Source organism: Saccostrea echinata, unplaced genomic scaffold, assembly GCF_033153115.1.
Source record: "Saccostrea echinata isolate AGI-Se365-2 ecotype Australia unplaced genomic scaffold, CSIRO_AGI_Sech_v1 ptg000001l, whole genome shotgun sequence".
NCBI lineage: Eukaryota > Metazoa > Mollusca > Bivalvia > Ostreida > Ostreidae > Saccostrea > Saccostrea echinata.
In genome coordinates, this window is record NW_026889750.1 from 47,930,964 (window position 1) to 48,003,052 (window position 72,089).

A 72,089-nucleotide genomic window follows, 5' to 3' on the forward strand; every position below is an offset into this window, starting at 1 on the left:
TGGAGTGCCAGAAATTTTGACCTATGCATGGCGCTTATAGAAATTCCGTTCTGCAAATTCTGTTGTCATTATTATTATTATTATTAACAACTTTATAATTTTGGCAGGTACTTACCTTTTATTAATTTGTTTGTCCCAGAACTGACGAGAGTCGGTGCGGACCACGTGTTACCATCCAAACTCAGAAGCAGGCAATATCCTTGTTTACGGTCAATTTCACCTGTTTCACATCGTCTGTTGTGTAATAAAACCGACAATTAGTCCAAGTGTTGGTATAAGTTACAATCTATATTACGTTTTCCACAACTGATACACGCGCTGCAAAATAGACCCCCCCCCAAAAAAAAAAATTGAATCCGTCAAGAAATATATCTCAAAGTCCCCCCTACCCCCCTCCAAATTTGAATCACTGCACGTTTTGATATGAAAATGCGAATTTTCATACACTGACTTCGTGAACAAGTGCTGGGTTCACTCATAAAAATTTGCTTAAACGTTTTATCCAACTTCGGTGGACTTTGTGCTAAACTCTTTGAACAAGTGTTGCTGAATCAGATGACTAGAGAGGGAGGGGATAATTACTGCAATTATTTACCACTGACAATGGCCGACACAGAATAGTGTCATTATAGCAGTAACCTCGACATTTGAAATTATTATTTCTAATAACCTTTATCTCATATCTTGCAATGCCGAGTTTCAAACATTACCCAAATAAAATTTGAATGAATTTATTGGCCCATCCAAGTATTCTGAAATGACAGAAAGTGACACATTTTAAATATTTATTGTTGTAATGTCGATATATTATGCTGTATTAATGTTGTTATCCTATCTAACTATGTATTACATGTAACAACAAAAAAGTACACTGTGTAATAGAAATAAGATATAATGAAACAGATTCTAATGTCGTCGATTCAACTAGATTCCCTGTTATCTGAAGGTTGTCAATTGATTAATCATCATAAACGTTTTTTATATGGCATTTGCTTAAAACAGAAAAGATGTTGTTACATTACTGTGTAGTGAAGACACGGTTATTTTCAAAACAATCGTCTGAAGTGAAAAAAGTTGCTGCGGATGATAATAATTGCTAACAGTTGTTTCGGGATCAGTGAGGGAAGAAAAAATAATTATATATAGTTGTGTAGTACAATATCCACTATTAATATAAAGTTGATATTTTTGGCATCATAGACAACTGCTTCTTCAATAAAAATGGAACTCGTGAATTGTATACCTTGACAATAGCCATCTGCAAACTTATTTTGTTAAAAAAACATTTTGGAATTTCCATATCTAATAATTATGTCCCGTTATTAACAGACCTGTTTTTGTCTTCATATGAAGCAGAATTTATTAAAAAAAAACTCCTACATAACAAGATGTGTTTGTGAAACACTGTTGCCCTTGTATAGCAGCTTATGGCTAAGGTTAAAGCTTCTCAAACGCAAGTCAAATTCCAAGGTCAAAAGGTCAAACATGTTCTTACGCAAAGTAAGGGCCTGTGTTAATAAATATACTTGTGAAATATGAAAGCCCAAGCACCAGCCATTAGGGAATTTTGCCCGAGGTTAATTTTTTTTAAGTGGGTCAGACTGCTATGTCAAGGTCAAAGGGTCAAAATTAATGTACCCAGGGGAAGGCCTTGTCATATGGAATACACAGTGAGATATAAAAGTCCTAGCTCCAACTGTTCAAAAGTTAAGGCAAAGGTTAAATTTCTTTTTTCAAATTAAGTCAAATTCTACGGGCAAGGTCAAAAGGTCAGAATTATTGGTATCCAAAGGAAAGTTTTGTCACAAGAAATACACCTGTGAAATACAAAAGCCCTGGTACTAACTGTTCAAACGTTAAGGCCAAGATTTAAGTTTTTAAAAAGTGAGTCAAACTCTAATGTAAAGGTCAAAAGGTAAAAAATATTCACACCAGTGGAAAGGTCTTGTCACAATGAATACACAGGTGAAGTATGAAAGCCCAGGTACCATCTGTTCAAAAGTTAATTATGGTCAATGTTAGAGTTTGGAAGTTTTTGGCAAAAGTGGGTCAAACTCCAAGGTCAAGGTCTAAAGGTAAAATATGTTGGTACCCAAAGAAAGGTCTTGTCACAAGGAATACACTTGTGAAATATGAAAGCCATAGCTCACCAATCAAAAGTTGTGGGCAAGGTTAACGTTTTTGCGGACAAACAGCTAGACGGACAGACAGGGCAAAAACTATATACCCCCGAATCTTCGATTACGGGTGTTTATAAAGAAGATATCTTGCTGTTGACTAAAATTTGCCATTTAGATAAATCGACGACGTTTTATCAGTTAACTATATTCAGTTTCATTCCTACGTTGATTCGATATATCCCCTTGCACTCGAAATAAAGGACACCACAGAGTCTGGCACATCTGTTTCATATTTGGATGTTTTACTAGAAAAAGACATTGATGGCAAACTAACAACTAAACTTTATGATAAACGTTATGAGTTCAAGTTTTCTATCCTCATCTTCCCTTATTTGTGTAGTAATATAACAACTAGACTGGCTAGTGGTAAATAAGTTTATGAAACAAGGATCAACAATCTCGTTTAAAGTCAACATTTTGCAGATGTTATGGTCGATATAATGACCTTGTTTGCAAATACAATCTTTCAATATGTGGAATTTGACTGACGTCTTTCATACACAATATTAGGCCATTATTTTCACACTGAATTGTCTACGCCGATTTTTCCGTTTACCCAATCATGACAAGGAGCAAACGGAGGGTGTGAGCGGTCGACAGGGGATGCTTACTCCTCCATGGTACCTGATCCGTGTTGGCTCTGCTATAACTTGTATTGCTTAAATGGACTTTTGAGAATAATCATTGTTCGTCATCTTATTAACGTACTACTCTTTCATCCCTAATTACTTACATAAAATTATGCCTGCTACCCCTTTTGGGGCAAAGGCCCATTTGTTCATTTAAATAGAGAGTAAATCAAATCTACTGTCGTTTCTATGTCTGTCTTGAGTACCCCAGGAATACTGTCAGTTCCAGTTGACTTGCCATTCTTTAGATGTTTTAAAGCTGTTTTTACATCCTCTGGTTGATTTACTGCAGGTTACATTTATATCCATGTGTGTTCTATATAGCTGGCAGTGAGTTAGGTGAATTATAGTATGCTTCAGACGTACTGTTCTACGGCATATTCTAGAAGTAATGTAAATCAGATGTGGATTCTCAAAAACTCCAAAGAACTTTTTAAAAATTTTTAATCACTAAATTTTTCAAATGTCAGGAACATCAGAACGTACTACTTTTCTACACTTTATACAACCATTCCTTATGATAAATGAAAAAAAAAAAAAATTGATGTCGTAGGCAACTGCTTCTTTGATATGATAATGGAACTAGGAAATTTTCATGTCTTGTGATTGGTGAACAACAAAATTACTTTATTAAAAACACTCTGCTTCTACACACAAGTACTCTGAAGTTGACATTAAAAGGATGCTGTAGTTCCTCGTCGAGAACTAATATGTAGTCTTCGTAGACCAGATCTTCCAACAAACTATTTTAAATTCGATGGGTACACTACTAATTGCGCTGCTCCTTTATTAGCCGACCTTTTTTACATTCCTATGAAGCAGATTTTATTCAAAAACTGAGAAGAAGAAAACAATTGCTGTGGCCTTCAACTCGACATTTAGATATATTGACGGCGTTTCATCACTTAACAATTGTAATTTCCATTCATATGTCGACTCGATATAGAAGACACGTACCACAGGGTCTGCCACATCTGTTTCACATCTGGATGTTTACTGACTGTAGACAATAAGGGCAACTAACAACTACATCGTATACAAACGAGATGAATGCAGCTTTTCCATCGTCAACTTTCCTTATTTATGTAAGTAACATTCTGCGATCACCAACTTATTCGATATTTAAGAACATTCTCCAAGTACAATCAAATTTTAAACCGAGTGAGGCTACTGACAGATAAGTTGATGTTACAGGGATTTCAACAATCTCATTTAAAGTCAGATTATAATGACCATGTTAGCAAATATAACCTATCATTGGGTCGTATTTTGGGTGACGTATTTCATACCAATTGTTAGGCCTTTGTTTTTATACTAAATTCGACTTCGGAATATTCCGTCTACCTGTTCAAAACATAGCGCTGCAGGTTTGACCAGACGACAGGGGATGCTTACTCCTCCTTGGCACCCATGGAATTTCCGGGGGTCCATGTTTTATGCCCTGTTTACAGTTTTGTATTGTTTGTAGATTTTTTTTTTGGATCGATCACTGTTCGTTATCTTCACCTTTTTCATTGGCATTAATTCATTCAAAAATTCTTCAAAATGTTCCATCCATCTTTTCCTTTGCGAAATATCCCCTAAAATTTGCTTTCCTGTCTTGTGGTCTATTGTACCTACCAGACAGGTCCTTTATGATGTCATATGTTTCCTTCATGTTTTGCGCTATTTGTGCTTTCTATGCCACTACATCTATACTTCCTTCTGTCTAGTTTTTTAGCCCTCTTATTATAAAAGCTTTCACATTCTCAAAACCTATCGTTCTGCTGGGATTCACAGATGCTTTCTTTTCTTTCCTCTCTTGTATCATGTCAAGTGTTTCTTTTGATATCCACTCTTTATGAAGGTATCTCTTGGGGACAAAGGACTTCCTGACATGAAACGATGGTTTACTTATGAATCATTCTTTCATTCACTCATGATAAATTCCAGATTGATATTATTAATGGTCAAGATCCACATCCATTAATGATATAAAACGAAATATCCACAAATTAAATACATTTATATTCACGTACAGCATTAGTGGATGGACTTACAACCATTAAAAATAAAAATGTATGGAAAAGAGTATCGTCTCATTTTTTTTTTTTTTTTTTTAAAAAAGTCTGACCGGAATGCATCGCCATTTTTATTTTTTGTCGGGCCATGTCTTTCAACCGTTCTACTAGAGAAAATAGTTATAATTAGATGTATGAGTGTGTTCTTTTTTCCTATACATATTAGGTGCTCTCCAGGTTCTACCATTGGTAATTTTGTAACATACAAACAGTAACAATTGGTTACCGGTGGGACCCAATGGTAATCATTAGTGAACTATGGTTACCATGTCTTACACTCTTTTACTAAACTAGGAACGGATTTGGGTAAAGATTGAATCTAATGTTACAATTTGTTGCAAATAGCTGTAATTTGTTACAAATACCTTAATTTAGAAAAAATAAAGTTCCAAATATGGATAAAATATATATGAAAGGCAAAGAATTAGAATTGAATATGTTTGTTTAGGTTTGCAAATGCACGTACATCTTTTATTTTATCCTATCTACATTCTTAATTGTAACCATACCCATTATAGATTTTTTTTTAGATAAGTGCAAAATATTACATTCAGTTATGATAGTATTATTCAGAAAATTATAATTCCAAGATACCTCATGTGTACTACAATAGAATGTAATATCTTAGAGCAGAAAAAATTCAGTCTTGTCCTTTAGGCATGAAATCCAGGGATTATATCTTTCTTTCAAATACGCTTTGAACATGTGAAACTCACCATTTCCAATTATTTTAAATGTAAACATTCATAAAATAACCAAGACAAAGATATATCCGTCGACTTTTCTATGATCGAGTATGAAAATATTGTGTTTACCTCAGCTGCTAGGTCACAGAAACTTGTTTTGCCTGGTGATTGAACTACGAACTACGAAGCATACAACTGAAAATAGATACTTGTTTAAACAGATCTTTTTAACTGTTCAATGGATGTTTTTTTTGGGGGGAGGAGGGATAGAGGGAGCGCTCTTCGTGAGCGCCCCTGCCTGAATCCGCGGATGTTTAACATCTATAGATTTCTTATGCTGAAGTAGTAAAGATTTTTCCTGATATCCATATATATGCAAATTAACATAATAAAGGGTTTTTTCCTGTTAAAGTTCCATCGTGGTCATTTTAAATATAATAAATCGATCATGATAGGAACAATATTATCTATGATAAATAAGCTATTTGAATATTCGCGCCATTGTGATATTTAGATTTTCACAATCCGGGGATTACGCAGGGCTCCTTCTGTCAAAATGGCTGCCGCTTGTGACATTTCCGATTCGCAAGGTGAATACTATTTAGATCAAAACGATAGATTTGTTTCAGTTTTTAATCAATAATATATGGAGTTTTGGTGAGACTAAGTATTTAATATATTATTACAGCTACAGAATGTAAAAATTGCCAAAGGCTTAACTCTGACGATTTGTCAAGTGTATGGGAGGCCCACGCTTCGTACGGCGAAAATTTTTGTTATTGATCTAAGGGGGTATCTAAAAAGAATGACAGACGAACTGAAAAGAGTCTGAAAGAAAGGTTATGATTGTTCTGGATATGTCAAACACTGTCTAGAACTAGTATAGCGACGAGTAGGCTATTGCAAGACATGTGACTCATTTGAGAAGTCTGTATGATTAACAATGAACCGAATGAAGCCATTTGAAGGGCTATGTCGATTTTATAAATTTTTAGAAGGGAAGAGTATATATTAATATAACCAGTAACTATGTAGATTTCTCAGTGCACTAAGCCATGATGTCAAAGCTTGCATGAATCAGCCCCTGCTTCCATATCAAAGGCACTCCACGTCCTATTTGGTAAATGGAATAGGCATATTTGGAATATATAGAATAAGCGTATTTGTTCAGCAATCGGGATAATATCAGTTCTATGTTCCATGAGACTGAGGCATTCTACTCCAATAAAACATATTAATTATTATTGAGTGTGAAAAGCTGCAAGAAATTCTGAGATCAACATTTAACAAATATATATATGCAAAACTTATTTTACTGATCAAGGTCCGTGATTGCATTGCTCTACTTTCCTCAGTGCTTTGAGTTACATAATATGTAAATGAAATTGGAAGGAAAACGACTTCTTTGGGTAAATTGTAGCAAACTCCGATTACAACAAAGATTTTTGTGAATATCAGAAATACTTTTAAAAATAATAAACATCACTATTTATTTATAATTTAGAGTCACCAGGTAATCAAATTGTTGTGAGTGAGGTACCTCTAGGAGTGTGGACAGTACAGAATGATCAAGTCATTCCCACTACCAGCTCTGGGGAGGAAACATCTGAAGTTAAGTCGGTCCATGTGGTGGTATCTGTACAACCTGAGGAAAAGAAACCCTCCCACGCGGAGGGCTATCAGGAGAGAAGGTCAGGGAGAATCCCCTCCAGGAAAAGGAGTGTTCCATTCAAATTTAGGTACTCTTCTAAACATGCAAATTTTATTTCTACAACAAATTTGTAAATTACTGTATGTGCTCTTACTTTAGTGATTGAAGCACATTCTGTAGCACCTTATGCAAGTTTTGCCCTATCTATTGTGCACTTATCAATGACATGAACAAATTTAAATGCAATTTGAAATATTTACATTAGCAATGATTTCCTTAAAGATTTTAAAATAATTTGCAAGTTCATATGCTCTTTAATTATCAATGAAGAAAAGGATTCTGATTAAAACTTTTCCTTCAGTTTCACACAAAAATAACCTGAATAACCCTCCTTCTATACAGACAAACACTAAAGATGTCACAATAAGTATTACAGTACCCGCATCATTATTCTTTACAGGATACGATAGGATACACGCACGATACGATAGGATACACGCAAAACACGATAAACGCAAAACACGATGAACGCAAAATACGATAAATGCAAAACACGATAGACCTGATAAACGATCTTCACGATAGGATAAACGCAAAACCTGATAGGTTTGTTTCAAAATGCGAAACGTTTTTTGACAAGACGAAAAGTTTCCATACTGTAGTATGATAATTTCAATTACTTACAAATCCGCGAATCTAAATAATAAAAAAATTTAATATATCATGATAAAACATTTGAAGTAATGATGCTTTGTAAAAGATACGGTTTTTTGTCAATAAAAGTGATCGTCATCAAATTCAAACTGTAATAATTCAAAATTAATTCCACTCTATGATGGAAATTAGGTGATTGTTTGTATAATTATACAAATGTCGAAATTCCGATCGTTAAATTTGAATATTGAGTCGTTTAATTTGATTAGATTTTAATTTGTTGGTGGCTCAAAAATTCCGCAGACAAGCGAAGTTTCACACCCATGTGCATTTTATTCACGAAACGCTATAAATATATTCATTATTTTAACAAATAAAAACCTTATGAAATTTATAACAAACATTGATTTTTTTTACGGAAGAACATGTAAAAAAAAAATGAAATATTTGGATTCAATATCTTTTGCTAGAAGTCTGCGGTGTATCCAAAATCGCTCTTAATAATCTTAATAATCCAAATCTTTCGAAAAAAAATTACTAGTCATACTTCAGGGGGAAAAATTGAAAATTTATTCTCAGAATTTCTCCACAAAGTTTTTATGAAATTGCTTTAATTTATATTTTATATAAATTAATTTAATTTTTATTACGTTTTAAACTTGCTGAAATTGCTAGTTGCATTTGACCCAGACTGAGCACAGGACTGTGATTCAATAACCTCTCCCATAGAAATCATTTACATATTCCAAGTACTTACATAAGAAGACCGGCCGAAAGAAATCAAATTTAACAAAATTGATACACGTCACTAGATCTGTCATCCTCTAGTATCCGAAAAATATAGCATTTTCATTCTTTTGTATTTATTCTGGTGTTTCTAATGTTATAGGCCTGTAATATTAAGAAGGGAGCATGCAGTCGTATACCTAAAAATGTTACCAACATGTGTAGTATACAGTAGAAATATAATGCTTATATAATATTGCCCATCAACAATAACAATGTCTTTAGCCTCTTTTGTTTGCTTTTCAAAACGATTCTTTTTAGACCCCCCTCCCCCCGCCCACAAAGAAATGATATTGCTTTCTACGCGTGCCTGTCTTATAAACATTTACAATAACAGAATTTGTATCTATTATAGACACGTGTATGCTAAGCTTACAATGTATGTGAATATATTTATTGGGTACTTAAACTTTGTATTAGATAAATAACATTGAATGATTACATACTCTTGTTTACAACATAATAGAACACACACAAAAATAAATAATAAATTAATTTCCACAATATGACAAGTGGATTTTCGGGCTGAATAATTGTAGATTATTGCTATTAGACTACATCAGCAGAATTAGACAAAACTTTGTAAATTATGAAAGTCTTAATACCACTTGAGGCACAGTCAGCGGGGAAGGGGGGGGGGGGGTCCATAACCACTCAAAAAAAAGAGAGATCCGATTCAAAAAGCAAAAAATAAGTAAATAAAAATATATGTTGACTTCTTGAATATAGTCAAGTCTTAAATGCAATCGATAAAAACTAATAAAATTAAATTCAACGTATTAACTCCTCATAATGTGTATCATGGCAGAACTCGGCGATTTCTTTTCTTTTTTTCATGTATCTTTGAAACGCCTTTAATAACAAAAAAAAAAAAAATCTTGCGAGGCAAAATTCACATTTTTCTTCTAAGAATTATTTATCATTTTCGTTGATTAATAGAATTTTCGAACAATTGTTTCTTTTTGTATTACACAGAAAACCCGAAGATCCGGAAGTACAGCAAGCACAGTTTTTAGCTCTACTGGTCAGAGACCAGAAGAGCTTATGCGATAGTAAGGTGTCCGGCGTCCGTCCGTCTGTCTGTCTGTCCGTCTGTCTGTAAACAATTTTTCAAAATGCTACTCCTCCTACAGTTTTGGTCTATTTCAATATAACTTGGCACACAAGTAGACTACACTAAGATACATAATCTAGTGCATCGATTTTTGATTTGGATGAGCAGTGTTGCCATGGTTACTAAAAATAGAAATTTCTGTGAAATTCCTTTAAAACGCTACTCCTCCTACAGTTTTGGTCTGATTTCAGTACAACTTGGCACATAAGTAGACTCCACTAAGATACATAATTTAGTGCATCAGTTTTTGACTTCCATGAACGATGTTGCCATGGTTACTAAAAATAGAAATTTCTGTGAAATTCATTTAAAATGCTACTCCTTCCACAATTTTGATCTGATTTCAATATGATTTGGCATACAAGTAGACTACACTAAGATACATAATTTAGTGCATCGGTTTTTAATTTCGATGAGCAGTGTTGCCATGGTTACTGAAAATAGAAATTTCTGTGAAATTCCTTTAAAACGCTACTCCTCCTACAGTTTTGATCTGATTTCAATATAACTTGTCACACAAGTAGACTACACTAAGATACATAATTCAGAGCATCAGTTTTTGATTTGGATGAACGATGTTGCCATGGTTACTAAAAATAGAAATTTCTGTGAATTTCTTTTAAAACGCTACTCCTCCTACAGTTTTGATCTGATTTCAATTTAACTTGGCACACAAGTAGACTATATTAAGATACATAATTCTATTTATTGCTGCATGTTGGAAAGTTTCAAATCCAAGTGCTACTTTTTCTTTGTTACATGTATATGTACAGACCAGTAGAGCTACAGTCTCATCAGAGACTTCTGGTTTTTTTTTATTTGATCACAACAATCATTTTTAAGATTGTAAACCTATAAAAATTATATAAAAGTATACAAATGAACTAGATCAATGAAGTTTTGGGGACAAATCTCACCTATGTTTTATTTTTAATCTGTGACGAAAGTGTACATTTACATATTTTCTTAGTATAAAGTCTTTAATTGTTAATTAAGTGTTGTTCATACAAATTATGAACAATATTCAGAAAATAAGTAGATATATTTCATTGAAACTTAGTATGATTCAAGGTAAATACTTGACACCAGGTGAGAGAGGAGTTCATGTATATGTTGACATTGAATACACACGGGCCGGTCATATAGGTGGAAAAGCTGGGGTGAAATATATTCCATATCCAACTACAAAACATTGGATTTTCTGTTTATTACATTTTCTTTGATTTCCCCTTTGCCTCTACCTTTTCTTAACACAGTGCGTGTGTCATAGGCTTGACGTCATATTTCAGTGGTTGAGACATCATAGCTTAGCAGTTGTGAGATTGAAAACATTGTAACATGGATTTTAGCAACTTATAGAAATTGGCAGTTTTAGTCTCTATCAAGATGGTTTAGTTACTATATCTTATGACAGGCCAGACATTACTTTTTACTTACTTTGATATCCTTTCACAGTGTGAGAGAATATCACTTTGGTATCCTTTCACACCGTGAGAGAATATCACTTTTATTCAATAAATAAATCTCAGTATTTCACTGTTGAAAATGTAATAAACTACTTTATTTCCACGCCGAAATAGGTAAGTTGTGTATAAAAAATTAGTGTGGTTTTGTTTATTTATTTATTTATTTTTTTTTTTTTCTATACATCTTCTAAATGCAGTAGTTAAATATGAATGGCAAACATCTATATTATAATATATAATTATCATATAATGAAGTGAATGGAGCATGTTCATGTAATAATAAATTCTCGTGAAACTTGTAGACACATCAGAGAAACAAATAAATAAAAAAAAATAAAGAGGAACAACAAAACTTGCGTGCATAGACGAAATATATGTTTCCGTTATTGATAGATAGGATAGACCTGATAAAGATGCTGATATTTTTTTATTTGTAATTTATTTTTGCACACATACCTAATGTTTTATGTTTCTATAATTATCAAAACAAAGTTAAAGACCTTGCTTTTGTGACTCTGACTGTGTAAAGGAATTATAATATTTCTATCTTTGACATAAAATATTTCTTACAAATCGACAAATTAAACAAAAATAACAAATGACTAGTAGATCGATTATTTCATGTCCAAAAATAGAATTTGACTTTCGATTTATGGTCTCTGCTTGGTCACTTGGTACTTAACATTTATTTTTACTTATTTATTTGTTTATTTGTATTTATTTATTTATTTTCTTAAACATATACACCAAAGTTAGAGTATTATTTTCTCTGTCTGTTCAACAGTCAAATTAATCCTAAATAAATTAACAAAACGAAAAATGAACTCGAGATATCTCAGGTGTTTCTTCTCAAAGTAAAGATAAAAAGCGAGGGTTTCCGAATGCACAGGATAAACGCAAAACACGATACACGATAGAACCTGATAAACGATCTTCACGTTAAACGCAAAACTTGATAAACGGAAAACACGATAGAAAACGCAAAACCTGACAAACAGAAATCACGATATGATAGGATACGATAGGATACACGCACGATATGATGGGATACACTCATGATATGACATGATAGAATTGCAAAGAATAACGATGCGGGTAATGTATATGTGTAGCTGACTGTTAAAGCTAATAATGAAAAAATGCAAATATAAGTAATATCTTTAATTTTTTGAAAAGTTCATGAAAGAAGTGAAATTAGACACAAGCATGTTTTTCTTGAAGCACTTAGAGTTGACTCTAATTATCTAATATCTGAATGAAATTTTAATTTTAACAGGGATTACAGAAATCCAGACCTAGTGAATGAGGAAAATGAGGAAGAGGAAACTGAGGAGAAGTTTACACCCGAGGAGGAATTCAGGAATGTATCCCTTGTCAAGCGCACAACCACTGCCTCCACAAGGAAAAGAGGTGAGTAGAAATTATGTTTTGTCACTTTTTTAGAATATCATAATTCTTACTTTCAGACCATGGTATAATTATTTAATTTTTGCTGCTACACACATACATGTATATGAAATGACCTTGACTTTTGATGACCTGATGACACATATATTCCAGGACGGCCTAGAAAACTGCCTATATATGACTCCCCAGTGACACAAGAAGTAATCTCATTAGGTAAGAAATTGATGGTTATGGAATTTATACTGTTTTATGCTTGAGAGAGTTGAGTTATAAACTTTTTAGGAAATTAGACTAAGCAGGTGGAATTTAAAGAAATAAAATGTGGGAAAAGAATTTTTTTATCGTATTACATTTACTAACATTGAAGTGTTTTTGTTAAATATAAATGACTATTTTTACTTGATTATTTAATTCAGATGCTAATGAAGCAAACAGCTTAGGGGCAGGGAATGGGGAGGTCAGCATTGTGATCATTCAGCAGGGGGCAGAGGGGGAAGATATTGTTCTGCAGACAGATGGGGAAGAACTGACCTTCGCAGATGGGGGAGAGGTAATAAACAGTGCACAGGAGACAGAACAAAACACACACCTACCTCAGCAACTTAGTGTGACTGAAGAAGGAGGGAAAGCAGAGGAAGGCTTAGCTCAGTCTAGTCCAGAGAGTGATACTGAGGGTCACAAAGAAGTGACAAGTAGTACTGAGCTCACAGAGAGGGTAGGGGGAGAGAGTGGTGAAGGAGAAAGCATATCTAAACAGGAAAACCAAGGGGAGGAAAGAAGCTCTGTGACTCAGGAGAGAGGATTGGAATCAGAGAGTGAACTCAAGTCAAATCAAAAGCCACGAATTGTCTACCTCAATAAGAAACCACGGCGGAGTGGGAAGAAAAATAACCTGGTGGTGGTATACTCTTGTGGAGTATGCATGAAGAAGTTTTCTTCTAAAGGTATATCATTAATGTTATCATTAAGATTCACCAGTTTTTTTTATATTCCATGTAAAAGCATACTTTTAAACACTAACTGATGTAATAAAACCTGTTCTTTAACCCAGTTACATGTATCAACAAATCTTTTGTCATCCTATGTGTTTTGGCAGAGATTTTTAAGAGAATTGACATTGTACATATGTTGAATTTTAAGTGAAGGGAGAGTGATCCTCTGGAATCCAGGTTATAATGACAATTCCATGTTATAAGAGGGTTTAAAAAAATCAGGCAAATTTTAAATACTACATGGCACAATATATTTGAGAGATTAAAAAAAAAATAATTGTTGAAGATAAAACAGCAGTTCATCACATAGAGAGTTATTTCCCTTTGTTGATGATCAGTCTGATGAAATTTCTAATTTTGAAAAAAATGTAAATTTCTTTCATTAATAATTCTTGTAGGAAATTTGAAAACTCACATGAAGATACATTTAGGAGAAAAGCCTTTTCACTGTAATGTAGAGAACTGCAGCAAGACATTCAGGAGTAATGAAGCACTTAGGAGACACAAGATGTCACATCTGGGTTTGTATAAAGCTTGTACAAAGGACTTTCTTAAGTTATGGAGTATTGAAATAAATTGTTTAGGATGGAAAAACTGAAAGAGCTAGGTTTATTTAGGCATAAAATGGCCCTGTCTATAGAAAATTTAATTACTTGTGTCCAATTTCAAACATTAAGGACATTGGCAAGGTTCCTGGTTATTGTATAGAATTTTTCAAGAACTCTTGAATAGATTTAATTGTAAAAAACAGGCTTGATTCTGGATTGTTTAACATACCAAGCCAACCTTCTTTTTTAGATTTTCTCAAATCAGTGTTTTTGCAATTCTCAATGCATTTCCTATGTAAAATGTTGATTAAAGGGACCTACATAATTTTTCACCATGATATTTCTCCAAAACCCACTTATTTCAAATAGTTTTTGTATTATATACATTATTGTATCTTCATTTCCTATGACTTCTAGATATTTTGGCTGAAAATGTATATATAGAAACAAGACAAGGACATACCAGCACCGATCTTTATTTTTGAGTTACTTCCCTTAACAATTATAATTACATATTATTCATACTGGTCAAGAGAGTCAGACTAGCTGATTGTTTCCATCATGTAATTGACTGAATTGATTGAAACATATTGTCAAAAAAATATTGGCATGGATTTATTTTAATTTTCATTCGTAGTTACTAAATGCTACTTCCTTCACACGACCAAAGAACTGATCTCTGTCGGTCTACCTTTCAGCATATGTCACAGCTTAGCCCTTCCCAGCTGAGCATAACTCATGGTAAATGACGACCTGTTGGCTCTTTGTCCCCTGAATACAATGCACACAACAAAGCCATTACTACTTTTCTTTCTTGCTGTATAGATGATTCTACCCGTTGAAGGAAGTACACATGCTTTTTGTTTACCTCTGTATCATACGCTTTATTAGTTTTCACTGCTTAGAGAATTCTACACGGGAGATCACTCTCAATCACTTTTTCATAAGTGAAAAACCCATGTATTAAACCTTTTTTCTCCGGAAAACCCTGACTTGCCAATGTCCTTAAAGTAGAGACTTTATGATTCCATTGCCTACAAACAAAAATTCCTGATTCTGTATAGTGGAGAACAGGCTTTGTGAAATTGCAATATTCTTTAATTTAAAAAAAAAATGCGTATTTGAGTACATACAACAATATTTTTAAAACAAACTGGTAAAAGTTGTATATCAAAAAGAAAATTCCTACTCACTGAAGAAAAGGAAGGCAAATACTGTATATTTTATGAGGAATTTTTTTTCAATGCACCATGTTTTTTTTCTACAGGTATTAAACCATTTGAATGCAGTTTTTGTAAGAACAAGTTCTCCAGTAATGTTAGCCTCCAGGAACACATGTCACGTCACACCGACAGCAAACCTCACCAGTGTCACATATGTCTGCGGAACTTCCGACAGGTCAGCTGTCTACGACGGCATCTTATCACCCACTCCTCAGAGACGCCGTTTGCCTGTACGATATGTGGGCGGAAGTTCTCCCAGAATATGTACCTTAGGTCACACATGAAAATGCACACAGGTAAGTGGCAGTGCTCTCAAACCACGTTTTGGTACAGGGACAATGGTCATTAAGATTTAGAAAATTAATGACATTTTGGAGAATATTGGGAAAATCATTTTACATTAAAACTCATCATATTTCAGGTTTCTGGTGTTTCCATATCAACTTCATTTCTGTTTTGCATTTCACGGAAACATTGAGTAGCAAGTTTAGTTATGTATTGCATTATATTGGGGGATAATAACAATAGGGAACATTCACCCATTCAATTGGGGAAAATCAAGGGGCCTTTCAAGGACATCATTTATAGACATTCAAAAATCCTGAGTGGCTTCAGAGAAATAATCAGTAATAGGTAATTAACTTTTCTCCTAAGTAATACAATCTTAAACTGAATGCTTAAAAATCTTATTCAGGAAGGCATTTACATGTTAAGTGTGTCTATAGTCAATGTTTAAAAAAAGGTAATTAAGGTTGAAAGGTGTGGTAATTGTATAAGTAATTGTATTTTTTTTTTAGCTCACCTCGACAAAGTCGAGATGAGCTTATGCTATACCCCTGGCGCTTGCGTCTGCGTCCCGGTTAAAGTTTTAGGAGCAAGTCTATTCCCAAGTAACTATAAGCCCTACCTGGACCAAACTTGCATGGATGATGCATCTAGGGATGGACACTCCCAGACTTGCTTCGGATGCTGGATCTGACCTACATTTTCCAGATGAGTGACCAGGTTAAAGTTTTTGGAGCACATCCATTCCCAAGTAACTCTAAGCCCTACCTGGACCAAACTTACATGGATGATGCATCTAGGGATGGACACTACCAGACTTGCTTCGGATGCTGGATCTGACCTACATTTTCCAGATGAGTGACCAGGTTAAAGTTTTTGAGCAGATCTATTCCCAAGTAACTCTAAGCCCTACCTGGACCAAACTTGCATGGATGATGCATCTAGGGATGGACACTCCCAGACTTGCTTCGGATGCTGGATCTGACCTACATTTTCCAGATGAATGATCAGGTTAAAGTTTTTGGAGCAGGTCCATTCCCAAGTAACTCTAAGCCCTACCTGGACCAATCTTGCATGGATGATGCATCTAGGGATGGACTCTACCAGACTTGCTTCGAATGCTGGATCTGACCTACATTTTCCAAATGAGTAACCATGACAATGTGTTTGGAGTAGCTTTATAATTATATGGCCAGTTATGATTTAACTTGCAATGATGGTGCATTCCAGACTTGCTTCGGATGTAGGAAATGAGACATTTTCTTGATTAGTGAACAGGTTAAAGTTTTTGGAACAGGTCAATTCCCAACGAACTATAAGACCTACTTACACAGAACTTGCATGAGTATTGTTTTCAGGATGCACACTAACTATAAAGAAAATCTGATGTGAGATTTGCATTACTTTTACTGATAACATTCGTCGAGGTGAGCTTCGTAATCTTTGATTACTTATGTTTAAAGTTTTATATTTATCATTCTAAGTCCATAGTACACTTTATATGAATATATGTATGTATAATTTTTTGCTTGTTTAGGAGAGAGACCATTCAAATGTAAGCAGTGTGATAAAGCCTTTGCTCATCAATCTGATCTCAACAGACACAAAATTGTTCACTCAGGTAAGATAATGTCAGAAGACAAAAAAGCACTACAGTAAATCATTAATGGTATTTAATAGCACTCCGATATTATGTAAATCACTGATACTGGTATTACATTGCTTTAATTTTTCCTTTTTTTGGTCAGTTTGAGATTATATAAAAATATTATTCAAATGTGAAAGGAAATTACTTTCCGGAAGTAATTTCATATGTATGTGTATGTTTCAATATCTATTACATTCTGATGCAAATATCGTAACACAAGCATATTGGCAAATGGGCTTCATGAATGACAAAATTTTTCAAATGGAAACAATGACATCACTGTGCAAAAAAGTGAAGTTTGCTAGAGTACAACTCTGAAAACCTTTTTTTTTTCCTATTCATGTTTTTTTTTTTTTTTTTTTATTTTTCTTTAAATTGTACTTGTACACTTGTGTCTTTTTTATAAGAAATATCTCAATTATTAAGTTAATTTTCCTTTTCCTCTTAAGGAATGAGGTCTTAATATTTTGTATTAATTTTGTAATATTGCAAATCACCATAATTTCTGACTGAATTTTTCATTTCAATTTTATGTCATTGTATTTTTATCAGTATATAAAGTTACTGAAAATTATAGATAGATCTTCTCAACTATTAAAATAGGTCGGAGAAATGCATGCTAAATAATGTTAATCCATTTGAATATATTTTCATTGAGTCATAGAATGAGGAATATATCTCTTCAAAAATGTAGATTCAAGAATGTCAGACATTTGTTAAAAAAAATGAAAGGGAGTATGTTTATATATGAATCTTATCTTCACAGGAGAAAAGCCGTATGAATGTGAGGTGTGTGGCACGAGATTCAGTGACCCCTCTAGTAAGAGACGCCATGAACGAGAACATGTGGGAACCAAACCGTATGTGTGTCAACTATGTTACGAGTCTTTCAAACGGGCTGGACAATTAAAGGCTCACCTAAGTAGAAAACACCTGCACCAGAAGGATGATGTCCAAGTGATTCGAACCAGTACGGGTGCTTTACAGTTTGTATTCCCTAATGCTGACCAGTGTATTACCCAGCAAGAAATTGCAGCATCCATGTCCGGGGATCAACATACCATGATAAAACAGAAAAAGATTGTTAAGTTAATTCAGGACCTGAACTCTTCTATACAGAATGTCCCCATCAACCCCCCTCCTCATGATTATTCTGCCACAGAATCGTCGTCTGTGCTCGACGGAGAGAGACAGGAGGAAATGTCTGTAGACTCCGTAATTACTGAGGCACTGGAAAAAAATCAGGGACTGATTTCACAGGGGAGGGAACAGAGAGTCCAAACTCTACCCGTGTCCACTTTTGATAATTCCCAGATGACTGAACCAACAGTGGTGACCATTGCAGAGGTTCTGGACAATGGTCACATCCAGACTATTCAGTCCGATGACTGTGTTCCTGTGGAGTACCTTCACATTATTGAGGAGCTGGCTCCAGAGTCTCTGGAGCAGCAGGTTGTGGAGGTCCACTATCAGGATTCAGAACAGAGAGGAGAGCCAGAGCAATCCACGGAACAAGTGCTCCCTAAACAAAATGAGGAGTCTGCAGCAGCGATTGCCTCAGTCTCAGATCAGGCATCAGACACTACATCCATGGATTATGTCAATCATCCGGATTTCAGCAGCCAGGCTTACTATAACTGGCTCTGTAGTTTTACTGAGCTCTGTAAAGTCATGCCAATGCCTCTTGATGTTTCACTGTTTCAGAAAATCAGTCAGGTGCACAAACATTTGTCAGATGTCATGGCAACACCTTCTGGGGTGGTAGCAGACAAGGAGAATTTTAAAACTCTCATGAACATTTCAAAAGAATTGAATACAATCATTAATGAACATTTATTTTATGTCATGCAAAATTTAGATGCCATGGATGATAAAGAGTAATCATGGTTTATTTGTTATTACTGTTTTACATTGTTGTTATGTAACTTCCTTGTACTTAAGATTAAGGCATTCAGCATAATTAGGGTATCAACATTTTGTATTTTTGCATTGGTCAAGATTTTTATATTTAGCTTTTGAGCTGACATTTTATAACAATGGATATACATGTATGTTAATTTTGTCACTGACATTGCTTGTATCTGTTATTTATTTTTATACTCTGTGGCAAAATGAAGATCCTGAAGAAACTTGCTTATGTTTCATGTTTTTCTTGTTCATTTACATATGTCAAGAGTGTGATTCTAAGTTATGCAAGGTGTCTTCAAAGCTCTTCTATTCAGTAATTTGACAAAAATGAAAAAGAGATTTAAAAAAAAGAAGAAAATAATAGAAGTTTCCCATAGGAATATAAAAATACCTGATGCAATGTACATATTACAAAATTCACCAATATTACATCAATGCTTGTGGTAGATGAAAGAATACAAAGAACGGTAACTGTTTATTGATACATGTAATAGATTTCCCTGTATCATAAGTAAATAAAAACATCTGGAGACACGCACTATGGAAGCTTGTCTGATACTGTAGTCATTATTTATACACCATTTAACAATAACGTTGTTTTTTTTTTTGCAAGTATCCAATTAGTCGATCTACTTAGTTTGGTAGAAGTCGACCAAACCAGCAAATGTACAGGACTTGTTAGACGTAATATTCTTCACCCCAGTTACATGCATGTACTCTACATGTACTCAGTTAAGCGTGTCAAAATTTAGCGCATACATAATTGGATGTCTAATGGCGATGTTAATTAACGCTATCAGCACTTCGGAGTATTATAATTATTATATATAGAGAAAATGATTTTCGACACTTTTTGTACAGAGAATTAAGCAAGAGACTAAATATGAATCCCGCTTAAATAAGTACATGCAGAGTAAGTCACTCGAGTTCAATAAAAATCAACAAAATACATCTAACATAGTTATACATAATTAAAACATGCCAATAGTTCTTCAGAGGTTTCTACGGCGCCGAAGCATTCTTCGAAACTTTCTGAATTTCTGGAGTCTTCGAATCTGTGCGTTCCGTGCTTGTGTCACATTAGAAGTGACGGAGACAGGCGTGACGGTGCGAGAATTACACTTTCCGTCCTTTATAGAAATATCATCTATAGATATGTCTCCGAGGTAACCACCAGTCGCTATCGCTTCAAACACCAGCTAGCAATGAAAGAAGCATTAAATTTAATGATAAGATGATGAAGATCGAAAACAAACACGTTTCGTACATGAACGTGTACGTATACATAAATGTTATTACATAGCTACAATGCAACAAGTACATTGTAGATTTAAAAATATTGCATAATTATAATGAATATTTTAATATACTGTCAAATGTCTCTTGCACTTGGTGACTTTACAGATGACGGAGAAAAATTCAAGGTCAAGGTCTTAGCCTATTCAATTAAAAGGTTTTGTGGGTTATTTGATTTTCTAATATGCTTTTTGATCAAGACATCAAAACTCTTTCATGCTTTACCGATCCGTACCTGAAATCCTGCTCTAGCCAAATTCTTGGGTATGTCTAGAAGGGCTTGAATCCACACATTCCCTTGGTTACCATAAGCTCTCCACGCAGATTCAATGACGTCACCGGTACGCGTCTATAATGACAAATTTAAAAATGTCATGTATACAAAAAACGTTTTTCCCATGCCATTCAGTTTATTAACCGAATTTTTCTAAACTTCTTGATGCAAAAACTCCTGTCTGGTTGTAAGAATGATTTTTATACAAGCTTGCTACAGGCTTTCAGATGTGAATTTTTGATTGACAGAAGCCAATAACCATCCAAACTGGATGACGTAGTTAATTACAACTTCCACCAGGAGGACTGTAATCTTTCTCTCTGTCAATTGTTTTTAGTTTTAAAGATTTGTTTTGGTTTTGCTTTGTTCTGACATCAATTCCAGACGTCTAATATTGTTTTTATTGAATACGAACAGAATAATTATATTGACCAGATTTCTTAAAATCGGTCAGAAACAAGGCTGAAGTGGAAGAATAGAGTGAAAAAAAAAGATATAAATAGTGAAATTCAAAATATTGGACATGTCTCTACACGTATAACTGAAAAATATTAAAGCTGAACACGATTCGTAAAAGGCAGAGATCTATGTTTGTCCGCCATATTACTCTGTATTTTGCGTTATATGTACGGCCCATATATACATGTAAGCTGTTCACTTGGTTACGGTTCAGTATAATCAGTTTTCACCGATGTGGATGGACGTACATGACATAAAGCTATTGTAAAAGTTTCAGTAGCGACAAAAGTAACTGTGTGCTTCTTCCAAGACAGAAGAGAAACTTACCAAAGAAACTTACACTGTATCAGTTGCACATGTCTGTGCAGTACAAACAATATTGCAATAAAATGTAAACAAATTTAGTGTATGATAGCCAACACGAACACGTTTCGTCCATTCCACGCAGGTACCCGTGACAAGAAAGCACTCAGGTGTAACGAATTCGAAGAATATACCCCAGTGCTGATATAGGAGATAAGAAAGCTAATATGGCTTATGCCTATTTCCGAGTCGTGTTCAGCTTTAACATGTAGTAATTTATGTCCTATTGTCCTCTTTTAAATAAAATCGACAAGTTTAGTAACTGACCTTGTTTTCCTAGTCTTTGGCTCGCCAAATTTACATAAATAAGCTAAACACATAGTTTTACAGTCGATAAAATAAGTGTCTCAATCTTTATAACAATCATAGTTTACGAAGCCTAATTGTAGTTAAACATTTCTTAATTATAGTTTACGCCTCAATCTTTGTTTCACAATTGTAAGTTATACTTAACAGTGAAAACGACTAAGAGGGTTGATCCAAAGTAATGTCACAACTGCTATAAATATTTAAGAATCAAATATTATCAACAAAATTTGACATACTCATACCTCTATCTTATTTTGATTTTTTGCTTTAAAGTTTCATTCGATAATATAAAACAATTTTTAAAATATTAAGATAAAAACAACGCTAGGATTTGGTACATTCGGTACAGTCTTGCCGTGCGGCGATAGACGAGACCCAATGAAGTGTTTATTTTAATATTTTATAAAGTATGGCATAAATCTGAATGAAATCTAAAATTGAAAAATCAAAATAGATAGTGGTATAAGTATATAAAGTTTTGTTGAAAACTTTGATTATTAAAGATTTTATAGTAGTTGTGAGATTAATTTTGGATCAACCTTTCTATATACAGTATGTGCAAAACAAGGTTTACTAGTACCTGAAAAGTACAGATTCACGGTTATAGTAAACTACGGCTAGCAACTCCATACTACACTTAACGGATGTGAATTATATATAGTTTACAAACTAATTCTAAGTCTAGTTTCTTACTACGCAAAGCGATGAATTAATAAAATATTGATAAACATTTAGTACTGTTATAAATTTGAAAAAAACCCAGAGTTTATCGACATAATCTGAATTTGTACCAATTTTCACAAATTTCTGTGAAAATATATATCATTATTGTAAACTACATAGTTTACAATGAAAACTATAGTAATCCTAGTTACGTGGAACCCTCTTAACAGCATGATTAGATTTGATTTTGCAGCTATTATAGTTTATCTCTCAAACCTATAGTTAACGACCGTAAATTATAGTGTATCTCAGTTAAATACATTTTATTGGTATAAATTACGTTTTACCGACTATAGACGATAAGGGCCAACTAACAACAAAATTGTATGACAAACGAGATGACTTCAGCTTTTCCATCTTTATTTATGCAGTAACATTCCGCTATCACCTGCATATGGTGTTTTCATCTCCCAACTCAAGAGCATGCTCTGAGTACGATCAATTTTTAAATCGGCTACTGACTGATAAGTTGATGTTACAGGGATTTCACTAACCTTGATTAAAGTCTACATTTTTAAATTCTATGGTCTATTGTCAACAAACATAATTTATCACTGGGGCATATTTTAGCTGACGTGTTTCATACCAATTGTTAGGCCTTTATTTTTATACTAAATTCGACTATGGAAAGTTCAGTCTTCCTGTTATATACAAAGGCCTCACGACTGGTGTGACCAGACAACAGGGGATGCTTACTCATTCAGGCACCTGCTCCTACCACTTGAATTTCCGGGGTTCGTGTTTTATGCCCTTTTTACAGATTTGTATTGTTTGCAGATTTTTGAGATCGATCACTGTTTGTTATCTTCGTTTTTTTTTTTATCTTAGCTGTAGTTTACTAACAAAAACTATACTTTCCAAATCAAAACATAATCTATTACCTGATACTATGATTTACAAATTTTAATTATAGTTTACAAATGAGAATTCTATATATCAACAAAAACACAAACATTTCTTCACGGGCCAGTAAACTTAGTAAAGGATTTGCAAACTTTAAATGAAGTATATGGAGGTAACGAACAGTATTCAAGATCTTACTTTTTTGTATACATTAAGTCTCCCTGTCTATCTGTCTAAATGTCTTTTTGTCTGTCTATTCCTGTCCGTCTGATTATCTTACCTTTGTGTATACATTAAGTCTCCCTGTCTGTCTCTCTGTCTAGCTGTCTGTCTGTCTAGATGTCTTTCTGTCTGTCTGTCCCTGTCCGTCTGATTACCTTACCTTTGTGTACATGTATACATTAAGTCTCCCTGTCTGTCTATCCGTCTGTCTAGCTGTCTAAATGTCTCTGTCTGTATGATTATCTTACCTTTGTGTATACATTAAGTCTCCCTGTCTGTCTCTCTGTCTAGCTGTCTGTCTGTCTAGATGTCTTTCTGTCTGTCTGTCCCTGTCTGTCTGATTACCTTACCTTTGTGTATACATTAAGTCTCCCTGTCTGTCTCTCTGTCTAGCTGTCTGTCTGTCTAGCTGTCTGTCTAGATGTCTGTCTGTCTGTCTGTCCCTGTCCGTCTGATTACCTTACCTTTGTGTATACATTAAGTGTCCCTGTCTGGCGACCAAACATATGGTAGTAGAACCCCACACACAAGTGGCCCAGGCTTTGGTAAAACGGGGAGTATATCACTGCCTTGTTATTGTTTAGCCTACCTGAGGCCTCAATAAACAGGAAATGTCCTGTAAATACACAACAGGTACACATGTACTAACAAACACAATAATGTCACTGTAGAAGTGCATATATGACACCATGGAAGATGCGTGTGCTTATTTGCAAGACACTGGAGTGGACTATTGGTGATGAGATAAAACGCCTTATGATTTGCTGGATCGGACAGAATCAGGGACATCGTCCCGAATACAACTCAGGGAAAAATAAAGGTTTGCAAATCTAAGACGTTTTATCTCATTACCAATAGTCCACGCCAGGGTCTTGCATATAGTACACATATCTACCGGGGTGTGATAAGTGGTGGAGAATCCGGGTAAATTTTCATCTGTGACAATATCCCCTTGCTCAAGTAAAACACAGCCTCGTCACTTGATGTCTGTGTCCATTTGAACTGATTTTATTTCAGAAGTGACTATTTTTTAGATCCAAATTTTGTCGTAATTTTGGATTTCACTTGAAAGATTATAAAATTCATTTTCAAATTCATGAATTCGTTTCACATAAAAGTATTGGTTTTTTCAAAAGCTGCTTAGTTTCGATTTTCAAGGTCAGAATAGTGTTGTCCCTCTCTTTAAGTTTGACCTTTTTTCTCTCCATTCTTCTTAAACGCTAGCATTAATCGAATCTACTGATTGTTTGAGAGAAGAGTTTTCAATCCGTAGAGTTTGTACTTGTTGTTGCAGCGTTGAAATGGTTACTTATCTGCAGCGGTATTGTAATTTAATTTTTCAGATAAAAGCTGGTGTTTGGTTAAAAGTTTATCCAAATTGTCTTCTTGCTTAATATAAGAGATGACTTTAATTTTTGAGAATTCATGAGGACATGAACTACGACGCATATTTCATGAAGCGCGTTAGTGCTTCGTGATGAATATGCAGGCGTGAAGCGTTGTAGTTCATGTACCTCATGAATTCTAGAAAAATAAATTAATATCTTATATTTACATTATTTTTCTGATGACTTGCCACATATTTTTGTCATTCAATGCTCATTTTTGAAAAAAAAAGTTTGCACTATTTTTTGATTTCAATCGTATCACATTGGAAATATTCTAACTCATCCCACGGTAGTTCATAAGAACATGAACTTTTTCTAATTTGCAAGGAATCTTTAAGAAGAATATTTGGAAATGTAAATATAATAGCATTAACTGCGTCCGCATAACTTATTTCTATCTCTTTAACTTAGTACATATCTGCTGAAGATCTGTTTTAAGTCCTTGTTGTATATTTAGGGTCTCATGAAAGACTGTATTTCGCAAATTATAAAATTTTATCACAAGATTTTAAAATTTGCTAGTTTCATTTTTATTGAAGAAGCAGTTGTCTATGACGTTATTCATGTCAAAAGCTTGATCTTAAATTTAAAATGGTTGGATAAAGTATAGAAAAGTCGTATATTTTGCTGCTACTGATGTTTGAAAAGTTTTGTGATTAATTTTAATTTGTCCAAAAGTTCTTTTTGGAGTTCTTTTTTAGAATCCATATTTAATTAATACCACTTCTTGAATATGTAGCTTCACAATACGTATATAAAGTTTCTCCTTCACAGCACTTAATAGTTTGGTAAGGAGTAAGGATAAGGGCTTAGTTGAACATTTACTGTAGCCTGCAATATATCTTTGTAAGGATTTTTAGGTCACCTGAGTTTACTCAGGTGACTTATTGCTATCTGTTTTCGTCCGTCGGCGTGCGTCGTCCGTCGTGCGTTAACATTTGAACATTTTCAGCTTCTTCCCTGGAACCACTGAACCAATTTCAACCAAATTTGGCACATAGCATCTATATGTGAAGGGGGGGGGGGTTAAAAATTGTGAAATTCATGACCCCTACCCCCCTGGGGCCTGAGGGGTGGGGCTAAAACCATCAGAATTAATGCAATCTTTAAAAATCTTCTTCTTTACTCCTGGGCATCAAGCAGGCAAACTGTTGGCATGAATGTAATAAGCATTGAGCCCTCTACCTAAATTGTGAAATTTATGGCCCCAGGGTCAGGGGTTCTGGTGCTAGGGTGGGGCTCTGTTGAATATGTAGTGAAAAGCATTATTCTTAAAAAATCTTCTCCTCTGCTCTTGGGTATTTAGGAAACAAACAATATGCATAGTCATGATGAGGAAAGGTGTCTCTTCTAAAATTGTGAATTTCATGGCCCCTGGGTCAGGGGTTCTGGTGTTAGGGCGGGTATCTAATGATTATATAGTGAAAATGCATTAATTATTCAAAAATCTTTTCCTCTGCTCCTGGGTATTAAGCCGATGAACTAAGTACATAGTTAAGATGAGAAAGAGTGCCTCTTCCAAAATTGTGAATTTCATGGCCCAAGGGTCAGGGGTTCTGGTGTTAGGGTGGGGCTCTGTTGAATATATAGTGATAATGCATTATTTCTTTAAAAAGCTTCTTCCGTGCTCTTGGATATTATGAAAACAAAATAAATACATAGTTATGATGATGAAAGGTGCCTCTTCCAAAATTGTGAATTTCATGGCCCCTGGGTCAGGGGTTCTGGTGTTAGGGCAGTGTTCTGTTGAATATACATGTATAGTGAAAATGCATTATTTCTTTTAAAAATCTTCTCTGATCCAGGGCAAACAAACTGAAGGCATAGTTATGATGAATAAGGGTGCCTATTCCTATATTGTGAATTTCATGGCCCCCTGGTCAGGGGTTCTGGTTTTAGGGCGGGGCTCTAATGATTACATAGTAAAAATGCAATAATTCTTTGACAATCTTCTCCTTTTCCCTGGGTAATAAGCCGATGAACTAAGAGTATTGATATGATATGTAAGGATGCCTCTTCCAAAATTGTGAATTTTATGGCCCCTGCATCATGGTTCTGGTGTTAGGGCAGGCTCTAATGATTACATAGTGAAAATGCATTAATTCTTTGATAATCCTCTGCTCTCTTTCTGGGTATTAAGTAAGCTCACTAAATATAAAATTATGATCAGCAAGTGTGCCTCTTTCGAAATTGTGAATTTCATGGCCTCTGGTTTAAAACATGAATCCATTGTGGCGAAGTTGTTGCATGATACTCAGGTGACCTATAAGGCCCGTTGGCCTCTTGTTTAAATAAAGTTTTGGAATCCAGACATTTTTATTTTACCGATTTAGCTTGGAAGTGCCTATGGTTTTATGCGGTATATGACAAAATATATACAACCCTCGTCATTGTTATTGGCTGCAATTGACAGCAGCAAAATATTCATAAGAAATAAAGAAGAAAATATTCAGTAGATGTAAACATTATAAGATAAAAGAAAAGTGTAACATGAATAATAAAAGGCTGTTTTCTAAATGTTAAATACACTTATAAAAAAAAAACATCCAGAGATATTTCTAGTTCCAAACAAAAGCCATATATACAGCAGTATATAAACGTTGCATTGATTTCTTATTTAGAATTATAAAAGACTATTATTATTTAAAATTAATCTTTTCATTGTTTATTTAAAGGTATTATGGATACTTCAGGCACTGTGCCGGTTGAAACTGATTAAAATCCGGATATTCTAGCTTTCTTAAAGATTTACAAAGAGTTTTTGTGAATAAATTTGAAGTAGTTTATCATTCTACAGATTCTTAAGTAACACCAGCTATCAAAGTTGCATGTGAACGCAATATTTATAAACTTAATTTATATCATGACGTGAGCTCTTGGGATTGAAATGTAGCAGAGATATTTATTTAATTGGAAATCTAATTGAATTTACGACTCACTGGTAATCGACAGTGGCAATATATCACAAAGAAGTCGTCAGGGCAGTAGAACTTAAATACTGTATTTCGGTAAACAAATGGGGGTTGCTTACATGTCATACATTAACAGTGAAAAATGGTTTTCAGTTCATTTTTTTATTTTATCGATATTAATGAAGAACGTTTTGGGTTATGACAAAAATATGAATTTTTAAAAATAAATCATTTACCTGCATCTTTGACCTCACCACAGGTGTGGTCCCCTAGAGGACCGGTGCCCGTGGAGGGAGTTTCTCCTTTTGTTCTAACCCAATCAAAATCGTCTGTAATCTCTTCTTGTGTAAAACCACACATGTCATTTTCAAACCCGCAGAACGACTGTGTCTTAGCTGAAAAATATAGTTCCATGATTTGTTTTTCGATATTGAATTGATGCAAAAATTTAAATATGCATTTTAATAGGATTTCAACAGATTAACAAATTACGTAACAATGAAGGGTTATTTTATGTCAAAAGAATACTGACCGAACAGTAAATTAAAAATAAAAATCACATATGCATACACAATTCACAAATACATGTACGGTATCAAGTTCAATATTTAATTTTTTTTTAAAAGATTGATTTAAAATTCAGTTCTTCCTCTTCTTAAAAGCAAAATTATATGTCTTTAAAAACAGTTTAAGAAAAAGGAAATATGCACTATCAAAGATAACACTACCCCCCATATTTTACATATAATTTACATATACATGTATTTCGTATATCTTTATATCTAATGACATGTTTTGATACATCTACAATTTTCTCGATCATGTTCATAATATGATTCCCAAAATGAATTTAAGTGCATTTCACATTATTTATTTAATGGATGTCTTTTTTGTTTGGTGTATTGGAGGTGAAAACAGACCCGTTGCACGTGATAATTCGCATCAGCGTCCAAGCATGCTTACAGATCAAATTGTTATCTTCACACACACATACAAGATTTTTTCTTATTTAAGGAATCACTGTCTAGTTTGTTGGGTATGCCAGGGCGTCAACGAAAGTTGGAAACGTGGGATAATTTGTATAACGGGCAAAACCCGTTATGCAAAAATTATCCCAGGTTTCCAACTATCGTTGATGTACCTGGAATACCCATTTCCTTATATTTACATTTATATGTGAAATAAAATTGTAAATATAAATTTAAAAAAATGCTATTAGATTTTAAATACACGAGGCCTCATATGTTAACAGTCCCTGCGTCGCCCACTGACGTCAGACACAAACACAGCCGCACGAGATTGACATGCATATAAGGCTCCTGACCTTTCACCTGGCGAAATTAACATTCCGGTTGAATTATCAAGATATCAACTCACCTAACTTTCAAAGAGTTATCACAGAGAAAACAATTAGAAATGGAAATATCTGTATATATTTGTATATATTTCCATCACAGTAACTATAACCCTACTTGTTTATAACTGGCAACATTTGCCGATATACACCATAAAACTATAAATATTCATGATTTTATTGTCTCCCCCACTATGGCCTCTATCCCCCGTCTTAATCAATAAATCTATTAGCCATGCCATCTGAAGTAACAAGAACAAAATAAGGACATAAAGATATAGTTCAGTGGTCACACTAGATGCGAAATCGTGAAGACGGTATGCTCTTCCTTCTTGCAAGAATCCAAGGAAATGTATCACAAACAGCGCTCAAAGCAAAGCTTCTAAAAAATCAGAAGCATTTATTGAAAAGTCTTTTTCAGGTAAAACAGTAGCAGTAAGTGACACTTTTTGAATGGCGGTACTTCTTAGTGTGTCATTTGAGTCAGAAGCATTAATTGTCCAAGAGAGTGCTTTTGATGATCCAGCAACATTAAACGACTTCTCTTTAAAAGAGATCAGGAGCATTTAGCAGAATTTGTGTAGGATAGTAATTCTGGTCAATTCAGTGATATTTGTCGAAGAGAGTGCTTCTCATAAAGGCAACGCCACTGAGCGACATTTATCCAGACAATGCTTATTGTAAAGACAACAACATTGAGCGAAATTGGTTCAAGTGAGTGCTTTCGATAAAATTAGCGACATTGTGTGCATTTTTCGAAGGCATTGCTTCTGGTAAAGTCAGCAGCATTGGATGGCGGTTATTGAAGACAGAAACGTTTCTCAAAAGTCAACGCTTTTGTTTGAAGTCAGCAGCATTAGGCAATACAATATTAATCAGAGAGAGAGAGAAAGAGAGAGAGAGAGAGAGTTTTTGATAACGTCAGCGGCATTGGAAGTATTTATCCAACACGGTGATCTGGTGAAGTCAACGGTATTGAGCGACATTTATCCTGCACAGTGCTCCTGGAGAACTTTGCGACATTTGTCTAGGAGAGAAAGGTTGCTCAATGCAACTGACTTTAACAGTTGAAGTGCCTGGGTAAATGCCGCTCAGTGTCTCTAACACTAAGCACTGAAACACTGTCTTGGAAGATGGCGCGTAATGCCCTAAGTTTACCAGATGCTATATGCTTCTAAGTTTACCAAAAGCAGTTTTGGAGGAAAATAATAAAAAAGTAGCAAAGTCTCACCAACCCACCAATTTCTCTGATTTTCATGACCTTACATGAACCGGGTTAGAGTAGTATAACCCTGGCGACATTTGTCTAGGAGAGAAAGGTTGCTCAATGCAGCAGACTTTAACAGTTGAAGTGCCTTGGAGAAATGTCGCTCAAAGGTGCAGACGTCATCAGAAGAAAGTCTTGACAAAAACGTAGCTCAATGCCGCTACTTTACAAGAAGCTCTTTCTATGAAAAATGTTCTAAATGCCTCTGACTTCTCCAGAAACATTCTCCCGAAGAAATGTCGCCCAATGCTGCTGACTTTACAAAAATTCTTTTCCTGGGTAAATGCCGCTCAGTGTCTCTGACTTTACCAGAATCACTGAAACACTAACTCGGAAGATGGCGCGTAATGCCCATAGTTTACCAAATGCTAAATGCTTCTAAGTTTACCAAAAGCAGTTTTGGAGGAAAATAATAAAAAAAAAAGTAGCAAAGTCTCACCACCCACCCATTTCTCTGATTTTAACCGGGTTAGTGTAGTATAACCCTGGACTTTATTATTACATCAGTATAAGCATTCATTGACACTTTCCTTGTTTACCTCTTCAGCTATCGTTTCTGTTTCCCAAATTTTCATTCTCTAGATGAACTTGATTTGACAATACATACTTTACTCTGTGAGCAGTCTTTTTTAAACGATGCAGTGGTACAACAGGGAGATATTATAAATTTCTTCGCTCATCTCCCTCCTCCTTAAATATCCTTTACAAATACATTCAAAGTATAATGATAAAACCCTAACACATTTCATTGTTTTTACTTCTTAGTATAATCATGAAGCATAATTGTAGACCATGCACAAGTTCTACAATCACTTATCAAGGTTAATAATGATCAATATAGATAAATTAAGAAACGTGTGAGAAAAACCGCAAGTGCTTCCCTGTTGAAAAAAAATATTGAGCACGCGGAATAAGTTCAACACGAAGTAACGAGATGCACTTTACATAGGTCAGACATTTATGAGGAAGGAGGATTGAACTACATCTCTGATATAATCTATGTTACACACTAACATGTCTGAATTTTTATCAGAAATCTTTCCCAGAAATATAAGTAACACGTACGAAAAAAGACGGTAACTTTAAAATTTTTATCAGTTAGAAAGTCAATCTAGGTATGTGACTTTTATTGTAACTTTTGGCATCCGGTGTTTTCTGTATAGTCATGAAACATTTCAAATGTATATTAAAAGTGGCATTCATTGTCCTCTACAGTTGAAGCCTTGCAAATTAAAGTAACATCCGATGACCTCTTCAGTTTGAGAAAATCTAAAACCTGACTTTAAAAGACACCCAAAGTCTTTTGTATGATCGAAAAATATATTAGTATCTAAAGAAACAAAATAAAGCGATGTCAATTTCCTCTACAGTTAGAAAACACTTTATTTCCAAATTATATATTCTATAAAAAGAATAGAGGTACTCGTGGTATATGAAGACCAAAGCAAGGCAAAACACCTCTCTTAAAGCCATCCATCTATGTAATTATACCTCAATGCATTAGCTGACTTACGTAGATTCACAAGAGATGTTTTTCTTTTCTGTTTTTTACTGCTTTACTGTTACTCTCTTTATCCGTGAAGATTTTGAAGGACAAATTTTACATGTACTTTAAGAACTTACCTCACAAAAATGAAGTACATTACCAAACATTTGCCCAAGATTCCAGATGATATAATTTTGATGTAATACCACTGGACATATCTTTATTTGCTGATTTAACAATTGTTTGGCATATATATATTGTCAGACATTTTTAAAAAGTTTCGAATTCAGAAGATAATAATAATGAGAAATATTTTTAGTATATTGCGAAGAGATCCAAAAATCAGATAAACTAGGAACGTATCGTTACCTTAATTTCTTAGACCTTAATTTCATTATGATAACTACAGAAAGTCATTTTATTTGAATCTGGAGGGTCTGCAAAACTTACGAGAAACTGACCAGAAAGTTGCAACTTCCCTTTTGTATTACAAGAATAAAAAAGTATTCGGATGTTGTCAAATTGACAGGAATGAAAAATGATGGTAAATGGATAAATTTTATCCCATAGTAAATCTTATATACTTATTTTGGTAAAATGGTAGGAGCAGGTGTTATTTTTATTGTTTATTAAAGGGTAATAAACCCCTCAAAGCAAGTGATAATTCTTGCATAAAACCATTGCTTACTAGTATGTAAAACTTTTTACATGCTTAATGTTCTTAGGTCGATTATCATCTCATGAAACACCCAAAAAGAAAAGTTTATTCCTTATTCTTTTTATAAATTCAAGCCATGATTCTTCATTTTACGAAAACCATAAACGCAAAGAAAAATGTTTAGATGGGCACACGAGATTTCTTTTGATTCTGCAAATTGGTTCGGAAAGAAATCGTAAAGTATTAATAAATCACTGTATCAATTAATAATCTGTATTAAGAAAACGTCAATTAGCGTTAATGGGTACAGAATGAACGTTGAATTCGGGATCGATCCGAGTCTTAAGATAACGGCGCAGGGGACACGCAAGCAAGATGTACATGTATGTGCGAAAGACTTTTTTTTTTTTTTTGCTTTTAGAGTGTAATTTTTCTCTCCTTTCCACCTTCGTTTTTCTTTGTCATCTATTACTGAGTTTATTTTTTGTTATGATTCATATCAGGAACCTGAAAAGTTTGCTTTCATAAAACATTTGAAAACGAGATCATCAATTGATTTGAAAAAAAAAACTCTGCAAGGAAGATAAATAAGATGTTCCAAGGTTCATTTAGTTCAGCAAGGTCATCATACTTAACAACTGTATAATTTAAGGAATGTGCTTTAAAAACAGTAGCAAATCTGGGAACACGTGATAATTCCCATAAGCCTCTAATTCAAGACTTATTGCGTACTTTCAGATTGATAATTATTTTTCTAATTTAAAAAAAGTTATTATTTTGAATTGGTTAATTATTGCTTTAAATTCAAACATTAAACCTCCTTTATTCTATTCTTACCTCTTACCCCAACGACATATCAGCCACACCTACCAAATACAGGGTTATGTTTTTTAAAATTAAAATAAAACGCAAGATTTCATTGGTATTGTTATTACCGGGATTGTGTACGAAAGATTCTGGTTCGGATGAATTAAAAAAAGTAGGCCACCCAGCCCATTGAAGAAAAAAACCCCAAGAGGCCCATGAGTGACATCGCTCCCCTAAGAACAATTGGCTGGGAAAAAGCAGAAATTAGTTCAGTATTGAAAAGTCTACCGGTGTGTAGGGGGGGGGGGCAAACTTAAATTTACACTACCTATCAATAATACTAATCATGACTCTGCTGTTCTTCAGCAGGAGAATTAAACAAATCCTTTGTATTCCTACGTTAATCCCAGATAGCTCATTGTGGCCCCAACCTATCCACCCTAAATTTGAACAAATTTGAATCTACACTACCTGAGGATGCTTCTTTAATAATATGACTAATCATGACTGTTTTTGAGCAGATTTTTTTAAAGATGATTCCTATATATTCTTATGTAAAATTTTAACCCTCTCTTGTGCCTTCAACCCCTGGGGTCATAATTTACAAACTTGATTTTACGGTTGCTTCTATATAAATATGACTAATAATGGCTTTAAGTTAGCTGTTCTTGAGAAGACGATTCTTAAAGATATTTCCTATGTAACGTGTATGATCAGATTCTTACAAGGGATATGTATAGGTTTTCCTTTTACTCTGTCTGAATTAATGATTGGAAGCTCTGTCTGAGGTTCTATCACACAGTATTTTTCTCATATGTAGATACGAGGACTGGGTAAAGTACTACTTACATCGTGTTTCTCCCCTAGGTTCCCATAGATAGATAAGACTGGGTGTCTCAATCTTCTTTAGATTAACTACACCCAGAACTTAACAACATTTCCCTAGGATACCTGCTACTGGTGCTTGTAACTTTTACACTTTTATTTTGCTCTTACCCTTAACGTCTTTATTGCTGATTCAATGGTCAACTTCTTCAGCTAGCTTCTAAATGCCTGACTTTCCCAAAGCTTTGCCTTATATACCCTTTCGCTAGTCCATTCCAAGGGTTGTCAGGTCATTCCACTATTTAAAGTCTTCAATGTATTTTACGCAAATGTCCCGTAACCATTACACCTTTATATTCCTATGTAAAACTTTTACCCACTGTTGTGGCCCCGCCCTATCCCGGGGGTTCATGATTTGAACAAACTTCAATCTGCACTACCTGGGGATAATCAGTATTATCATAGAAGTATCCTCGGGTAGTGTAGATTCAAGTTTGTTCCAATCATGACCCCTGGGGGTAGGGCAGGTCCAAAACAGGGGATAAAAGTTTACCATAGAAATATATAGGGAGTATCTTTCAAAATCTGCTTCTCAAGAAGAGCTAAGCCATTATTAGTCATATTATTATAGAAATATCCTTAGGTAGTGTAGATTCAAGTTTTATTCAAATCACGACCCCTGGGGAGTTCTTCTCAAGAACAGCAAAGCCATAATTACTCATAATTATGGTTTTTCTGTTCTCGAGAAGAAGGTTTTTTAAAGACATTCCCTATATTCCTATGTAAAACTTAGACCCCCTCTTGTGGTCCCGCCCTACCCCCGGGGGTTATGATATGAACAAATCTGAATTTAGAGTTGTGATGAAGTTTTCACATAAGTTTCATCTTTACTTGCCCAGTGGTTCTTGAGAAGATTTTTAAAAGATTCCGGCAATATTTTCTCAAATTCTTAATTATCTCCCCTTGAAAGAGGATGTGGCACTTCCTGTTAACAAAATTAAATCCCCTTTACTCGAGGATGTTTTTTGACAAGTTTGGTTGAAATTGACCCAGTCAAAAATGTGAAAAGTTTACAGACGACAGACGGACGCCGGACACTCTTTGATCAGAAAAGCTTACTTGAGCCTTCTGCTCAGATGAGCTAAAAAAGTTCGCAAACTTAGGCACTGATACTGAAATTAGATTTAAATTGAGAGTTATCTTTAGTTTACCTGACAGCTCATATTTTTAGTGGTTACTAGTATTGATTCTAAACATGCATTATAATTTCCACAAAGATTTGTTTATCGGGTGTGGCCAGGTGAACTTTTGATTGATAAGTATAGTTCAAGACGGAAATGTGTAGAAGAAAATTTTATTTTCCTTTTTACATGTGCACTCTGCCTCAATTTCATTTTGCACCAAAGCTTTGAGCAAAAAATATCTAAGCCGAGACTCGCGTTGTGGTCTCCTGATTTTTCAGTGACCTGTCCGAAACGAAACATGAGTAAAATCGTCTAAATGACATTTCAGAGATTACAAGTACTTCAACCGGAATTATATATATGAAGGTACCTCATAAAACTTCACCTTTCCCCATATGCACGCCAAATGTATGTGTAACAATGACAAAATGTTGCCCCGACTATTATCGCGATGACATAATGAAAAAAAAGGTGAAGATACGAATAGCAATCAAGTTCATCCTAAAGTAAACAATACAAAAAACGAGAACAGGGAAAAACCTGAATCTCTGGAAACACCAGAGGTAGGATCTGGTGCTTAGGAGGAGTAAGTATGCCCTATCGAGTGGCCATAACCTCTGTAAGCCCTCTGTATTAATCAGGTAAATATTAGTATGAGAATACTAGCTATATACCTAACATGTCAGTCAAATTCAATCCACCAGTAGGTTTTATTTGCAAAAAAGTCATAAAAGACGAGGAAAGACTGTTGTTTAGTGACTTTAGCAATCGTAGCCTCTAAAAGGTAAAGAGTTGCATTTCACAAAACACATAATAACATTCCAGACGAGTGTGGTCTATATACAAGGACCTTGAAGCATGCAGAGTGGGTTTGTACTCATAAAATGTAATAACATGCATCAATGGTACAAAGTAAAGCTTTTCATCTAACGAAAATCCACATGCTTAATTAAAGACGTATTGTAACAGTACAATAATTATGTCATTAATTGTCATAACTTGATGGTGTTGACTAGCAAGAACGCCGAGATTTTATTTTGTCTATAATAGCATTACACAGACACTGAACAAACAATCGTATGAATCGAGGAGGAATATATCGTAGAAAACAGGTACAAATGATACCATGGTGAGAACCTCGTAAGTTGTTCGAACTTGTATTCAAACCACTTGTATATTATTTATACAATAAAATATGTTCAAACCAAACCAAACCAAAATGATACCATAGGCTAAATTTTATAAAATCAAGTAGCATTAATATTCTGACATTCTTTCCAAAAACATATTATATGCAGAGTAAACGGATTTTGATCCACATCTCAAGAATTTAAATTTTATGAATGCAAAACAGCATGAAATTACGAGATTTTGAGAACATTTGTATACTACGTAATGTAATACGTGCTACATCTTACAAGATGAATAAAAATATCATTAAATCAGGAATGCAGTACTTAACCATTGAATATCAGATTCTCTTCATCCGGAGTGCATTAATGTTTATGTAAAGATTGAGATAATGTATGGTTGAGTAAGTACAATTTTTAGTACTGTTAACATTTAAAAGTCAAAATTCATATAATACGCTTATTTAACAAAAGATGAAATAAATATGCGAACAAATAAGTCTTTAATTCCAATTTTATTTCTCTTCAGAATTGAAAATGCTTTCATTCATCCTGTATAAAAAAACCAATTTCCTCAGAAAATTGACGTTGTAGGGAAAAAAAAATTAAACTTTAACTTGAAACTAAGCTATTCAAACCAATTTTAAATTGAAGTAGCTAAATATTAATTGAATATTGTAAATTCAATAACTTCGCAATGGAGTAAGTCACCAAACAACCAATACACTAACAAATATTTTTGCACACAATGGCGTATAATTTAGCATTTGCATGACGTTAGCATTTTGAATGAACCGTTATAAGAGATCTACGACTTATCAACCCACGCTGCACCCTCGGGGGTAGTCTAGTTACAAACTTTGATGTAATAATTTCAAAACTTCAAACTATATATTTCTTAACAGCGGGAAGGCCATCTCCTCAAATATCGGACATTATCCCTGAAATTCTTAAAATACCCAAGCCATCATCTTAAGATCCAGACAAATGAACAAGTACTTTCTGCAGCAGAGCCGATGCATAATTTTTAAAATTAGATATCATAAGCAGACAAAATCTAACGGGAAGTATAGCAGTATTGCGTAGTTAATTTTTATTAGATTAATATCTCTTTTTTATACGCCAAAAATTGGGTCAATTTTTTGTAAGGCAATTGCATGAATATTAAAAAAAACCCAAAACAACCCCCCCCCCCCGCCCCTAAAAAAACAAACTTGAATTGGAAATTTATATAGAAGTCCATATGCTGATTCTGAAACAAGCACAAATTTCTCCCTATAATATTGATTTAATTCATCCATCTAAACAAAAGAATAGAATCTAACCTAGTTTTTTGAATACCCAATCGTTCATATATGAATTTATGTTCACGTTTTTACGTGTATTTGTAGGTTAACGTGCTTTGATAAAATGATAAGAGAGCAGCATGGTAAATTGTGGGGTAAACGATTTACATACTTCTTGTAACTGTTTTGTCAAGAGAGTTTACGTAATGATGAATGACTGGAATTTTCTAATCGACTTCAAACGGAGACATATAGCAAACAAACATGTCGTATCTGGAACATTTGTACAAAGACTAGAAATAAAGAATTCAACATAAAGACAAATAACATGAAGTTCCAAGAGTTTAAAATCCATGATATAAACTTCCGCCTGTGAAAGCTGCTGAAATGTTTTATGAGCCACAGTTCAACAAAATTCGTACACATGTTTTCTGCTGAGTGGGGGGAAAAACAGGTGGTGTATTTTTTAAGTGGAAGTCTGATTCTGATAATATTAAGTGTTGTCATCATATACACTGATTGCTTCTAAACAAGAAAGAAAAATAATTGGTTTTCTAGAGAAAAATGTTTATTTCTTCCTTAAACTGAATCGCATGAAATATTAATATTATTTTGTGTATCCATTTGCCCAAGGGTTTTTATTATTTTTTTTTAATAACATTTTTGAAATTGAGAAATTTTGCAGAAAAACTAAATAAAACTATTATTTTGTAGCATAACAAAACAGAACAAATCAAAACAATACCTAAAACAAACAAACAAAGAAAAAACAAAACAATAAATAAATAAATAAATATATAAAATAAATAAATAAATAAACCCAATTATTGATTGGGTGATTTTGATCCGGTAGTGATTTACAATAACATAGGAGATTTGAACGCACAAGGACACAAATACATATATTTCGTGATGAACTTTCTTCTCAAATCTAGGATTTTTATCATCAAAATGCATCCACTTCCTTTTTGAAATATAATAAAGAGACAATTTGGATTGTATAACTTACCAGTGATACATTCCATGAAGTCTATGTGGGCTCTGTCTAATTCTGCTTTGGTATCATTGAATTTTCCATCTAATTTTGTATAGTTGCTCTTCAGACTTTTGAAGGCTTTCAGGGAGTTGTTCAGTTTCCATTGGTACAACCCCAGCTCTTCCTTTAGATTGGACTCTGACCTGACTAAATGATACAGTTGTTTTTCTACTTGTAAAAGCTTGGCATCTGTAATATTGACTTTTTCTAATGCATGGTTAAGTTGTTCAGTTTTATACTTTATTTGGCTTTTCAGCATGTATCTTTCTTGTTCCATTGAAGTCACCTTATGTTCGGCAGCGATCACCTTTTCGCTGTTTTTGAACAGTTCTTCGTGAGCTTGTGATAAAGCATTGGACGTATCATTCAGCCTGACCTCCATGTCTAATAGTTTCTTTGTCTTTGCCTGAATCTCATTTCGTAATTTAGAAAAATGGCTATGAAGAGAAGAAAGTAAGCCATGCTCGGTAGAATTAACACCTGGGAACAAATTCTCAATATTCACTGGTCTAACAGTTCCTTCTACAGAGTTAGAGGTAATAGGCATTTGATTTGTAGGTAAAGAGGATCTTAGCATTTTCTGGACGGATGCCTCCAATTCTCTTATTCTGTCTTCATGGTCAGTCTTAACGACATTGAAATCTTTTTGCATGTCTGCCGCGGAGTAAGAGTCTCTTTGTTCATTCTGAACTTGAGCAGATCTCTGTAGTGGTCCTCCACAATTGTCGTTTGATAAATAAACGTTATAAGTGCACTTTCCATCATTTAGAACGCACTGATTCGCTGATATGACAGTCACTTTTATCAGGATGAAAATCACGCTACTTAGAATTCCCATGTTACACAATAATCTTCCAACCGTAAAATATGATGAAAAATTACCGTAAAAGTAATAAAAATCCCTGAGCCAAGCTTATTTAATGTTAGGTTGGATATTTTAAAAGCAACTTATTGAATACCATCGTTTCCAAATAATCCATCAATGCCGACTTCACCGATCCTCTCATTAACACGGAGTTAGATCACATGCCGAGACGTTTTTTGCTTCTGATACGCTGGCAGCAAGTTTCTACCCCCAAACTCCCTCTCGTCTGCTCCTCAGAGTTGTGACTCTGCTACCAGTTGTACAAAAAAAAAAAAGAGAAAAATTCTCAAAAGCCCCAATCTAAACTCGGAGATGGACTGCTCCCCAGGGTATCCATTATCAAATACACAGTTATCCGATACGTCATAATTAAAGAGGTGTGTGTTCGGTCAGGTGTGTATATTTTGAAATTTTAGCTTACCTTGTAATAAATAAAGGATAAACATTTACCTGAGAGTTGCAGAATAAATGAAGGATATATGATAAACGTATATTTAAGTCGTTATATGATACTCGAGATGCATGCCATCCCTTCCACGAATGTAAAAAAAATAATGAAATCTTTGTTCGTTTGTATACTTTTGTCATTTTGATTATAGGGAATAAATTTTTGTCTGTTTTAAACATTTTGTGATGGGTCAACTTTAAACTTTTTGTCAGAAAGGACGGCATTCGATTACTGATCAAACGAAATAAAATAATGATTTTTCATAGGTTCTATATATAACTTTTATTCGATTTTATCTAAAATTTTCTTTCTGTAGAAAAAACATCATTTTCATATATAAATGATATTAGAGATCAAGATTCAAGAATCATAAATAATAATAATAATAATGAAAAATTAAAAAATAAAATAAAATAAAAAATAAATAAAAAATAAAAATTTTAAAAAGCTCAAATGTTCTTATCTGACCTGAACTCGAAAAGGGGAATCTTTTATATTCGGTTGCTGAACTAAGATTAGCAATGGTATTTTCACATAAAGACTCGAAATTCTAATTTATGATTTGTTAAGGCTTAATGCATTATATTATCTTTCAACACATGGCCACCATTTTGAAATAAAATGGTAAGGATTCTATGAAAGAACACCTGTTTACGTGCGAATGCTTTAACCTTATGCTTTAAATCGTTAGTAAAAAATGTACCCAAGAAAGAAAAAAATTCCACAGATTATGTATAAACTTGAATAAAATTAATTAAATGTAATAAACAGTTAAATTGTTGAAAACAGAAAAAAAATGTTTACTTTCGTTTTAAAAAATTGAAAAAGCCCAAACATCCACATGTTAAACCAACAGTGAAATGGTCATATGATTTTTTTTTTTAAGTGAAGCAGTATAGTAGACATCTAGTTTTTTTTTCTTTTGAAATAAAAGGCTTTTAAATTTAGATAATATATAATCAAAAATAGAGCTATATAATAATGAATTTTAAGGAACTAGGTAAGCCACAATCTCTATTCTTTAATTATACTGGGAGGAGATATGTAAAGATTAACCAACAGAAAGCTCAACACCACCTTGCTTTTCATCAAATCTTGAAATATCATAGAATTGATAATTACGTAATCCCATTCTGCTATTAATCCCGCTAATAACAATAAAAAGATTTTTATGAGGATAAGAAAATCATATCCTTTCATCCCAAACCTTGAGCGTAATTAAAACAGATGGTATATAGAAACTTTGACCCTATTGATTTCATATTGTGCGTCATTTTGACTACCAGACCCCTGGAATATATAATCATATAACCTTAATAATATATACGGGAAAATCTAAGTAATGCTTATCTTTATCTTCAGTAATGTACCTGAAATCTTATAGATCTATTTTCATATAGATTTTGCTCTACCTCAAGAGGAGAATACGTCATATCGCGAGTGTCATATTATTTTTGGAACGGTTAGAACCGACGGAGAATGATGGTGTAATTTGTGTTCAACCAATGCTTTGGTTTCAGGAATTTTCTCGAAAATGGGACAAACTGTTCAAAGAATAGCTTTACAAGATAAATGAATGATATTGCATCATTAAGACATAGTAAGAAGTGTTTGATTATAAAAACAGACACTGATTGTAACAGAAGGCGGCGGATTTAATAGTTGATTTGCCAACAATTGGTGTCATAACATATATTCGTCCCACTTGCTATTCATACACTAGAAACTTGTAAGAAAATGTTGCAGAAAAATGGTCAGATTTATTAATCATCCACGATACACCCAATTTAACTAGACACATGAAAGAAAATCTTGCAGAACAATAGCCAGAATTACACATTATGCAAGATACACCTACATGTATAACTTGCATTTGAAATTTACCTCTCAAATGAACATTTTGCAAAGAAAATATGGCACAATACACAATAGAGTCCCTTTATTTTTAAAGGGTAATTTCATTCAAAGAAGTTATTTTCTTGCTAATTATTTCAGAGCATTGCCGTGAAAGGATTTTTTCCTCTCTCGTTAATACAGTAATATTATAAATGTTAGTAAATGGCGATTTAAAAAAAAAAGAAGCTCTGAATGTTTAGTTAAAGAACATATTTTTCGAAGATGTAAATTTATATCTACTCAAAAGCATGTTATCAAAAATTTTTAAGCTTAAAAAGGCCAAATATTGACATTGATAAAAACTTTTTGTCTAATTTTTATAGTAAGAAAAGATATTTCCATTACATTAAAGAACTAACTGTTTATTTTTTGCGCCTCGCTGCATATCATCAAAGCTTTAAATGATATTGTGTATTGTATACTTACACTATCCAACATTCTTTTAACAGTATAAAGATAATATATGAGGATAAAAGAATATTTTAATGAAACAGGTTATCTTCATATTTAAAATCTTGGGAATTGTTAAATCAGTTTAGAAATTTTCTTATTACATCTAAGGTTTTCATACCTAAACTAAAGATGTATTTGAACGTCTTATCGGAAATCTCACCAGCTGATTATTAAGAACCAATAACAAGGTCACTGAAGAAATCAAACTTGTTCTGGTTGTTTAAAAAAATAAATAGTATTTCATCATTTGTGTATATTTCTCATAAAAAAAGGACTCCACTTACTTACACATATCAAAGTAATTAGAATTGAAAACTATTAATGACGTTCAAGGATGGCGTATTTTATTACATTTTCAACAGTGAAATACTGTGATTTATTTATTGAATAAAAGTGATATTCTCTCACAGTGTGAAAGGATACCAAAATGATAGTCTCACAGTGTGAAAGGGTATCAAATTAAGTAAAAAATAATTTCTGGCCTGTCATAAGATAGAGATAGTAACTAAGCATGTTGATAGAGCTAAAACTGCAAATTTCTTCCCAAATATATTGCTAAAATCCATGCTATGTAATGTTTTCAATAACACAACTGCTAAGCTATGACGTCTCAACCGCTCAACTATGACGTCAAGCCTATGACACTGTGTTAAGAAAAGACAGAGGCAAAGGAAAAATCAAAGAAAATGTAATAAACAGAAAATTCAATGTTTTGTAGATGAATATGAAATTTATTTCACTCGTTAAACAGGATTTTTTTTATACTTTCACTCGTGCTTCGCACTCGTGAAAATATAAAAAAAATTCTGTCCCACTCGTGAAATAAATTCCATATTCATCTACAAAACATTGAATATCCTCTATGTATTTATTCCCTGTTTTTTTTTAGTCGTCCATAAATTTTAGGATAAGGAGTACGTACATGTATTACTTTAAAAATGTGGATTGTTAGTTTTTTGAAATGATTTCATTTTAATACAATCCTCAGTAGAAATTAATGGAACTCAAATAAACAACCATGATTTTAGATTACCTTGATAGAAATTAATTAATTAATCAGAAATTATTTCAGATATATTTGTGCTCACAACAATTTAAGCGTAATGATTTTGATGAATAATATAATAATTTTGCATTTGATATTTTTTTTTTTTTTTTATATATTTCTATATTTTTACATTGCAAAATAAATATACAAGAAATAATACAAAGCATACGAGTACATTCTTCGTTTATTTATAATATTGGGACTTGATAGTCTAAACCATATCATTCCATGTATATTCCCTCTCTTTCTCGTGAAGAGTTATCCCTCCTCGAAAATAATACTTTCAATGGCCATGGAAGACAATATGATTAAATAGGTCGAAAAATAGTAACATCAACTCCAATTTTCAAATATTTGATCCTAAGAAAGAAATACGAGAAATTAAGCATAGCGTTTCATAGACTTTTGTACTTTTTTAGCTCACCTGAGCCAAAGGCTCAAGTGAGCTTTTCTGATCAAAATTTGTCCGTTGTCTGTCGTCGTTGTTGTCGTTGGCGTTGTCGTTGCCGTTGTTGTAAACTTTTCACATTTTCATCTTCTTCTCAAGAACCATTGGGCCAAATTCAACCAAACTTGCCACAAAGCATCCTTGGGTAAAGGGGATTCACGTTTGTTCAAATGAAGGGCCACGCCCTCTTTCAAGGGGAGATAATTAGGAATTAGTGAAAAAATAATGGCATCATTTAAAAATCTTCTTCTCAAGAACCACTGGGCCAGGAAAGATGAAACTTATGTGGAAACATCCTCAGGTATTGTAGATTCAAGTTTGTTCAAATCATGACCCCCGGGGGTAGGGTGGGGCCACAATGGGGAATACAAGTTTTACATTGAAATATATAGGAAAATATCTTTAAAAATCTTCTTCTTAAGAACAGCAAAGCCATGATTGGTCATATTTTTATGGAAGCATCCTCAGGTAGTGTAAATTCAAGTTTGTTCAAATTATGACCCCCGGGGTAAGGGTGGGGCCACAATGGGGGATCCAAGTTTTACATAGAAATATATAGGAAAATATCTTTAAAAATCTTCTTCTTAAGAACAGTAAAGCCAAGATTGGTCATATTTATATGGAAGCATCCTCAGGTAGTGTAGATTCAAGTTTGTTCAAATCATTACCCCCGGGGGTAGGGTGGGGCCATAATGGGTGATCCAATTTTTACATAGAAATATATAGGAAAATATCTTTAAAAATCTTCTTCTTAAGAACAGTAAAGCCATGATTGGTCATATTTATATGGAAGCATCCTCAGGTAGTGAAGATTCAAATTTGTTCAAATCATAACCCCCGGGGGTAGGGTGGGGCCACAATGAGGGATCCAAGTTTTACATAGAAATATATAGGAAAATATCTCTAAAATCTTCTTCTTAAGAACAGTAAAGCCATGATTGGTCATATTTATATGGAAGCATCCTCAGGTACTGAAGATTCAAATTTGTTCAAATAATAACCCCCGGGGGTAGGGTGGGGCCACAATTGGGGATCAAAGTTTTACATAGAAATATATAGGAAAATATCTTTAAAAATCTTCTTCTTAAGAACAGTAAAGCCATGATTGGTCATATTTATATGGAAGCATCCTCAGATAGTGAAGATTCAAGTTTGTTCAAATCATTACCCCGGGGATAGGTTGGGGCCACAATGGGTGATCAAAGTTTACAGAGGAATATATAGGAAAAAGTCTTTTTCTCAAGAACAGAAAAGCCATGATTAGTCAAATTGATATGGAGGCATCTTTGGGTAGTGTAGAATGAAATTTGTTCAAATGAGGACCCCCGGGGGTAGGGTGGGGCCACAATGGGGGATCAAATTTTTACAAATGAATATATGGGGAAAAAAAATCTGCTGCTCAAGAACAACAAAGCCTTTTGTTATATTGATATGAAAGCATCATCAGGTAGTTTAAAATTCAACACCCCCCTCCCTGTAAACTTTTCAATACTATACTGATTTTTGCTTTTTTTTCCTAGCCAATGTGCTCAGGTGAGCGATGTGGCCCATGGGCCTCTTGTTAATTGTTATGATAGCCTGTGATACCTTATTTAGTACGCAAAAAACACTTTCTTTCTCAAAGATGATTGAAATGCAAATGAGACGCATATTTTAATAAGTGCAAAACATTTGATCAGTCGGGTAAAAACGTTTCCTTTATGTTTTAAATAAGACCAGAGTTTGCTATTTTATTTTCTGTTCCTGACTCTATTTGGGATCATATTTGCTGATGTAATTATCTCTAGATTTCTATATCAGATAAATTAGTTCTGTACTACTTGATGAGATGAGAAGAGAGCTAATAGTTCATATCCTAATTCAGTTTTTCTTAAGGCATTTTATGTTGTTAGTCATAAAGACCTTATTCTGGAACCAAATGCTTGTCATCCTCTTTGGAATAAATTTGAGAGTACACATTTTTAGTGTGAACATGTTTGCAAATTTTCTTCATCAATATTCATGGCACAAAAATCTCCCCTTCCCAGTCTGTATTTTCCAAATCTGAGTTAAAACCTCGCTAATTTGCCTTCTCATAATTGCTCATAATTCTTGCTAAAGTTTTCTGTTCATCGAATTTCAACTGTTTGGTCCTAGCCAGAATAAGAAAGAGATATAAATATCACAATATCACAGTTCCCTTTTAAAATACGAAGTTCTTCATAATCACTTTTCAGTTTAAAATACTTTTAATATTCCAGTCAATGGAAGTGAGCTTGATTTACCGTACCTATAACGGATTCCAAACTTCATAAATATACTTACAAAGAGACATTGCAGGGTCTATAAAATGTTCAACCCAGTCCTTATCCTCGCCAAAATATTTACTGCTGTCAAAGAGAAACTTCAGACGAACTGTTCTACAACATATTTAAAAAATGGTGTAAATCAATTGTGGATTCTCAAAAATTTCAAAGAACTTTTGGTAAATTTAAAAAATCATGAAACTTTTCGAAATTAAAAGCATCAAAAGCAACGCTTTATTCAACCCTTCCTCGTGTAAAATTAAAGAATATACTTTCTGACATCTCGAGCAACTGCTTTCTCAATGTAAGTGGAGCTCGTAAATTTTCATTTCATGTGATTAGTCATTTACAAAATTACAATGTTAAAAATTATTCTGATTCCATACACAAGTTAGTCTAAAGTTGTTATTAAAAAGATGCTGGAGTTCCTCATTAACAATACCTATTTAGTCTTTGGAGACCAGGTCTTCCAACAATCTGTTGGAATTCCGATGAACAATATTTGTGCTCCTTTATCAGCCGACATGTTTTATATTCATATAAAGCAAAATTTATTTAAAAACATCTACATAACAAGAAAAAAAACCCACTTGCCCTTGCTTTAATTTATACATTTCGATATACCAACGATGCTTCATCATTTAACAAGTTATTTTCATTCATATGTAAACTTGATAACGGTATATACCAGTGAACTCGAAGCAAAAGACACCACAGACCCTGCCGCATCTGCTCCATACCTGGATATTTTACTGACTACCGACATAAATGACCAATAGCAACTAAACTATATGAAAAACGAGATGGCATCAGCTTTTTCATCATCAACTTTCCCTATATATGCAGTTATATTCCTAAATCAACTGCATGTGGGGAGTATGTCTCCCAAATGATTCAACCCCCAGGAGCATGCTTTTAGTGCCACTGAATAAAAAGTTGAGAGTTTTAAACGATCCTGTTTAACATCGCAAATTCTATAGTCGTTATCAATACTTTGTTTGCAAATAAAACCTATAGTTCGGTTGTATTTGGCCGACATGTTAGACCATTGGGTTTATACCATATAGACTATAAAATTTATGTTCTTCTCCATTTACCTTGTCAGTGCACAGGGCTCATGGCGATTTTACAGGTCGACAGTGGATGTTTACCTCTCCTATTCACCTGATCCCACCTCTGGTGTTTCCACAGGTATGTGGTTTTGTCCTGCTCACGATTCGTTTTCTTGTCTGGCTACATGAGATTGATCACTTTTCGTTACCTTCACCTTTTAGATCATGATAACAAGAAATAACCTTCCATTCACTAAAACAAAATCTGTTTAAATTAAGACAAATAAATTTTGACACAATATAAAGTACTTTCATTAATAGATATATGTCAAATTTTAAAACAAAAGCTGCATTACAAATAATCAGTGTAAAAATAATGGCCTAACAATTTGTATTATAAACATCGGACAACATTTGACCTAAAGACAAGGAGTATTTGCAAACGGTCATAATTTTGCTTAATTCTGATTTTAAACGAGTTTGATGTTACCCTAGTAACATCTCATATGTCAGACGCATTGTTACAACTCAAAATGTAATAACGACGCAAAATGTAATAAACTGAGATTATGATATTTTGCGTTATTATAATTTGCGTCGAGGTCAACGGAGAATGTAATTACGCAAAATGTAATAACATGTTTAGGGCATATTACATTTTTGAGTTATTTCATTTTGTGTCAAGGTCAAGGCAAAATGCAATAACGCAATGTAATGTAAAATTACACTTTTTGGATTAGTACATTTTGCGCCAAGGTCATTCCAGAATGTAGTTACGCACTTTATGGATTTAATATTAATTTTATATCAATGTAGACTGATTTAAATGATATTTCCCGATGCTTTGAAAATGTGATAATACAATATAGTATTTAAAAATATAAATATATTCACATTTTGTGTTCCTAACATTCTTTGCCGAAATTTGCACAAATTTTATTAACTCCAATGAAATCATTACTCAGTCTAGTGTAACTAGAGGTAAAAATCAATCCCTCCATTTTAGAGAAACGCTTTAACCTATATAAGCTAAAGATAAACTTAAACCATACTCGATTTACAATTTTATTACATTTTTATTGTTGACCCCGACGCAAATGTATAATGAAAATGTAATAATCTCAGTTTATTACATTTTATGTCGTTATTATATTTTTCATAGTAACAATTTGGTTTAGAAATTGATCTTATGCAAAACTTGCTCTTGGCCATTGAATTAACGGGGAAATATAAACGCCATTTACAGGTGACTGTATTGCTACATAAATAAGGTAATTTGAAATCTTTACGTTTATCATAAAGTTTATTTGCTAGTTTACCATCACTCTCTTTCTGACCATCTAAATATTATTTAAAATATGACAGATTCTTTGGTTTATTTTATTTCAAGTTTGGTGGGATATATCGGATCAATATATGATAGAAAATAAATAATGTTAATCGATAAAACTTCTTCAGTATGTCCGAATGTCGAATAAAAGACCAAACCAAGAAAGTTCTTCTTTTGCTGTAGTAATTTTTAAATCAATTTTGTTTACAATATAGATATTGTCAATGTAGGAACAAATATCTTTGGTCGGGAAATTTCGCATCATTTTACCAACAACAATCTCCATACTATCAAACATCTCTATTACATACAATGCATTATAAAATATCATTATTTATATGTATTGTACACAAAATATATTAATGTGGTTTCAGGGAGAGAAAAGAAATATTATTCAGGTAAAGTAGTAAAACGAGGAAACTACACTGTATGTAACAACCTAGACGCGATTCTAGCGTATTATACAAAAGTCCTAGGCACCCGATACCACTCCTCAGGTTATATGCAAATTTCAAAGACTAGCTGTTCTGTGATAGATGGGAATAGCGTCTCTTAATTTTTTTCATGTACATGTATACTTCCATAACCATTTCATTTCACTAATGATAATGAATGTGGTTTATAATTATTATCATACGTATTTACGCAGTTCAGTTCGCTCGAATTGTAAGTCATAAACTGAAGATAACGAACAGTGATCGATCTCAAAAAAACTACTGACAACTGATCTATTTACTTGCTATAAATACTCACCAATATTTCTATTCATCTCTTAACATTACCGCACTCTAAACTTCTGATATAAACACAGTACCCATATTTTTGACTAATTAAATTCTAATCACCTCGTAACATTATCGCACTCTAAATTTCTGTTAATTAAGTTTTATTTATTTAAGCTTGATTTGACACTATCCACCAGGATACGATTTTCCTGACTCCTGAAAGCATAGGACCACGAAGACTGAATTTGGTTGATATCTTTTAAGATAGGAACTTTAATTTTGGATTTTCACATTGACTCATGGATTTTCCATGTTTTTCCATTATTCTCTATTGCAAAATTGTCTTCTTTTATCACCAAGAAGGGAAGAAAAGATTGATTAATCTTAATGAAAAAATAGACATCATAATGGGATTCACATGTTATTGCTTTTTTGTCAATTTAATCCCCCTGAGAAGACAAAGTTGAAGGCAACAAAGTTAATTGACCGATTAACCCTAATAAGTCAAATCTTTACTGTGATTGCGTAATTTTATTTTTGATGAAAACATGGTTCATGTTTGAAAAAAAAAAAGCAAGAGATATTCCCAAGAAAATTCTCATTAATTTTGACCCGAACATCAAAATATAATGAATACATGAGCATACTGGAAAACAATATACATGAATATTCATTATCATAAGACCTGGAATAGCCATATGTAATACCCATCAGATGAAGACCTGACACGTGCCTAGTGACCACACGTTTCTGTCGCATGAAACATTCATTGATTCTTAATTAATATCTGTAAGTATTATCAATGCTCAAGGATTGAATCGTTCCTCGGACGTTCTAACTAGAGCTGAAGAAATTGTTAGCCTGGAATATCATTGACGTATATTTCTAACCAGGAATGCGCTTTTAGGTTATGAAATAAGCAAGAGGAAATATTATTTTGATTAACAAGAAAATGAACATTTGTGTGACATAATTAACATAATCAATGTTTCTAGAAAATTCAGTCAATAGTTGTTTTGTTATATGAAAAAGAAAACATTTTTGATTTGAATTTATTAAATTCAGCAACTCATTTGTATCCAATGCATTTTCTGCACGTTTAGTGTAGCGCTAGCGAATTTTCAAGTCCATGATTGCGTTACCTGTTTTTTTTCTTGTGACTTTGTGATTTTTGGAAGTCTCGACGATATCATTGCGTCACAATAAATCAATCATATTGTGGGAAAAAATCTTTTCGGTCCATAGTAAAAAATTAATGACCAATATTTTTGGAGGAGCTAATATCAATATTGAATGATAGATAGATTCTACAGATCAAGACTTTTCTTTTAACGAAATAAACAGCATATTATGTCAGATTTAGAGTAGAGGTATAATTGATCTTGTCCCCGTCTGGGTTCCAGTATTGCCAAATTCTATTACAGCATGCCACTTTTTTAATCTCTAAGGCCTGTTCCAATATTGGATAATATTTATCATCTGAAATTTTGAGGTCTTTGTGGATAAAGAACTGATAAAAGACAATTGACATCTATTATCCAGGCGTCAAATTTACAGCGCTGAGTAGTGAGTGCCATTTATCTCGTTTGATCTGTAAGTTAGAAATCTATCTTCAGTTTCTTTCCTTCTTAAAACAAAATTAGGTATAATTGTAAGAAAAATAAGTTTTTTTTCGCACGTATAAATCATGTCTTTACAAAATTGTATATTACATGGAGAAATACTGAATTTATCATATTACGAAGCTCATTTTCTCGTTATGTCGAATTCAGAAAAATCAATATGCCATAAACATATAGGCATTGCAGTCTTTATTGCTAGATTTTGGAACGTTTTTATCTCTTGTGCTGTTCAAATAAAGTTGGAAATATTGGCGGAAGTTATTATTGAGATTAATTTTGGAAATGTTGATATATAAAAAGACACAGTGATCTTGAAGAATATTTTCAACCTGGAGAAAATGATAGACTATAAAGCAAACACAATATTTTCATATATATGCAGACCTCCTTAAAAAAATCTTTGCCAAGTGTGGGAGGGCATTTTATTGTTAATTTGATAGATCCTGAAATACTATACAAATATAGCCTTTTGGTGAGGTTAATCCCTAGATATATATAGTCCTTAGAGAAATCATATCGACCGACAACGAAGAGGTCGATATGATTTCTCTTAGATCTATAAACATAGCGATTGTACCTAATCAAAAAGCTGTATTTGTTAGCTTTTTTGTGTATCATCTATTGAGAAAATCTTTAAAAATTATCTTTCTAATTCCTCAGTAATTTAACATTTTAGGCAATGTTATGCCATACTCATTACGACGTCACAATTACAAAATAGCACCAGGCCACAAGACCATAAACAAAGAACAGGCTTAAGTCAAAATTTAAACTTAAGTCCGTTCTCAGTTGATGGTCTTGGGACCAGAAGTTCTTATCTGTTTTTAGAAATATCTAGTTTATATTTACTTTAGTGACGTCAACACCATTGTTGTTTCATAAAAAATTGTTTCCAATTTAAGGGACACCAGATTTATAAGCTTATAAGACATTTTATACTTGATCATGTGATCTAGTTTGATCCAATTAAATAGCTAAAAATGATAGAGAAAAATAATAAATCTATCAATATACCAAGCATTTTTGACGTAAAAGTTTTATTAGGCATGTTCTCGGTAAATATCTTGTAATATAGCTTTATAAATCCTAGTAAAAACACTTACTTATGTACCTCTGAAAAAAGGTGGGATCAGGTGCGATGGAGGAGTAAGTATCCCTTGTCGACCGGTCATATACACGTGTGCACCTTGTCATGATCGGATAAACGGAAAAATCCGTAGACAATTAAGCGTGAAAATAATGACCTAACATTTGGTATTAAAGACCCAGTCAACATTCGAACTAACAAGAGATTGCATTTGCATAGAAGGTGGTTGTATCGACTGTAGAATTTGGGAGCAAATATTTAACGGAAGATACTTTAATTTCCCAGAAAATAATGCCATTATACTGCAATTGAATTTTGATATGTTGAAGATGATTATGTCGGGTTCATGACATACTCTTGAACAAATAGCAACAAAGCAATGATGGTTGAATACGGGTTTCAGGGTTATAGCCTGCAAACCATCTAATTTTCTGATTGCACAATTATCAAAAGCTCTGAGATGTGACCGTGCGTCAAGATGATGGCACTCCTGTAGGCAGCAGAAACGAAGGCTTTACCTATTCTAGTCAAAGGGTCTAGAGTTCTGACTAAGACTCGACCTGTGACAGACAAATAGAAAGACAATCATGCCAAATGCTGGTTACAGTGGGGGATAAAAATGAAATGAAACATCTCTGTCGGCAAAAGAAAGAAAACTTGATTAACATTTTGCAAAGACATTGATTCATTATGACGCAGTCTTTACATAGATATTGCATATGGTTATTGTATAATCAGAAGAGACTACCAAGTAATTAAGCAGAGCTGGTTCTTAATAAAGAAGAAATATAGGTAACTATGCATAAAAAAGATAAAAGCATTGTATTTTGTACCATTGTACCTGATGAACAGTCTTATGTCTAGAGTCTTTAGCCACTTTATGAATAAAATACTGCTTTTTCAAAAAGTTGTCACTGTGATCAAAAACACGCATCATATAATGCATGGATAAGTAGCCAAAGATCTTTGACATAAAAGTTAAGAAAAAAAGGCAGCATAGAAAAAATGGGTTTCTCATAAAAATATGTCAACATACAAAACGAAAACTTTGACGGTTAATCGGACCGAGCATACTGTTAAAATAAGGAGCTTTTCTGGTCATTTTGAATTCTGTCGGTCATTCCTCACTTTGGTGTGGTGTTCTGTTTCAGAAAAAAAGCCCACAATCTTCTTACAGTCCCATAAGCCCTGTCATGATACTTCTACAATAATCTCCGTAAAAACCCCACAGTGTACGATTTATCATATTGCGTCAACAGTAACAGAAGCGGCTATGATATCGATTTCAGAGTCGCTATATAAAGTCACTTCTCATAGACAGGACGGAGAAAAAGATTCAGCGGTTGTTAGTCTACTGTTACATACGCAAATTTTCTTTTTAAGTATTAATTGTTAATTATTCATTCAAATTATTTGAAGTGGTCAGAAAATTTCTTTGAGATATATTGTCATCTATGATTTCAAAATGGAACCTGATTTTACAATGATTTACGATTATTTTGTGGAAAAATTCGATAACAAGACTTTGAAAACTTTATTTGAAAACAACGACAGTTCTGTTTCCAGACATTTTGACAGAGACGAGCACCTGTCTAGAACACTGGGACTGGGGATAAGTTTCGGAATTCTCGGGGTTTTATCCTTGTGTTTCAACTCTCTCATATGCTGCATCATCATCTGGAACAAAAGTTTCCACACTGTTACCAATATATTCCTGGCCAATATGGCAATGTCGGACATTCTGTTGGTATCAATCAACGTTCCTCTGAACATCATTCGTAATGTAACCTACGAATGGAATTTAGGAGTCGTCCTTTGTAAAGCCTTGACTTATTCTCTAATGATTTCATCGTATGTGTCTAGCTTTACTCTTACGGCAATTGCTTTTGACAGACAAAGAGTTCTTCTGCACCCGCTTAAACCAAGGATGACTAAACAAAAAGGGGTAGGTGTCATATTCGTTATCTGGGCAGTATCGATCACTCTCGCTTTACCTTATGGACTCTTCAATTCTGTCAGAGATATGGATATTTTTGTTGTGAAGGTTAAAAGATGTCGATCTGCCTTTCCAAAATCAAGTGTGATGTGGGAACAATATTTAACTGTTTTTACTATTCTCGCCCAGTATATAATTCCGTTATGTATAATTGGCGTAGCGTACATAAGGGTTATTCATAAGTTATGGATGAGGAACCAGTTAGGATACGTCACAGAGGACCAGAGAATGAGACAAATTCGCGCCAAAAGAAAGAGCATCAAGCTTTTGATCGCGGTAGTTGTGGTGTTTGCCGTCTGCTGGATGCCGCTTAACCTGTACCATGTTCTGACGGACCTTCATCCTAATACTGTTACGTTCAAATACGACAGTCTGGCTTTCTTTATCTGCTTGTGGGTTGCAGTAAGTAGCACGTGCATAAACCCTTTTCTCTATTGTTGGATAAACCCACGATTTCGAAATAAGATTGTTAGCAAAAAATCATGTTGCTACAAAAAAGCAGAAGTTGCAGTGACGTCGGAAGAAATGGAGGATCTCACAAGTTCTCCGGATACAAACACGCAAGAGACTAATGTTAGCAAATTCCCAGTACTCACATTTTTAAAATTGAAGTTGGACAATAAATCAGTATTCTGTTAAGTTGATGCAAAAAACCAAGGTATCAAATATTGGAACTATAAAGCGAAATATACTTACATTTCTGTTATAAGAACCCAAATGGTGAATTTTTAAAGTCATTAGTAATACATGTACTAATTGCTTGGTGAAGTTTTATGAAATAAAAATTACTTTTTATCCTGAAAAATAAATGCCAAAAGGCCAGTTTTTGCCACATTTGAAAACAAGACATTACGAAAAAGGGCAGGACACTGAAAATTAGAGCATATTTGTCCGAGCATTTAATATCTTAACTTTCAATCTTACCAAAGTCAACCTTAGCCACAGAAGCCGTATACTGTACAAATTAAATGGCTGATTATATACATGCATTTCATCTTGTTCTTTCAATGTCTTTAAAACTCAAGTGTAAGCTTTAAGTAAACGAGTACCATGGAATCAATTAATTCGTGGGTATCAATACTGATTTTGTGGGAAAACAAATGTTTACTGGTTTGTGGAAACGTTTCAACGGTAAGTAGTATATTCAGAAGATTCTATTAATCAATGCTTTAAAAAATTCATGGGAATGTAAATTCGTGCAAGGGTAAGGATGACCCATAAAATCTATGAACATTGGTCCCCTACGAACAATGCTGGTTCCAGAGAAAAAATTACGATAAAAAGTTAATTGGATAGAAAGTGAAATTTTCATTCTGTGCTAAACAACAAAAGGCTGTGCAAACATACGTTGAATTAAAAAGAAAAAAGTTTTGATTTACTTAAAATAGATATTAAAGTTTTCTATGAGGCACCGTTTTGGTATTTACTGCCAAAAAGTGATATCATCTATTCGAATAGGTGATATCAACTATTCAAAATGAATAGGTGATATCAACTATTCGAATAGGTGATATCACTTATTCGAATAGGTGATATCACCTATTCGAATAGGTGATATCACCTATTCATTTTGAATAGATGATATCACTCATTCGAATAGGTGATATCACCTATTCGAATAAGTGATATCACCTATTCAGAAGCTGATTTCACTTATTGAATAGGTGATATCATCCATTCAAATAGGTGATATCACTTAATGACAGTAAATACCAAAACGGCAACTCATAGTTTTCCTCTAATTTTACCTATTACTTTATTACTTTGACTATTCTTATTTTCATTACGCTAACGGTGTTACTCTCGAAAATTATGTTTCATCAAAATAGAGAGAAAAATCAGAGCAGACGCTGAAAGAATCAAATACAGGGAATCAAAACGTATAAAGGTCATAAATCAATTTTTAATCAATGTGTACAGTTTTAAGGAGGGATTCTTCTCATATTTCTAGTATTTAAAAATCAGTGAAATTTTCACAGAATCAAGAAGACAATATTACTAAGTGATGGTATCAGTTAGATTAAGTTTGACCGTTTTATATTAGAGGCAAGGTCCGGTCAAGCTCATTACCTTTTCCCTGGACATTAAGAATAAAAAAATTACTGTTGCCAATCATGCAATGCCTATTTCTAGTTCAAAAGGTCACATGTTTTTCTTTTTGCATAAAGAGATATTACAATATAGGTTCTATAAGATGATGTTACCAAATTGACATAAATAATTTAACTAAAATGGATATTGGCTAATCCGAATTTTCTCTATTTTCCTTAAATTTTTAGGATATTTTAGTTATTTTTATATGCTTCCTATATTTAAAATTTTCTTATTTTCACATATGGTAAAGTTGTCACATAAAAATAAAAAATGATATAAAAACAAAATGTTTTGATCGTTTACTAAGAGAGAAAAAACACTTTTTTTACGGATTTTGGCTCAAATCTGTACTTAGATTGGAAGCTTTTAAAAGCTAAAATTGTAGTTTGTTTGGAAAATCATATTTATTTGATATTTTTAAACTTTAGTCCATTATTATTAATTTAACTTACATTCAAAAATTTCTTCAAGTCTTTGATTGTGTAAAAATTATAACTAATTTCATTGTTCTACAATAATTTTTAGAGACAGAAAAGAAGATATTTTCATGCACCGCCATTCCGCCAAAAATATAGTCCCTGCTAGATTTCAAACTCAGTTTACCATTTCTATTTAAAGTTGTATACAATTGTGATGAGGAAAGATAATGATCTTTTAAATCTCTTACATCTAAATGTATAAAACATATAATCAAATATACTTTGAATATTTCATCTAGTCAGAAACCAGTCAAGAATCCCTCCTTAAACTTAATCTTAATTTAGTATTTTGAATTTCATCAGATACTAGTAGCTGAAGAAAATAAATGTGTAAATAATGTCCAACAAACATTTTTATTCAATTTCTAAGACAATAACTTTTCTGATTACAAAACATATTGCTGTCGAAGATTCTCAATTTTTTTCAGCTAAATATAGTAAAAAGAAATGCTAAAAGCAAAGCCAATAAAAATCGTAAGTGATTATATATATATATATATATATATATATATATATATATATATATATATATATATATATATATATATATATATATATATATATATATATATATAGAGAGAGAGAGAGAGAGAGAGAGAGAGAGAGAGAGAGAGAGAGAGAGAGAGATATAGATATAGATAGATAGATAGATAGATAGATAGATAGATAGATAGAGAGAGAGAGAGAGAGAGAGAGAGAGAGAGAGAGAGAGATTTCGAAGAGTAATCAATCTCATAAATATTGTAAAGAACTTTAATCGTAAACAAAGCATAAGTATGGTCCCCTGAAAACACCAGAGTTGGGATAAATTAATTTATTAGATGGTTATTAACGTCCATGGTCAGTAAAATATCCAAGTATGGAGCATATGTGGCAAACTCTGTTGTGTCCTTTATTTCGAGTTCACTGGGCTATATTGAGTTGACATATCAACAAATATGACTACTGTTATATAAATATAGCCCTTTAATGAGATCGATCTATAGAAATATCGACTTCACAGAAAAGCATATGCTTTCTGTGAAGTCGATATATCTATGGATTGACCGAATCAAAGAGCTACGTTTATTATATTATTTTCTTTGGAACAAAAAAGAAACAAATTCATTATTAGACTTTGTAAGTTTTAAAGACCTCTCGCCATTATAAACACATCTTCGGATTTCCCTAAGATATCTAGTAACTCAAGTCATTATTGTAAAATATAACTTTGCACGTGACCAAGCAAACCAATCATTTATTAAATTACACAGTAATAATTATATTATTTGATAAAGGTCGTAGGTATATCAAAACGTTGAAATTAAAGCCACCCAAAGAATTCTCATTTTTTAAAAATAAAATCGGCTTCATAAGAATATAAAAACAGGGCAGCTAATTAAGGAACACAATAAGTGTCCATTGGAGTACCAACAGATTAACTGTTGGAGGACCTGTTTTCAAAAGACTACATAGGTATTGTCAATCAGCAATGTGTGTGTAGATCCAAATGATTTTTAACAAAGTAATTTTGTAGATGACCCATCGCATGAAATGAAAATTTATGAGCCCCACCCGACGTGTGTTCCTTGTCATGATCGGTTAAAACGGAAACATCCGTCGATAATTCAGTGTGTAAATAATGGCCTAACAATTAGAATAAAAAACATCAGTCAGCATATGACAAATGATAGATTGTATTTGCTGACAAGGTCATTGTATCGACCATAGTACTTACGAAATGATGACTTCAAACGAGACTGTTGATAATCTTGTTTCATCAACTTGTTTGTCAATAACTTACATTGTTTTAGAAATTGTGCATATGTAGAGCATGCTCCTGCGTATCGAATCAACTGAGAGATCTACACCCCATATGCAGGTGATAAGGGTATATTGCTGCATAAGTAAGGGGAATTGACGATTGGTATAGTTAAAGTCATCATGTTTATCATAAAGCTTGGTTGTTAGATTACCATTAACGTCTTTTCCTAGTAAAATATCCAAATATGAAACAGATGTGTCAGACTCTGTGATATCTTTTATTTCAAGCTCACTGGGATATATCATGTCGACATATGAATGGAAATAACTATTGTTAATTGATAATACGTCGTCAATGTATCTAAATGTCGAGTTGAAGGCCACAGCAAGAGATTTCTTTTTCTCATGTATAAGATTTTGAATAAATTCTGCTTCATATGAATACAAAAAATAGGTGTGCTAATAACAGGGCACAATTGGTAACAATGGGAAATCCAACAGATTGTTGGAAGACCTGGTCTCAAAAATCCACATAGATATTGTCAATCCTAATCTCAAGCATGATTTTAATATCAACTTCAGAGTACTTGTGTGAACAATCAAAATGTTTTTTAACAAAATAATTTGAAAATGGCCAATGACAAGGTAGACAAGGAGTTCCATTTTTATTGAAAAAAGCAGCTGTCAACGATGCCAAAAAGCCTAACCCTGAACTAATTAAATGCACATTTTTGAGAGAATTATGTTGCTGTTAAAAAAGAATAAAACAAAATATGTGAAGATGTTTTAAATGACCAGTTTTTTTTTTATATACTTCGTTGATATTTTTTCAATTTACACGTGTGTAGTACTTAGATGACTCTTCCCCCGTTTTGCGCGAAAAAAGTTTGAGTGCGACAAGTAAAGTTTTCAGGGGTTATTTTTTGTAATTGAGTACCATTAACGCTGGATTGCTTTCCGGTATAGTAAATCACTAAAAAGAAAAAAGTAACCATCATTAGAATTTCTTAACTCCTTATTAAAAGATAAAAATGAATTGTTTTTGTTTAAAGAAAGAAGTAAAACGATTCTTGATGAAATAAACCGTAATCAATAAAGAAGGAGGGAGATACCAAATGTGTATGATGAGAATCTAGAAATATTGATAAATTCTTCAGTGACCGTTAACTGGGCATGTAATGAAGCAGTTTTCAGAAATTATTTTCTTGAGTTGGTACAGAACATGCTAAGTTTCTCATGAAAATCAATCTTGATATTTTGACTTGGAGATATTTTTAAGTAGAACTATTTTAAGGTTATGCAATACAATCAAATTGATATTTATTTCAAAAGAAAATATTAAAGGAATGGTTTATATGGGTAAATTTCTTTAACATAACTACATACATGTATACATAAGAATGGCGATTTTTTTCTCATTAATTTATAAAGATCCGTTTGTTACTTGTCTTTGAATTGATTGTAATCAATAACTGACATAAGAAGTATCTTTTAAATAAAATGCACTTTGATTTGACCTGCAAGGAATTGATAAAGATTGATAGCTGAATCTTGCGTAATTTGTGGTAAAAAAAAAGAATAAAAATATGAAATAAGTTATCCATTATTGTCAATTCTAAATAATACATATATTGTATTAATCCTGACAATAATGGATAAAATATTATTGTCAATTCTAAATAATACATATATTGTATTAATCCTGCTTCTATGCATGATCCTCTTCATAAGACATTTGTATTCAAATATTTTAACTTCGTCCAAACGGATAAAATAGAAATTAATCATTGCGTCAACATACTGTTTTACAGAGTGATTAACTTTTATATTAATCAATATCAGATTGAAAGCAAAACTCCAATTTCATTTTGCTCTGGCACCTCACGTACTGGGAGATAGTCCATCTCAATTCAAGTCTAAAATCTTATCGGCTGTTGACATGCCCAACGTAAAAGATCATGTTTGACCATTCTTAGTTAAGATTATAGAGACAACTGATTCCTCCATCCCCAGCGATTGTCTGATTTGACATGAAATTACGTCCAATTTATTTGCAATCCATTGTTGTGGATTTATTGGAATTCTTAATAAATATTTATCATTATATCAGCGAAAGATTTACGTATTTGTGTGATATCCTTGCTTAATCTGTAAATCAGTGATTAAGTAGAAACATTGAATTTATTTAACTCTGTTTAAAACATTTTCTCAGTTTCTTTACAGGAAATATGACTGTAGGGATGTATAAAATAGTTCAACATTTGGCTGCAATTATTGCAGGCTTAATTAACATCCTAGCTGGTTTAAATAGCACTTGAGAGGTACTGATAATCTAATGACCTCGTCGATCAATGGTCTTGTCAAAGATAAGAAATAAAATACCTATATAGTTGTTTACTCTATCGTCCGTTGCTAGGCTTTTTTTTTTTTTTTACTGAATGGCTACATATATTCAAATGTTCAAAGGTCGCTTTTATTTACCGGGTTTTAAAAGGCTAATGGCAAACCAGGAGATTTTGAGGTGTCATTATGTTAAGTTTGCTAATTTTCAAATACACGATAACTGCTTTTATAGAGTAGAGCTCCAATTATTATCTGTAAGTAACTTAAGAAAGAATAAGAGTCAACTTCATTATCAGAGAAAAAATATCTTCGTGTCATTATTTCCCAATCAATCATCCCACGTAAAGTAACAATGCCTCGATTGTAAAAGATTAAACCATAGAGTTAAATATTGAATTGAAAAAAAGGTTTGCGTTATAATTGACTTAAATAAGGACTTAAAAGGGTTTTATTCAATACTTCTTTGAAAAATAATGCATCAGTGATGCACTCTAATTTTTGTTGTCGTCCTGAGAGTACTTTGCAGTAATTGTTTTCCGTATTGCATCCTAGTTGATAGACATTTTTTTCATAGATGGGAATGATTTTAACTGTAAAACTGATAGCTTTTTCATTTAAAAATTGGTCCAATTATCGGGCAGCTAATGGCGTATATGACGTCTTATTTACTTACGGCGAACAAGGTTACAGTCTTTGCACTCAGAACCCGATATTGTGAGTATCATTGATTGGAAATATGTCCTTAAGAAAGCTGTTGGTCGGTTTATCCCCTGTGACAGATAGTTTATGCATTTACAGTAGCGTGTATTGGTGACCAGATAAAATGATTGCATAACACGAAATAATCTATATCTCACTTTCAACTGTAACTTTGTTTAAGTAAGTTTAATTCATTTTGTTTTAACCTTATATATACTTGAATGATGGTATTTTTCTTTTCCTTTCACAAATGCACTTGACATAGAAATGTAAAACTGAATTTAAATGTAGCAGGGATTATTTTTTGACGGAACAGTGGAGTAGGGAAATACCACGTTTTGCTTTTCAAATCTATCGTAAAATACTGAATTTAGTTAGCATTTTCAAACAATCAAGGACGTAAATCAATTTTCTAAAGTAAATGATATTAAAAAATTGGAATTTTAGTTGCCGAATAAATCAAACAAATATTCATTTCTAAATAGAGTAAAGGGACATATCAGCAAATACTGAAGGAAGAGAAACAAAAGTAAAATAAATGTTTAGAACGATTTTCTTACTGTAATGTCACAAAAAGCCTTCTATAGGTTAAAACAAATATCATCTTCATGCTTTTTTTGTTGATAAAACAATTTAATTAAAAAAATATTGCACAAATTTCATTAAAAGTGAAAATGACAAATCTCAAAATTTCGCTGAAAAATTTCAGCAAATAATAAAGTACAAACAAAAAAGTGAACATAACAAAAGTGATCAATTTCAAAAATTATATCAGTTAAACAAATGAAGAACAGGGCAGAAATATGGACCACTTAATGTACGCAGGGAGTATGCATGTCCTGTCGACTGGTCACACCATCGTAAGCCCTCTGTATTGATTGGGTAAACGGAGTAATTCGTAGTCAAAATTAGTATCAAAATAAAGGCCTCATAATTGATATGAAAAAAAGTCAGTCCAAATACAACCCAAATTATAAGTTGTATTTGCAGACACAGTCATTATCACGAACATATTTGCTTACTATAGAGGAGATTGTTTAAAGCCATGTAACATCAAATTAGTTGACAGAAGCCTGCCTCGAAAAAAACCATTGATAGCATGCACCTACGTACCGAATCAGTTGAGAGGCATGGAAAAGCAATGGAAAAGTCATTCCGTTGGTCATAATGATTAGTTGTTACAGAAGTTAGCCAGTACACATCTGTTTGGATATTTTACTGCCTAGGCCTGTTGACGTTTATGGTCAACAAACAACAAAACAATATGACATATAGTATGACTTCAGCATTTCCGTCAGCTTCGCTTATTTATGTGGCAATATCCTACTATCTTCTGTATATGGTGTTTATGCCCCCCCCCCCCCCCCCACACACACACACACACACACTTATTCTGTGCACAAGAACATTTTCTGAGAACATTCAATTTTAAACCGAGGCAGGACTCTGACAAAAATTTGATGTTAAAGTTGATTTTGCAGTTGCTCTCAACACTCACGTTTTAAGACAGCATTTCTGCAAATTCTATAATCCTAGTAATGACCTTGTTTGCAAATAAAAGCTATTGCTTGATAGTATTTAGACTGAGACGTTTCATATCGATCGTTAGACCTTCCATTTTTATTTTTAAAACCAATTTTGACTACAGATTATCAATACTGTGGTATTTCCAGGAGTCCTTTGATTTATTCTGTTCATGATTACTACTGCTTACAAAGTTTATGAGATTTATCATTGTTTCTTATCTTTAACTTTTTCTTTATAATCAATATTAATATAGAGGTTTACAGCATCTTTACCTTTGCGAATTTTTAGCTTAAGAGAACAACGGGGTGATTCGAAATTATCATCTTCTGTAAAATTATGTACCCCACCTTTTTCTTCTTGATAAGGAATATAAACCTATGTCAATCCTTTCATCAGATAAAGGAAATTATAATTAAGATCTTATTTTAAATAATATCAGAGTTGATGTCAACTTTACAAGTACTAACCTTGTTATGCTCTCTATTTCATGGTAAGAAATTGTTTCCACATTTTGACTTCATTCTTCCCCAGTCGCCATTGGAACTGGAATGAATATAAACAACATAGATGCCCGAGATGAAGTTGCTAATAAAAGTCCTGGTTTACTTGAGAACCTCTCGAAAAAAAATATTCACCATGGTTTGTAGCCCACCTAAGTCTGAAGGCCAGGACTTTTAAAGAATTAGATGTACACTTTTTTAATACAATATTTGAATATTGTTTTACTTATGGTCATATAAAGAAAATTTTGAAATAACTTTTTTCTCCCAAATTTAGGCCCAGCTTGGACTTGATCCATAATTTGAAGAGTTTGAATCTAAATCACAAGGTATGTTTGCATATAAATATAAACAATTAAGACCACCTGAATCCAATATAAAAAAATCTGTATGTGACCTCTACCTAGCCCCGTGCTAGATGATTTACAGGGCGAAAGTTACATGAATTTGCATCTCATGATATATTAATTCAAGTTTGTTTAATTTGTGAACCTTGAGCACAAGAGAGGGAAAATTTCATATGGAAGATTCTTTTCAAAATCTGATTAAAACGGTTTCTTTTTCTCAGATTAATTTGTCATTAATCTTGGGCAGTTTCACATTTGTGAAACACTTAGCTGCAGAACTTATACAGGGACCAAATAGGGATAAAAGCTTTTGAAGAAATGTAAAGTCTTTCTCAATATCATCAGATCAACAGTTTATAAAATAATATCAAGACTCGGTGAATATTTTCTAAATAAAAGTATTGAAATGACTAATTTTCATTGCTTGGACACTATTTTAATCTTTCTGATGAAGATGATCACTACTTTGATACAGTCATGACGACATATCTGGGCAATAAGGTAATAAGGTGTACCTATAGTAATTACGTTACAAATAAAAAAAAAGGACCTATATGGGAGTTTCGTTACTGAATGCATTAACTACAATGTGAGCAACGTAGAATTTTTCAGAAAGAACTACTGCAATCCAATGAGTTTGGGATTACGAAAATTTGTTAAAAAGCAAAGTTAGCTTTTTTACATGAGCCGTTTGAATGTTTCTTAGGCGATAAAGCGTTACTAGGTCATTGATCTATTCATTAATTCGAAAATAAAAATATATTTTCATAACATATGATTTAATAGTTCACACAAACCAATGAATGTTTGATAAAAAAAAGAAAATATCTAGACAGAAAGAATATGAGTTGTTCTTATCATGAAGAGAAGGTTCCATTACTAGTGGGTCAGATAAATATGGAAAGTCGGTCAACAGTCAAAATGTCGAAAAGTTTAATATTACTACTTGTCTCGATTTTTTGTGGAAAAGGTAGGACATTTTTAAGTCTCGTTTTTTGTGGAAAAGGTAGAGCATTTTTTATTTTTAATGAGATTTTAAGGACTGAAGATAAAACATGCCATGGTGAGTATTTTATTTCATTCCTGACTTTAATAAATCATGTATAGTTATAGAGCTGTTTGATTTGAATTGCAGATTCAAAGCTCTGCTAAGATCACTAAGACCTTATTACCTTATTGCCCAGTACAGGTACAACATAAGTTATTGGGTATAACTTGTATGATGTTTCTTTTGAGAGATAGAATTCGTCTCTATCAAACCGTTTCTTTTTTAAATACCTAATGTATACGAACACAATAGCTAAAATTTCTAAATTAATAAACAATTACAGATAAAAGAAGGGTGTTTTTGTTCAAAAATGGCGTTCTTGTCGATTATCATCATAACATAAGATTTGCAAAGCTTTTCTTTAAAATTTTGGAATTCATTTTTAAATTGAAGGATATATTTAGGATCTGTAAACAACAGCTGCCTTCTTTGCTAGATACAAACGACATTTTGACATATCTGTTATTTGACAGTGACGGGGAAGTGTTCAGATGGTGCTTTTGTGTATGGAAATTCCTGCTACCTAGACTTCAACATCCGGGCTACGTGGGCCGAAGCTTCCGTAAGTCGGTGCTCTATACTAGATAAATCACGTCGCTTTCTATAGAGAACGCTTTCTATAATGACTGGCTCTGTTTCATGGTTTTAACTAATAACCCACAGAAAGGACACACTTCTAAAAGAATCACAGCCATCCAAGAGCCTTACGTACGATATGACAGAAATTAATGTTGCTGTATTTTTTAAAGGAAGTTTGACATTCTCTACAATGCATAAAATATTAATTTTATAATCGGTGATAAAAGAGATCTGTGAGAATTCAATTTCCTGCTAGCTGCTTGCAGATCTGGAAACTTGTGCACGTAGTAACGTCTCATTCCAGTGTTATAAAGTGCACATTTCTTGGTAATTTATTGGAAGCAATTTCATATTTTTAGTACCTTGATAGAAAGGCTGGGCGGATTTTTGGGACACGGTTTTAAAAGAATCACAAGAAAACATTGATTATACCACCTGAACTGGCATTTCTTGATGTATTACCGATATGATATTTGGTCTTATGTAGAACACAATTACTCCCTTATCATAGCACGTGGATATAAGAAGAGATTAATTTAATTTTCAAAGTTGTCAATTATGCAATGTGCCACAGCCGTGTGGTGTGCATAAACGAGTCAGATTTAAATAAAATGAATTTTAAAAAAGAAAACGGCTATCCAATAAAATAATGAGACAGAGAAGTAGTTCCTATATTACTCAAGTTTTGATCGTCTTATTAAGGAATAACCTTAATTTGCTTAAGTCAATAAAATATGTTCAAAACAAAACAAGGAATAACCCAGATTTTAATGAATCATAAAACATTAACAAAGTAAAAACTACTATTTACATATTCCAATGTTTTGTTAATATCTTACAATAGTAAGATGTAGTTTCGGCAATGATCCTCATATTCTCAAATTTTACATGTATTGTACAACTAGTGTGAGCACAGGTTAATGTTGAGTCTTAAAATCATTTATTCAAAATGAGACTATATAGCATATATAGTTTAACTGTGAAAATAAGAAATGTGTTCATAAGGATAATAACCGAGCTCGTAATAATTGTTTCATTAGCGGTAGTCATATACATTAGTTTTATTTTTCAAAAAAATATTTCTTTTCCTTTCTAGATCATATGTCAAGCGTATGGTGGTTATTTGGCGAATATTAACGATATTCACGAGCAGCACGTGATACAAACAGTCATCTCCAGAAATATAGGTAAGTACTATTATACACATCTCTAGAAATATAGGTTAGTACTATTATACACAGTTATATCTCCAGAAATATAGGTTAGTTCTATTATACACAGTTATATCTCCAGAAATATAGGTTAGTTCTATTATACACAGTTATATCTCCAGAAATATAGGTTAGTTCTATTATACACAGTTATATCTCCAGAAATATAGGTTAGTTCTATTATACACAGTTATATCTCCAGAAATATAGGTTAGTTCTATTATACACAGTTATATCTCCAGAAATATAGGTTAGTTCTATTATAGATACAGTAATCTCCAGAATATAGTTAAGTACTATTATACACACATACACAGTCATATCCAGAAAAAATAGGTAGGTACTATTATACACAAACTCATCTCCAGAAATATAGATAAGTACTATTATACACAAAGTCATCCCCAGAAATAAAGGTAAGTACTATTATACATACAGTTATCTCCAGAAATAAAGGTAAATACTATAATACATTCTTCAAAAATTAGTAAATACATAAAGATAGCGATTACCAGAAATATGTAAGAACTCTGTACTGTTATATAGGCATCTTCAGAATTGTAGGAAAGTACTATTAAGCAGAGATAAGGTAGAGAAATATAGGCAAACGTTATTACATAGACCGTTATCTTCAGGAATATTGGTAAATATACCGTACTACATTGTTATTTCAGAAATAAAAATGAATACTATTTTGTTTCCATAGAATTTGTAATTAGGGTAATTGCTTTGTAATTTGTGATATTATCTTCAGTTCCATCACTTCATTTACTCAATCTTGTAATATAATGGAATTATAATTTAGTAAGAAATGCAAAGTATTGACAGCGAACATGAAAAGTTATTTAAGAAATATGTCTTCTGATCTAAGAATTTTAAGGAAATATTCTAGAAAGTTTCAGAGGTCAAAAGCTTGACTTTGAAAGATGAAAACCAATACTTAAGAAAAACCCACAAGCTTTCTTAGCACATGGACCAGCACTAGCTCGTTATACAGTGAAATAATATGTATGGAAACAGACATTTCCTCACAACTCATAAAATAGACTAGCTCAGTTTAATTACTGGATTTTTCCTATTTGTAACGTAAGATGGTTCTTGGATGGAATTACGATGGTTTGACCGGTCGGCAGGGGATGCTCACTCCTCCATGGAACCTGATCCCACCTCTGATGTTTTTGGAGGTCCGTGTTAGCTCTGTTCCCAATCTGTGTTGTTTAAATGAACTTTGAGCTTGAATACTGTTCGTTATCCCCATATTTCATTCAACACAAACTCATATCTTACAAGCCAGATAGAAAAAAAAGTATTTGAGATTTCATTTCTTGCCATTTTCAATTATTTTTGGATAAGATATTAGTGTGACATTAGAGAAAAGCATGATAATTTAAAGCAGTATGTAAATTTTAAAAATGGTAGAAATTTTACAGAAAAGTGGTTTTAAAGGGGAATGGCAAAGTGGTCTGTTCTATTGTTTGTATAGGAGGCTTTAGTCCTGGGATTTTTTGGCTTGGAGGGACGGATATTCAGATCGAGGGGGAATGGGTGTGGACCGGAAATGTTGAGGCTTTTGGGACATACAAAAACTGGTCCCCAGGGGAACCAAACAATGCCGGCTCTAACGAACATTGCCTGGAGATGGATATGAACGGAAACTACCAATGGAATGATAACAACTGTCAAAACAGATTCAACTTTATCTGCGAAATACCGTACGTAGACATTAAGTTACACTTAATGAAGATTCTGTTTGAATTCGCTCTTAAAGGGTTCGGGTAAGCTTAAAGGGACACTACAAATTGATTTTAACAGCTGCCAACTTAATCTTTGATTACTATATATATTCTAAACTTTCTACGTTTATCTGAAATCAGAAAAGGAAACAAGCGATCGGAATCAAACCAAATTCTTTGAAAAAAAAATCCAAAAGTGTAGAATAAATATTCTATGTTTTCCTTGGATAAATTAATATTAGTTATATTTTACGTTGTTTTAACATATTTTATTGTATATAGTATATAAAAAAGGATTGGATACAAGTACTTTCAACTTAATATATTCTTTCCTTGTTATACAAACACAATGAAGTTTAGTTTACATGATTGTCATAACAAATAAATTGAAATAATTTACAGTTATTTGATACATGTAATGTAATGTACATGTAATGTAATATATGTAAAAATTGTAAAACACACACTCTGAGTAATTTAATAGAGCTCTATATACACTGATTACAATGTTTTTTGAACAAGAGAATCACATATTTATTAATTTTTTAATTCATTTATTCTACATAATTATACATATTAAAAATTCAAAGACACATGTTTTGAATTAGAATCCATATGATTCTCGAATAAAGTTTTGACACTGCAAAAAATTTGAATATTTGCATCAGTAGACAAAGATTCGTTTCCACATAATAAAAGATGAATATCTATTATGGTTTGCTGATTAAGTTGAAGAATAGTGTTTATTAAGATATTTCTTGGGCGTTCATATTTCTTGCATGCAAAGAAGAAATGATATATGTCTTCAGTTTGGCCACAAGTGGGGGAATATAATTATTATATTTTTCCGATATAGGTCGTTATTTAGGATACAGTTATGTCTTAATTTAGTGTGAATTATATTCCAATTATGATTTCCATATGAAAAATAAGAAGGTGGATTAGAGGAAGGTGTAGAAATACACGTTGTGTACGAGCAAGTCACAAGTTTTACTCTTAAATTTTTAAATACATTTATATATTATATGTCAATTTAGAATCAGAATCAAATCAGAATGACCAACCTGAAAATATATGACAACGCGAGACTCATTTAATTCAAAACCGATATATTCCAGTTCTTTCTTTTGGGGTGTTTTCTGTTCTAGGACAACGGACCCAGGAATTACTGCTGGTGGACAAGGGATTATTGGAAAAAGGAAGAATCATTAAAGAAACTATCCTATCCTTTAAGTTGTTTGTATTAATCGTCACTGTGACAGACAAACGGGAAAATTGACAACAGTAGAATTTTTGCATGACATATGAAAATTTTGCTCAGTTTTTGAAGATATTAGGTTTCAGAAAATTGCAAGTTTCAGAACCTAAAAAATCTAATTTAATGGCGAGAAATAAAAGTAAAAAAAATCTTTGTATATATTGCTTCACTTGTTCCTCTTTATTGTACGCATGCGCTGAAAAGTTGAAGAATTTACTATGGTTTCAATTCCATAGATATAAATGTCGGATGACTGAGAATTTTGAAACAATCTACAAAAAAGATGATCAGAACTTATCCCTTACTTCTGCTTGCTCCAATTTAATGTTTTTTACTAGTTTCACGCTAAAACTAAAGGACGCGTGACCTTGACATTGTTCACATTGATGATAAAAACAAAGAGATAGATACATTTTTTTTTCCCGGCACTTATATTTTGCAGTTTTTTCTTGCTTTACAGTGCAGTTGAGTTGTCAAAACTTCGCTATATTCATATTTCACAGAAGTCTTTTGTTTTGTGATACAATTTTCTTAAAAGAAACACATGGTTTTGACTCATTATGCAACTTTAAGACTGGTGTGATCGGCTACAGGCGATCAAATTGAGTACAACCTTTCCATCCGAGAAATTGCAGGTTGTGAAAATCTAAAAAGAAAAATCGTATGATTTCTTTTTCAAAATGTTTATCCGAGTGCATAAGAATGCCTGTATAACTTATTAGCGGTAAATGACTATTTATGTGGAATATCTTTGTAATTTGTCATTTTAGCTCAACTCTGCGTGGTTTTAGTCGCAATATACCCCCTCATCCTCCCTCGGTTTTGTGTTGTAAAATATCCTGGTCATTGTTGGAGTAGCACTGTATTATATGTTATTCCTTGTTATCTATGAAATGTATAGTCTTCGAGCTGCTACTGAAATGTGCAGGTCTTGGACCATTATACTGGTCTTTAGGTTTGATTTTTGATTGAAGATTAGATACATGTAATTAATGTTCGGTAGACTGGTCAGTTTCGAATTGAATGTAACCTTCTGCACGCACATTACGCAACAGACAATACATTGTCTACCACATATGGTCCTGTAATTTTTTCAGATCATCTACTGTACTTGTGATTTTTTTTAAAGAAAAGATGCATTTGTTAGGTGGCTAACATGTATGTTACAGTGTGAAAGAACCCCCCCAAAAAGTTTTCAACTTCTGAGTACATTTCTTTGCTACAGTAATTCTTGACAAAGTGGTTTCAGTCTCTCCATGAAGTAAGTTCAACGGCCTTCTTCGATTAATGTAATTTGTGATGACAGATGTCATACCTATCATATAAGATAAAATACCTCATAAGAATTTCTTAATTAATTTGTTAATAATTCTTCACTAAGCATGGAAATTATTTCTTAATGAACATATAAGTAGGGAATCAGTCAGGACATCATGTCAAACAAATCTAGTACGCTTATATAAGACTTAAGGTTCATTGACACTCTGAAAGGAGAGGTAACTCTCACTTAGACCAATGACTATCATTCCTTTTAAAATTATCACGTCTTGTCATAGATATTTCTTTTAAATTCTGCACTGCAACGTACGCTGAAGGTATTTGCATTAAGAAGGCTGTCTACAACGTCACAACATGGTGTATGTCACAATTTGTGATAATGGCATGGAAATATTCCCTCGCTGTAACCAAATCTTTGAAAAAAGAACAAAGAGTACGTGAAAACAAGTTTATTATAGTGCTCAAAAAAAAAAAAAAAAAAAATGCAAAAAATATCTGCACACCTGCACACACACAACACGCACACCTACAACACTCGCACAAATAATAATAATAATAATAATAATAAAAAATGATAATGAACAAAAAAAAAAAAAATAATAATGATAGTATCAAGATACCGACTATCATAGAGTCATACCAGACCCGACAAATGTTTCATTGCCATGTGCGAATAAAATCAAAATCGGAAACACTGACTGTCGAGACCACAGAGGTTGACCCAAGACGTTACCGTATACTGTTCATGGACACACAGTCCTTGGTTACTCATGGAATTACGGTTACGACACTTTCCAAAGGCCGCATGTTCCTCTAGCCTTCAAGGCCTTAGTACGTAGAATTTCCTCGAATGTCTCAGTATGCCATAATGTTCATCTGCTACTTCAAACACATACACAGCTGGTCACCTATAACAACACATTACATGTACTTAAA

At 33.1% G+C, this 72,089-nt stretch overlaps 4 protein-coding genes across 4 annotated transcripts; 3 read left to right on the forward strand and 1 right to left on the reverse strand.

Annotated features, from left to right (window-relative positions):
* Positions 1-6,097: 6,097 nt before the first annotated feature.
* Positions 6,098-19,775, forward strand: LOC133193195 (zinc finger protein 892-like). Its single transcript, XM_061329167.1, has 9 exons — positions 6,098-6,145; positions 7,060-7,294; positions 12,503-12,636; positions 12,787-12,846; positions 13,050-13,577; positions 14,024-14,146; positions 15,441-15,692; positions 17,219-17,302; positions 18,096-19,775. Exons 1-9 carry the CDS (start codon positions 6,112-6,114, stop codon positions 19,208-19,210), a joined length of 2,565 nt encoding a protein of 854 aa, XP_061185151.1. The 5' UTR covers positions 6,098-6,111; the 3' UTR covers positions 19,211-19,775.
* Positions 19,144-40,210, reverse strand: LOC133193227 (uncharacterized). The gene is made up of 5 exons (XM_061329192.1): positions 39,033-40,210; positions 28,263-28,421; positions 24,191-24,342; positions 20,769-20,882; positions 19,144-20,436 (listed from the first exon to the last, which is right to left on the reverse strand). Exons 1-5 carry the CDS (start codon positions 39,895-39,897, stop codon positions 20,230-20,232), a joined length of 1,497 nt encoding a protein of 498 aa, XP_061185176.1. The 5' UTR covers positions 39,898-40,210; the 3' UTR covers positions 19,144-20,229.
* A 13,573-nt stretch (positions 40,211-53,783) lies between these two features.
* On the forward strand, positions 53,784-55,031 carry LOC133193249 (G-protein coupled receptor 83-like). Its single transcript, XM_061329210.1, has one exon. It carries the CDS (start codon positions 53,784-53,786, stop codon positions 54,951-54,953), a length of 1,170 nt encoding a protein of 389 aa, XP_061185194.1. The 3' UTR covers positions 54,954-55,031.
* Positions 55,032-64,934: 9,903 nt separating this feature from the next.
* Positions 64,935-69,852, forward strand: LOC133193402 (perlucin-like). The gene is made up of 5 exons (XM_061329330.1): positions 64,935-65,016; positions 65,568-65,656; positions 66,770-66,860; positions 68,368-68,596; positions 69,766-69,852. The coding sequence occupies exons 1-5, from the start codon at positions 64,944-64,946 to the stop codon at positions 69,827-69,829; spliced, it is 546 nt and encodes a 181-aa protein (XP_061185314.1). The 5' UTR covers positions 64,935-64,943; the 3' UTR covers positions 69,830-69,852.
* Positions 69,853-72,089: the final 2,237 nt, after the last annotated feature.

Bases quoted from the DNA above. Each gene is read 5' to 3' on its own strand.
- LOC133193195 (XM_061329167.1), top strand. From the start codon at position 6,112: ATGGCTGCCGCTTGTGACATTTCCGATTCGCAAG. The intron at 6,146-7,059 runs GTGAATACTATT...TTTATAATTTAG, and splicing joins TGACATTTCCGATTCGCAAG to AGTCACCAGGTAATCAAATT. The intron at 7,295-12,502 runs GTACTCTTCTAA...TAATTTTAACAG, and splicing joins AGTGTTCCATTCAAATTTAG to GGATTACAGAAATCCAGACC.
- LOC133193227 (XM_061329192.1), bottom strand. From the start codon at position 39,897: ATGGGAATTCTAAGTAGCGTGATTTTCATCCTGATAAAAGTGACTGTC. The intron at 20,883-24,190 runs GTAAGGTAATCA...TTGTCATTATAG, and splicing joins CACTTAATGTATACACAAAG to ACGCGTACCGGTGACGTCAT. The intron at 20,437-20,768 runs GTACGGATCGGT...TTTCATTGCTAG, and splicing joins TGGCTAGAGCAGGATTTCAG to CTGGTGTTTGAAGCGATAGC.
- LOC133193249 (XM_061329210.1), top strand. From the start codon at position 53,784: ATGGAACCTGATTTTACAATGATTTACGATTATTTTGTGGAAAAATTC.
- LOC133193402 (XM_061329330.1), top strand. From the start codon at position 64,944: ATGGAAAGTCGGTCAACAGTCAAAATGTCGAAAAGTTTAATATTACTA. The intron at 65,017-65,567 runs GTAGGACATTTT...GTTATTTGACAG, and splicing joins CTCGATTTTTTGTGGAAAAG to TGACGGGGAAGTGTTCAGAT. The intron at 65,657-66,769 runs GTAAGTCGGTGC...TTTCCTTTCTAG, and splicing joins CTACGTGGGCCGAAGCTTCC to ATCATATGTCAAGCGTATGG.